Source organism: Chelonia mydas, chromosome 1 (genome assembly GCF_015237465.2).
Source record: "Chelonia mydas isolate rCheMyd1 chromosome 1, rCheMyd1.pri.v2, whole genome shotgun sequence".
NCBI lineage: Eukaryota > Metazoa > Chordata > Testudines > Cheloniidae > Chelonia > Chelonia mydas.
The window spans coordinates 209,202,590-209,272,398 of NC_057849.1; the positions used below are offsets into that span (position 1 = coordinate 209,202,590).

The 69,809-nt window shown below is 46.8% G+C and overlaps 1 protein-coding gene and 1 long non-coding RNA gene across 7 annotated transcripts; one reads left to right on the plus strand and one right to left on the minus strand.

Moving 5' to 3' along the window:
• Positions 1-26,486: 26,486 nt before the first annotated feature.
• Positions 26,487-47,255, minus strand: LOC119567295. 4 transcript variants are annotated; one of them, XR_005227237.2, is made up of 4 exons: positions 46,942-47,226; positions 32,897-33,019; positions 27,448-27,550; positions 26,487-26,714 (listed from the first exon to the last, which is right to left on the minus strand). It is a non-coding gene; the product is annotated as an uncharacterized LOC119567295 (long non-coding RNA). The 4 variants fall into 4 exon arrangements; XR_005227234.2 differs by having other exon boundaries at positions 26,487-26,719; XR_005227236.2 differs by lacking the exon at positions 27,448-27,550 and having other exon boundaries at positions 46,942-47,255.
• Positions 47,256-47,331: 76 nt separating this feature from the next.
• Positions 47,332-60,629, plus strand: LOC119567291 (C-type lectin domain family 2 member L-like). 3 transcript variants are annotated; one of them, XM_037911830.2, is made up of 6 exons: positions 47,332-47,523; positions 51,382-51,465; positions 52,258-52,445; positions 54,238-54,309; positions 54,836-54,927; positions 57,951-58,581. In XM_037911830.2, the coding sequence occupies exons 1-6, from the start codon at positions 47,454-47,456 to the stop codon at positions 58,054-58,056; spliced, it is 612 nt and encodes a 203-aa protein (XP_037767758.1). In that variant the 5' UTR covers positions 47,332-47,453; the 3' UTR covers positions 58,057-58,581. The 3 variants fall into 3 exon arrangements, with proteins under 3 accessions (XP_037767758.1, XP_043403312.1, XP_037767769.1); XM_043547377.1 differs by lacking the exon at positions 54,836-54,927 and having other exon boundaries at positions 47,339-47,523; XM_037911841.2 differs by lacking the exon at positions 54,836-54,927 and having other exon boundaries at positions 47,369-47,523; positions 54,238-54,338; positions 57,951-60,629.
• The last annotated feature ends 9,180 nt before the right edge of the window (positions 60,630-69,809 follow it).

Sequence of the window (69,809 nt, forward strand, 5' to 3'; positions counted from 1 at the left end):
AAGGAACTTGAAATTGCTATTCCGGGTCAGGCAGTCACAACTGCTGAGCACAGCAAAACAAAATGGCAAGAAGACCTAACAAAATGTCCTCCAAGCTGGCCTTGTTTTTTGTTTCTAGTACACTGGGTCAGTCACCGACACGTGATGTTCTCAACAGCATGCAAGAATCTATAAAATCTGATTTCTACTATCCTGTTCTGGCCACAGTTCTTGCTGAGCTTGATAAACGATTCACCTCTAACTCCAGTTTGTTTTCCTCACTAATTGCTTGTGACCCAAAGAGTGAACATTTTCTTGATTATGAGAAACTGAAAATAATTGCAGATCACTATAGATCAACAGGCACCAATTTTGTTGACCAGGATGCAGAAGTCAAATTTGCCAAGAAGCAATTGCACCAAAAACTTGACTTCAATTTCTGAATTCTGGAATGTTCTCAATGATTTACCAAGGGTTATTAGTTTTTGATATCCATTGTAGATATTGTGTTGAGCCTTCCAGTTTCTACAACATCAAATAAGAGGTTCTTCTCCGTGCTCAAGAGAATGAAGGACTACTTAAGATCCACAATGAGAGATAGGCACTTAAGTGACTTGGTCATTTTATCTTCAAAACACCTGGATATCAACAAGGCTATTGACAATTTTGCCAAGATGAGACCCTGGCATTATCTATTGTTTTACTCATACCTGGAGTGGTTTTTTGTTTGTTTGTTTGTTTTCAATAATTTATTTCCTGTTAAACATTTCTGGAACAAATTTACTGTCGGATTCTCCTCTTCACAGTTTGGAACATAGAACATTTTAGCCAGGATGGGCAGGGATGTAAAAACATGCTCTGAAGTGTCCCTAGCCTCTGCTTGCCAGAACCTGAGAATGGGCAACAGAAGGTGGATTCCTTGATGGTTACCTGTTCTGTTCATTCCCTCTGGGGCACCTGGCACTGGCCACTGTCGGCCTACAGGACACTGGGCTAGTTGGACCATTCTGACCCAGTATGGCCGTTCTTATGTTCTTAAAAAAAACAATTGCAAGGGTAAGCAGATTTTATTCGTTTTTATTTATCTCTACTAAAGACAGTATACTAAGTATCAAACTTGTGTTTCTGTTATCTATGCTATGGCTCCAAAACCTCAAGGCTTGGGATTGGGGATATTTTGCTGTATGAGCTCCTCATTGTTCTACATTTGCATATAAATTTAAACTATGGCTTCAACTGGTGTCTGTATATATTTTTTCTTTCTTGATATAGGAATTAGATACAGTGCTCCTGTCAGCTTATTTCTACGTTATTATCTACTAAAAAACTAGAGATTTAGGTGCTTAAGTAGCTCCTAGAATCACAAAGCTGCCTCCCTCAATCTGAAATGACTGGATTCCCTCCAACCACATATTGAACTCAACACATGACAGCAGCAGCCCATACTCCAAAACAGCCTTCCAGCATGCAAGCCACATCCTGAGTGTCTGTGTGTAACACCCGCCTGCCAGCCACATCTGAGTTACACTTTGACTCTCACCAACCTTGGTTATACTGTAGGGTGACCTTCAGTCTTAGATTTCCCCCCAAAAAGGTATGTCCTGTACTGCCCAGCCCTCTCCTGGACTATACAAATTACATTAGGTCCAATGTTTCTTTAATAGAAATAGTATGTACACAACTTGTCACTCCAAATGGAGTTGCCCAGACAATTCAATTTAAACACACTGGACTAGACAAAACAATACAACAGGTTTATTAACTACAAAGAGAGAGATTTTAAGTGGGTACCAGTAATGCAGTATAAACAAATGGTTACAAGGAAAATAAAGATAAAATGCAACTGGTGCCTAACGTAACAAACTATGTTAAATTCAAAGCAAAGTTTTCTTACCACATGCTTTCAGCAGTCTTACCGATCAAACTTCTTAGCTCAGGACCCCTTCTCCGAAAGTACAGTGAATGCTTCCTTTGTTTCTACAGGTGCCATGAATGTGAAAGGTGGGCGGGGAGGAGGATATCTTTGGGGGGTCTGCCACTTCTTTTTATAGTCCTGTCCACCCTTTGAGAAGCATTTCCAGCTGGGAGCATGCAACAGGCCATCTGTGTGGAAGAGAACTCCATACTGTTACTTTGCTAAAATGTAGATTTTTTTGCCCTGCCCCCTTTCCTGCCACAGAATGGCCACTCAGCTAGGGTGACCACATGTCCCATTTTGGCTGGGACAATCTCGTCTTTAAGCCCTGTCCCAGCCATTCTGACTTTTTTTGGCAAAACTAGGCATTTGTTCCATTTTCTCTTGCCAACTGATCCTCAATTGGCAAGAGCAAACTGGACAACTGCACAGTTTTGCCAAAAAAGTGGGGTGGGACCCCTAGTGGGACACAGAAGAACTTGCAGGGAGGGGCAAGTGGCAATGCCAGCCCTGCAAGGGAGCGAGGGTTCGGGAGAGCGGATCAGGCCAGGCCAGCCCCACATGGGCAGGCAGCCTGAGTTCTTGGGCTGGCCCACGTGCAGGGAATAGAGGGGGGCCTCAGGCCAGCCCTGCTCAGGCAGGTGGCGGGGGGGCTCAGGCTAGTCCCATACGTGGCGGGGTCTCGGGTGGGCAGCAGGGGGCTCAGGCCGGCCTGGCACGGGACAGAAAGGGGGGCCTTGGTCCAGCCATACGTGGGCAGGTGGCAGTGGAGTCAGGGAGGGCTGGGAGTGGGTTCACACGGGGGAGGGACAACAGCACCATTTCAGATTTGTGGTGGGAAACAACTTTAACTGTGATTCCAGGTGCTACTTAGGCACTTGAAAACTCTAATTTTTTGTCAGATAACTTAGCAATTAGCTGACAGGAGCACTGTATCTAATTCCTATATGAAAGAAAGAAAATTAAATAAATATTAGACCCACTCAGCTCTAATACTAACATAAGAACACAAGAACATAAGAATGGCCATACTGGGTCAGCCCAAAGATCCATTCAGCCCAGTATCCTGTCTGCTGACAGTGGCCAATGCCAGGTGCCCCAGAGGCAGTGAACGTAACAGGTAATGATCAAGTGATCTCTCTCCTGCCATCCATCTCCACCCTCTGACAAACAGAGCCTCAGGATACCATTCTTTACCCATCCTGGCTAATAGCCATTAATGGACATAACCTCCATCAATTTATCTAGTTCTCTTGTAAACCCTGTTATAGTCCTAGCCTTCACAACCTCCTCAGGCAAGGAGTTCCACAGGTTGACTGTGCACTGTGTGAAGAACTTCCTTTTATTTGCTTTAAACCTGCTGCCCATTAATTTCATTTGGTCGCCCCTAGTTCTTATATGATGGGAACAAGTAAATAACTTTTCCTTATTCACTTTCTCCACACCACTCATGATTTTATATACCTCTATCATATCCCCCCTTAGTCTCCTCTTTTCCAAGCTGAAAAGTCCTAGTCTCTTTAATCTCTCCTCATATGGGACCCGTTCCAAACCTCTAATCATTTTAGTTGCCCTTCTCTGAACTTTTTCTAATGCCAGTATATCTTTTTTGAGATGAGGAGACCACATCTCTAGGCATTATTCAAGATGTGGGCATACTATGGATTTATATAAGGGCAACGTGATATTTTCTGTCTTATTATCTATCCCTTTCTTCATGATTCCCAACATTCTGTTCGCTTTTTTGACTGCTGCTGCATATTGAGTGGATCTTTTTAGAGAACTATCCATGATGACTCCAAGATCTCTTTCCTGATTAGTTGTAGCTAAATTAGCCCCCATCATATTGTATGTATAGTTGGGGTTATTTTTTCCAATGTGCATTACTTTACGTTTATCAACATTAAATTTCATTTGCCATTTTGTTGCCCAATCACTTAGTTTTGTGAGATCTTTTTGAAGTTCTTTACAGTCTGCTTTGGTCTTAACTATCTTGAGCAGTTTAGTATCGTCTGCAAACTTTGCCACCTCACTGTTTACCCCTTTCTCCAGATCGTTTATGAATAAGTTGAATAGGATTGGTTGACTGACCCTTGGGGAACACTACTAGTTACCCCTCTCCATTCTGAAAATTTATCATTTATTCCTACCCTTTGTTCCCTGTCTTTTAACCAGTTCTCAATCCATGACAGGATCTTCCCTCTTATCTCATGACAACTTAATTTACACAAGAGCCTTTGGTGAGGGACCTTGTCAAAGGCTTTCTGGACTACACTAGATCCCTCTTGTCCATATGTTTGTTGACTCCTTCAAAGAACTCTAATAGATTAGTAAGACATGATTTCCCTTTACAGAAACCCTGTTGACTTTTGCCCAACAATTTATGTTCTTCTATGTGTCTGACGATTTTATTCTTTACTATTGTTTTAACTAATTTGCCTGGTACTGACGTTAGACTTACCAGTCTGTAACTGCCGGGATCACCTCTAGAGCCTCTTTTAAATATTGGCGTTACTTTAGCTACCTTCCAGTTATTGGGTATAGAAGCTGATTTAAAGAACAGGTTAAAAACCGTAGTTAATAGTTCCGCAATTTCACATTTGAGTTCTTTCAGAACTCTTGGGTGAATGCCATCTGGTCCCGGTGACTTGTTACTGTTAAGTTTATCAATTAATTCTAAAACCTCCTCTAATGACACTTCAATCTGTGACAATTCCTCAGATTTGTCACCTACAAAGGACGGCTTAGGTTTGGGAATCTCCCTAACATCCTCAGCCGTGAAGACAAATGCAAAGAATTCATTTAGTTTCTCCGCAATGACTTTATCATCTTTAAGTGCTCCTTTTGTATCTCAATCATCCGGGGCCCCCAAAAGACATTCTGACATCTTGTGGCAAGTCACTTAAGAGACACTAGTTAGTTCAAATTTTAATGTATATTCTCACTTTGTTACTAACTCTGTAGAAAGAGAGACTCCATCAGGACTCCTGGGATCTATTTCAGCTCTGGGAGGGGGGTGGGGGTCTAGTGGGTTACAGCGTGGGCAGGGGGGAAGCAGATACATCTGAGTTCTAAATAAGAACAGAATGACCATACTGGGTAAGACCAATGGTATATCGAGCTCAGTATCCTGTCTTCCAGCAGTGACCAACGCCAGGTGCTTCAGAGGGAATGAACAGAACAGGCAATCACCCAGTGAGTCATCCCCTGTTGCCCACTCCCAGCTTCTGGCAAACAAAGGCTAGGAACTCATAGAACATGGTGTTGGAACCCTGCCCACCCTGGCTATGATGGATCTATCCTCCACGAACGTATCTAATTCTTATTAGAATCCTGTTACAGTTTTGGCTTTCCCCAACATCCCCTGGCAAAGAGCTCCACTGGCGAACTGTGAAGAAATACTTTCTTTTGTTTGTTTTAAATCTGCTGCCTATTAATTTCATTGAATGACCCCTAGTTCTTATGTTATGTGAAGGAGTAAATAACATTTTCTTCTTCAGTTTTTCTGCACCATTCATGATTTTGTAGACCTCTATCATATCTCCCCTTAGTCATCTCTTTTCCAAGCTGAAAAGTCCCAGTCTTTTTAATCTCTCCTCATGCAGAAGCTGTTCCATACCCCTGACCATTTCTGTTGCCCTTCTCTGTGCCTTTTCCAAATCCAATATATCTTCCTTGAGATGGGGCGACCACATCTGCACACAGTATTCAATATGTGGGCATACCATGGTTTCTGTGACAGGGACCTCTGCTCCCAGTAGGGCCTAGAGCTAGGCAAATATTTATTTAAATGGTTTAGAACATAAGAGTGGCCATACTGGTTCCAACCAAAGGTCCATCTAGTCCAGTATCCTGTCTTCTGACAGTGGACAATGCCCGGTGTTCCAGAGGGAATGATGAGAACAGCTAATCATCAAGTGATCCATCCCTTGTCGCTCATTCCCAGCTTCTGGCAAAGAGAGGCTAGGGACACCATCCCTGCCCATCCTGGCTAATAGCCACTGATGGACCTCTCCTCCATTAACTTACCTAGTTCTTTTTTGAACCCTATTAGTCTTGGCCTTCACAATGTCTTCTGGCAAAGAGTTCCACAGACTGATTGTGTGTTGTGTAAAAAAATACTTCCTTTTGTTAGTTTTAAACCTGCTGCCTATTAATTTCATTTGGTGACCTCGAGTTCTTGTGTTATGAGAAGGAGTAAATAACACTTCCTTATTTACTTTCTCCACACCAGTCATGATTTTATAGACCTCCATCATATCCCCCCAGGAGAAGAAGAGCACTCTCTCTCTAGCTCTGAGAGGGAGGGACCTGGCTGCAGAGACCTGAATAGAGGACCTAGTTTGGAGCAGGGCTGGGGAAAGGCCAAGGGAGCCGGGGAGCTCTGGCCTAGGAAAGCCCCAGGCTGCAGGCCTGGGAAGGCCTATTAGCTAAGGGGGTTGCAGGGGCAGCCACGGGTAGGCAGAGGCAGCAGGTCCAAACCCAACCTTGCCGGTGATGAGTGGCTCATACTGCAGTCTGCCCCAGGGAATGGGGGCTAGCTGGTGACTGGCAGGAGCCTACGCCTGAGGTGAGGTAGGGATAGTGGGTGGGGGATTCCCCTGGGAGGGGAAGACCCAGGACTGTGGGGTACTACAGTGGGCAGCACCCAGTGAAAGGGGCACCGGGATCCTGGGAGGGACACGGGAGTCAGTAGCAAGGCGAGACACAGGCCTGAAGAGGGCGCTCTGGAGTCTGGAACGCTAATTCCCTGAGACGACCAGCAGGAGGTGCCGCTGGTGAGTCTGCGTGTGGCTACACTGCCCTTTTCTGAACTTTTTCCAATTCCAATATATCTTTTTTGAGATGGGGCGACCACATCTGCATGCAGTATTCAAGATGTGAGTACACCATGGATTTATAGTTTGAAAATGTACCCCAAAATAGGCAGTGTATAAAGTTATCAAACCACATGTGGTTATGACAATAACTAACAACATGGTCACAGCCAAGGTATGTGGGACGGGGGGGGCGGGGTCTGTTAATATCTGGCCAATGAATGATATAGTCAGGGCACCACATTCATACCAGCCATTATTTGTTTCTGTAGCCAGGGCTATAATTATTTTAGATGATTAGGGGGCTGGAGCACATGACTTATGAGGAGAGGCTGAGGGAACTGGGATTATTTAGTCTGCAGAAGAGAAGAATGAGGGGGGATTTGATAGCTGCTTTCAACTACCTGAAAGGGGGTTCCAAAGAGGATGGCTCTAAACAGTTCTCCTTGTCCTGTCATCTGCTACCACTGAGAAATGGTCTCAAGTTGCAGTGAGGGAGGTTTCGGATGGATATTAGGAAAACCTTTTTTCACTAGGAGGGTGGTGAAGCACTGGAATGGGTTAGCTAGGGAGGTGGTGGAATCTGCTTCCTAAGAGGTTTTTAAGGTCAGGCTTGAGAAAGCCCTGGCTGGGATGATTTAGTGGGGGATTGGTCCTGCTTTGAGCAGGGGTTGGACTAGATGACCTCCTGAGGTCCCTTCCAACCCTGATATTCTATGATTCTATGATCCTGATGCTGCCTGCTGTTAGAAGATCACTCTTGGACTCCATGTCTGGCTGAAGCACATCTGCATGCTTCCAACCGTGTTATTGGTGAGCAGTTCCATGTGCAAACCATGTACTGGGATTCACTGGCCAAAGGCTCCCTTCTCACCATTGCAGCTTAGCAGTTCTGCTTTGTGCAAGATTTTTCTCTTCTACTAATAATGCTCTTGGGTATGGAGACCTCTGAATTACTTCTTCTGGTGCCTGGGCTCCCAGATTCCTTGTGCACATCCCATCTGTCCAGTGAAATAGACTGCAATGAGCCAACACGTGGCAAAGCATCCAGAAATTTTTTTTAAAAAGTTTACTCATCCCAAGCTTTGTATCTGTCTTTATATTTAATACCAAATTCTGAGGCAATCTCTGTGAGGAGCTTAGGAGTGACTTTGGGCACTTAGGAGAATAAGGCTCATTGAAAGTCACTTGGATTCCATGTCCTGGCTCAGCCCCATCTGCAAGCTTCCAACCTGTGTGTACCAGGTGTTATTAGATTAGTACCTACTGGGCTGAACCTCACGTCTATCATACAAACCAGGCACTGAGGTTCATGTGGCTGAAGGATCCTTCCCACCTTTTCACTATTGGGGCTCAGCATTTTGCCCCTTTTCAGTTCTCCCAATCCCCACTGACAGCCAATAGCAGTTAGGCACCTAACTTCATTAGACCCTTTGAAAATCCAAGCCTCAAAGTAGAAACCCCTTTACCTGCACTTCCATGCCAAAACCCCAATAAAACTGCTGCCACTGTTGAAGCTGTCAAGGTTCCTTCCCCACTCTGAACTCTAGGGTACAGATGTGGGGACCTGCATGAAAGACCCGCTAAGCTTATTCATACCAGCTTAGGTTAAAACTTTCCCAAGGTACAAACTTTGCCTTGTCCTTGAACCATATGCTGCCACCACCAAGCGTTTTAAACAAAGAACAGGGAAAGAGACCACTTGGAGACATCTTCCCCCAAAATATTCCCCCAAGCCCTACAACCCCTTTCCTGGGGAAGGCTTGATAAGAATCCTCACCAATTTGTACAGGTGAACACAGACCCAAACCCTTGGATCTTAAGAACAATGAAAAATCTATCAGGTTCTTAAAAGAATAATTTTAATTCAAGAAAAGGTAAAAGGATCACCTCTGTAAAATCAGCATGGTAAATGCCTTACAGGGTAATCAGATTCAAAACAGAGAGAATCCCTCTAGGCAAAACCTTAAGTTACAAAAAGACACAAAGAGAGGAATATACATTCCATCCAGCACAGCTTATTTTACCAGCCATTAAACAAAAGGAAATCTAACACATTTCTAGCTAGATTACTTCCTAACTTAACAGAAGTTCTGAAGCTGCATTCCTGATCTGTTCCCGGCAAAAGCATCACACAGACAGACAAACCCTTTGTCCCCCCCCTCCAGATTTGAAAGTATCTTGTCCTCCCATTGGTCATTTGGGTCAGGTGCCAGCTAGGTTACCTTAGCTTCTTAACCCTTTACAGGTGAAAGGGTTTTGCCTCTGGCCAGGAGGGATTTTATAGCCCTGTATACAGAAAGGTGGTTACCCTTCCCTTTATATTTATGACAGAAGCCAAATCCCAATTAAGGGTTATGGTTTCTGCCAGGTCTGTTTTTCACAGAACTATTGTGTTTCTTTCTTTTGTTGAAAAAGATTAATAGATTCCAAGGACAGAAGGGACCATTGTGATCATCTAGTCTGACCTCCTGTATAACTCAGGACATAGAACTTCCCCAAAAGAATTCCTAGAGCAAAGATTTTAGAAACACATCTATTCTAGATTTAAAAATTGTCAGCAATAGAGAATCCACCACAACCCTTGGTAAATTGTTCCAATGGTTAATTACTCTCACCGTTAAAAATTTACACCTTATTTCCAGGCCGAATTTGTCTAGCTTCAACTTCCAGCCATTGGATTGTGTAATACCTGGCTCTGATAGATTGAAGAGCCCATTATTAAATATTTGTTCCCCATGTAGGTACTTTTAGACTGTAATCAAGTCACCCTTAACCTTCTCTTTGTTAAGCTAACTTCATTGAGCTCCTTGAGTCTATCAATATCAGGCATGTTTTCTAATCCTTTATTAATTCTCATGGATCTTCTCTGAACCCTCTCCAATTTACCAACATCTGTCTTGAACTGTCAGCACCAGAACTAGACATAGTATTCTAGCAGTGGTTGCACCAGTACCAAATACAGAGGTAGAATAACCTCTGTGCTCCTGAGATGAATGGTGTTAAACTGTGAAAATCAGTGTCTCCAATACATGCTTTTCCAGATGTATTTTCCAGGCTAACTAAAAAGGAGAAAGACATTGTTGCTTTTAATAACAGAATTAATTCCTACTGTTTTCAAGGCTGCTATTACACCTCATTATAGTTTGTCAGAATGCCCTTTTATCAGGACTTTGTTTGAAGGATTTTGCAGCCTCCCTGATGTTTAACCAGGGCTATACCCATACTAATAAACTTCATAGCTGTGCCACCAGTACAAATCTGCCAGTGGTAGTGCAAGTGGAGGCTGTAGTAGACAGTATTTTTACAAAGGCGAGGTGACGTGGTGGTGAAAACACCTGAGCCCCAGTTACACAACAGCTTCCACTGTTGCTACCTAGTGGGAACTGCACGAATGTTTAATTATAGTTTCAAAGTCTGGTAGTGTTGAAGTAGATGCATCCAGAGTGTTCTGAGTTAGGCACTAAGGATGACTCACCCAACTCTCATCTTGGTATTCTTGCACCTCAGGGCAGGGGAAAGCAAGTCACAAAGTTCCATGAAAGTGCCCTTACGCATGCAAAAGTTTCGCAGCCGCTGGGAATCGTCCCAGACCTGCAACACTATGCGGTCCCACCAGTCTTTGCTTGTTTCCCGGGCCCAGAATCAGCATTCCACCGCATGAACCTGCCCCATTAGAACCATGATGCCCACATTACCAGGGCCCATGCTTTGAGAGAAGTCTGTGTCCATGTCCTCATCACTCTCGTCACCGTGCTGACGTCGCCTACTCAGATCACTTTGGCAATTAGGAGCACATTAAATACCACTCACATTATCTAGCAATATATACAGCACCAGAACCTGGCAAAGTGAAACCAGTGCTGCATATACTGCTGGATAATGTGCATGGTATTTAATGTGCTCCTAACTGCCAAAGTGATCTGAGCGGGCTCCATGCTTGCCGTGGTATGGCGTCTGTACAGAAAAAAGGCGCGGAACGATCGTCTGCCATTGCTCTGACGGAGAGAGGGGCGACTGATGACATGGCTTACAGGGTTGGCTTCCAGGGAATTAAAATCAACAAAGGGGGTGACTTTACATCAAGGAGAAACAAAAACAACTGTCATGCAGAATGGCCCCCTCAAGGATTGAACTCAAAACCCTGGGTTTAGCAGGCCAATGCTCAACCCACTAAGCTATCCCACCCTCTGGTATTTCAAACAGGACTGAATCTCCATTAAACTTTTCAAGGTGCCCCTGACAGACCTCACCAAAACAATTGTCGGCCGTTGATTTCACGGAAGGAAGGAGGGAGGGGGGAGAAAATTAATACAAAACAAATCTGGTCTATTTCTTGTTTTGATCCACTCCATCTATCTTTTACATCTTTGGCTGGCAGCAGACGGTGCAGTAGGACTGCAAGCCATCCACATCTCCTGGCTGCTCGGAAGAAGATGATGCAATAGGACTGCTAGCCATCCTCATCTCCTGCCTGCTCACGATAAGATGGTACAATAGGACTGCCTGCAGGACTAAAGAGAATGACCTGGTTGAGTCACTCCTAATTTAGTCCCTGCGCCCATGTCTGCCCAGGCGCTCCTGACCGACCTTACCGAGGTGGCCAGGAGCACCTCGGACAGGATGAGGATGGTTTTCAGGCCTATTGCACCATCTGCTGCCACAAGGCAATGAGTTGCTGCTGCTGTGTAGCAATGCAGTGCCACATCTACCAGCACCCAGGAGACATACGGTGACAGTGAGCTGAGTGGGCTCCATGCTCGTCGTGGTATGGCGTCTGCACAGGTAACTCAGGAAAAAAGCCCAAAACGATTGTCTGCCGTTGCTTTCACGGAGGGAGGGAGGGCCTGACGATATGTACCCAGAACCACCAGCGACAATGTTTTTTGCCCCATCATGCATTGGGATCTCAACCCAGAATTCCAATGGGTTGCGGAGACTGCGGGAACTGTGGGATAGCTACCCACAGTGCAACACTCTGGAAGTCAACGCTAAGTTCGGTACTGTGGAAGCACTCCGCCGAGTTAATGCACTTAATGCACTGAGAGCATTTTGTGTGGGGACACACACAATCGACTATATAAAAACGATTTCTAAAAAAACGACTTCTATAAATTCGACCTAATTTTGTAGTGTAGACATACCCATAGAGACCATTACCCCATAAGGGAAGTCACAAATATAACCATTATTGGGGGAAACAATTCTCTGGCCCCTGTAACTCTCCAGTGTATCAAAGCATGAGCCTCCAAGGTCGCAGTGCATGGGGCAAGTGAATCCCAGCAACTGCTGGGTCGGTGTCTTGCTTTGTTTCTTTGCTAGCCCTGTAGAGACTTAAGTGAGGATCGGAGGAGCCACTCACAGCCAGAGTGACCTCATGCCTTATTATTTATTCCTTTAGTTAAGAGTTAGTTACTGTTTATTACTCTAGTTATTAACACTAGAAGTAGAGCTCTGATTTATTATAATAGTTAACCCTATTATATATAACTGATTGTATTCTATAATGTTTTATCAACAATTTATTATTAATAGCTTTAATAATATTATTACTATAATATGAATTATTGTTCATCTTTTTATTACACTTTTATGAAACTTAGTTTTAGTAACTATTTATTATAATGACCATTATTATTATCATCATTAGGGTTAGAACTGGGTCTAGTGCTCTATTTTTTCTAATGCTGCTCTTTCTCTCTTCCTTGAGCATTCAAAGCGCTTACAAAGTGGATTCTGTTCAACCACACAGTTGCTGTCTGTACTGGCACCAAAGAAGACCCCACTGGAAAGGAGCCCATAGTAACAACTCTCTGTGTGGCTTGTTTGAGGGAGAGTGTGTCTACCTGTGTGTCTGTGCTGAGAGGAGACTGTGTGTGTCTGTGTGTGGGTTGGGAAGAGAGTGAGTGGATATTGGCTTGGATATTAGGAAAAACTTTTTCACTAGGAGGGTGGTGAAACACTGGAATGCGTTACCTAGGGAGGTGGTGGAATCTCCTTCCTCAGAGGTTTTTAAGGTCAGGCTTGACAAAGCCCTGGCTGGGATGATTTAGTTGGGGATTGGTCCTGCTTTGAGCAGGGGGTTGGACTAGATGAGCTCCTGAGGTCCCTTCCAGTCCTGATATTCTATGATTCTATGATTCTATGAGTGTGATGGGCTGAATGGAGAGTGAATGTCCAGCAATGACAGTGAGCCATTAGCATGGCATTGTTGCTCACATATGTATGTGCTAATTCATTGAGATTTTGGGTGTATTAATTGCAACTTTCTTTAGGATGAGAATTTGTTTAATAATCACTGGAGAGGACATGGCATACAATCTAAACCCTTTAAAAAAAAAGCCCTGAAATTTATGATTACATGAAGTTATTTACAACTCTTCAAAATTTGCTCATTTAATAATTTGCATACATTTTCACAGGTACAATTAAGTATCCTTCGTTTTCTACCCAAAAGGCAGGAATCCTATGAACTTGGAACTAAGCAACTTGATGCTGTTTGGCAAGAGTAGTTCACTGTGAATTTTACCTTGGATTTAGGTCATGCACATAGTCTTTCTCTCATTTCTCTTCCTACCTTTCCTATTTTCCTGGAAGGCCACTGACCAACAGTCCTCAGCAGAAGAAGGGGTCATTTAATGAGGAGGCGTCAAGTACACCTGGTCCCTGTCAGTGAGTTTCTCTCCTCCTTACATTACTTCTGAGGATCCTGTGGTTCTAAAGGTAAAGTGTTTCTTCAGCCCCTCTACCCCCAGAAAGCTGGCTGGCCCAGACTTCCTTCCTGATTGGGGTCAGGTTCTTATTGAGTCAAGGCTGGAATGACAGTACATGACAAATAGGGATTTAATATCATTCATAATGCTACCTCATAGAGTTTGCTTCCCCTCCATCCACATTTTGTGTCCCTTCTTCCTGGGGCATGATGAATTTAGTAGTGGACTGGCTTTGGGAGTCCTGTGTTCAATTAGTAGCTATGCCATAGATTTCCTATGTGAGAATGGGCAAGTGACTTCATTAATCTGTACCTCAGTTCCTTGCCGGTAAAAAGGGGAATCTTAGCACCCATGGATGTTGTAAAGCAAATATGTGTGATACTATGGTGATGGAAGCCATAGAAATTAATGGCTAGATCAGTGGTCCCCAACCTCTGGGGCGTGCCCGCCTTAGGGGGGCACGGAGGAATGTCCGGGGCGCATGGCCCAGGCCCATCTCCACTCCATCCCCAGCTGCAATCTCTGCCCCTTCTCTCAGCCCCGGCCTCTGCTCCCGGGTGTGACTCAGCCCTGCTCCTGGCCCCAGCTCTCAGCTGTGGATTAGTTTCCGCTTAATGCAGAATTTTGTATCCTTTCTACAGTCTACAGACAAGTCATATCAACCCGAAAATTGGTAGGTCAGGTCAAGGTTTTGAGTAAAGTTTGTGAGGAAAAATGTTAAATAATTTGAACAAGGTTTTCCAGAAACTGAATACCCTAAAAAGTGTGCCGTTTTCATAATTGAAAAATTCAAATGCTTTTTTACAAAGACCTCCAGGAAAAAATGAGACAGGAGACACATGAAACATATCACTAGACTCCTCCTGCTCAGATCCATTGCATGGTACCAAAAGCAAGGTCTGCAATTCAAAATAGAAAAATTAGCCCTTGAATTGGAATTCTGTGGACAGCAGAGTGTTTGATGGCTGGCACAGAGTGCAGGTGCTTTAGCTGAGCTGTTAGCTGCACTCCTCGCTCCCTGCCCTGCTTCCAGTAGACCTAATGGGGAGCATGGAGGGGGCAGATAGGTGGGAAGGGAACCGAAGCTCTGACAAAAGCAATGCAATGTAAACAGCTCTTCTCCTCTTGAAACACCTCCAGCCAGTGAAGCAGCTTTGTATCTAGTGCAGTCCTGTTTATCCTGTGGAATTCTCCTCTCTTGTGAAGTCCAATCCATAGACCTTGCTCTGTTATTTTCCTAAATAAATTTTTGTAGGAAATAACACACACAAAACACACACTCTTCATCAGCCATTTCTAGTGTTTTGTCCAATTTTCAAAATGTCAAATCTTTGTTCCGGACTAGAAGATCATAGAATCATAGAAGATTAGGCTTGGAAGAGACCTCAGGAGGTCATCTAGTCCCACCCCCTGTCCAAAGCAGGGCCAACCCCAACTAAATCATCCCAGCCAGGGCTTTGTCAAACCGGGCCTTAAAAACCTCTGAGGATGGAGATTCCACCATCTCCCTAGGTAACCCATTCCACTGCTTCACCACCCTCCTAGTGAAATAGTGTTTCCTAATATCCAACCTAGACGTCCCCCACTGCAACTTGAGACCATTGCTTCTTGTTCTGTCATCTACCACCACTGAGAACAGCCGAGCTCCATCCTCTTTGGAACCCCCCTTCAGGTAGTTGAAGGTTGCTATCAAATCCCACCTCACTCTTCTCTTCTGCAGACTAAATAACCCCAGTTCATTCATCCTCTCCTCATAAGTCATGTGACCCAGCCCCTTAATCATTTTCATTGCCCTCTTCTGGACTCTTTCCAATTTGTCCACATCCTTTCTGTAGTGGGAGGCCCAAAACTGGACACAGTACTCCATATGTGGCCTCACCAGTGCCAAACAGAGGGGAATAATCACTTCCCTCGATCTGCTGGCAATACTCCTTCTAACACAGCCCAATATGCTGTTAGCCTTCTTGGCAACAAGGGCACAGTGTTGACTCATATCCAGCTTCTCATCCACTGTAATTCCCAGGTCCTTTTCTGCAGAACTGCCGCTTAGCCAGTCGGTCCCCAGCCTGTAGCAGTGCATGGGATTCTTCCATCCTAAGTGCAGGACTCTGCACTTGTCCTTGTTGAATCTCATCAGATTTCTTTTAGCCCAATCCTCCAATTTGTCTAGGTCACTCTGGACCCTATCCCTACCCTCCAGCGTATCTCTCTCTCTCTCCAGTTTAATGTCATCTGAGACTTTGCTGAGGGTGCAATCCGTCCCATCATCCAGATCATTAATGAAGATGTTGAACAAAACTGGCCCCAGGACTGACCCCTGGGGCACTCCCGTTGATACCGGCTGCCAACTAGACATGGAGCCATTGATCACTACCCATTGAGCCTGACAATCTAACCAGCTTTCTATCCAGCTTATAGTCAATTCATCCAATCCATACTTTTTTAACTTGCTGGCAAGAATACTGTGGGAGACCATGTCAAAAGCTTTGCTAAAGTCAAGGCATATCACATCCACCACTTTCCCCATATCCACAGAGCCAGTTATCTCATCATAAAAGGCAATCAGGTTGGTCAGGCATGACTTGCCCTTGGTGGATCCATGTTGACTGTTCCTGATCATCTTCCTCTCCTCCAAGTGCTTCAAAATGCATTCCTTAAGGACCTGCTCCATGATTTTTCCAGGGACTGAGGTGAGGCTGACCAGTCTGTAGTTTCCTGGATTCTCTTTCTTCCCTTTTTAAAAGATGGGCACTATATTTGCCTTTTTCCAGTCATCCAGGACCTCCCCCATCGCCACAAGTCTTCAAAGATTATGGCCAGTGCCTCTGCTATCATCCAACTCCCTCAGCACCCTTGGATGCATTGCATCGGGCCCCATGGACTTATGCATGTCCAGCTTTTCTAAATAGTCCTTAATCTGTTCTTCCACCACTGAGGGCTGCTCATCTCCTCCCCTCACTGTGTTGCCCAGTGCTGCAGTCTGGGAGCTGACCTTGTCTGTGAAGACTGAGGCAAAAAAAGCATTGAGTACCTCAGCGTTTTCCACATCATCTCTCACTAGGTTGTCTCCCCCATTCAGTAAGGGTCCCACACTTTCCCTGATCTTCTTCTTGCTAACATACCTGTAGAAACCCTTCTTGTTACCCTTCACAAACCTTGCTAGCTGCAACTCCAATTGTGCTTTGGCCTTCCTGATTACACCCCTGCATGCTCGAGCAATATTTTTATACTCCTCCCTAGGCATCTGTCCAAGTTTCCACTTCTTGTAAGCTTTCCTTTTCTCTTTAAGCTCACCGAAGATTTCTCTGTTAAGCCAAGCTGGTTGCCAGCCATATTTGCTATTCTTTCTGCACATCGGGATGGTTTGCTCCTGCACCCTCAATAAGGCTTCTTTACAATACAGCCAGCTCTCCTGGACTCCTTTCCCCCTCATATTAGCCTCCCAGGGGATCCTGCCCATCAGTTCCCTGAGGGAGTCAAAATCTGCTTTTCTGAAGTCCAAGGTCCGTATTCTGTTGCTCTCCTTTCTTCCTTTTGTGATCTTGTGAATTAGGGTGAAAACACAGAGGTCTCCCAAGAGGTTCGGTTACCACCAGAGGGTTCCCTCGTTCAGTGAAATTCTTGGATGGTAAATCTCAAGGTAACAATTTCTTTCATTCTCTCTTGCAGGTTGGCAGCAAAGGGTTTTAGAGAAGGTGCTTATATTGAATCAGATGTGGTCTCCAGTTCTGGATGCTCATTTACCAGGGGCTGGGGCTATAAAAAGAGCCCTTAGCTGTTTGTGCTCATACACACAGGACACAGCTTGACTTGGCCGTTTTCTCCACTGTTAGATGCTCACTCACCATTAGCTACAAATGGCTTGATTTTGTTTATTATAATGATCACTGATAGCAGCGCTATAGTTAGTAGAATTATATAAGAGATGGAAAAGACATGGAAGGTTGCCTAATCCAGTTCTATCACTGTCCAATTTAAGGTCATTCCCTAAAATACACAGAGCAACCCATACTACCCACCACCCCCAAAGTATACCTATAAGCTCGGCTTGCAGTTCTGTTGCACCCCATCACAAAACCAGCCCCTTTTAAAAAAAACAGTTTTTGCTGCTAGCTCTGCTCACCAGATATCAGGCATTCTGTGTGTTCCCCATTTGAGTTTTAGATGTCACTTCACTCACCCAATTAATATAAGACCCAGGTTTTAACATAATTTTGAAAGCTATAATGCAATGTAGTCTCAGCCCTGGTCTACACTAGGACTTTAGGTCGAATTTAGCAGCATTAAATCGATGTAAACCTGCACCCGTCCACACGATGAAGCCCTTTATTTCGACTTAAAGGGCTCTTAAAATCGATTTCCTTACTCCACCCCTGACAAGTGGATTAGCGCTTAAATTGGCCTTGCCGGGTCGAATTTGGGGTACTGTGGACACAATTCGACGGTATTGGCCTCCGGGAGCTATCCCAGAGTGCTCCATTTTGACCGCTCTGGACAGCACTCTCAACTCAGATGCACTGGCCAGGTAGACAGGAAAAGAACCGCGAACTTTTGAATCTCATTTCCTGTTTGGCCAGCGTGGCAAGCTGCAGGTGACCATGCAGAGCTCATCAGCAGAGGTGACCATGATGGAGTCTCAGAATCGCAAAAGAGCTCCAGCATGGACAGAACGGGAGGTACGGGATCTGATCGCTGTATGGGGAGAGGAATCCGTGCTATCAGAACTCCGTTCCAGTTTTCGAAATGCCAAAACCTTTGTCAAAATCTCCCAGGGCATGAAGGACAGAGGCCATAACAGGGACCCGAAGCAGTGCCGCGTGAAACTGAAGGAGCTGAGGCAAGCCTACCAGAAAACCAGAGAGGCGAACGGCCGCTCCGGGTCAGAGCCCCAAACATGCCGCTTCTATGATGAGCTGCATGCCATTTTAGGGGGTTCAGCCACCACTACCCCAGCCGTGTTGTTTGACTCCTTCAATGGAGATGGAGGCAACACGGAAGCAGGTTTTGGGGACGAAGAAGATGATGATGATGAGGAGGTTGTAGATAGCTCACAGCAAGCAAGCGGAGAAACCGGTTTTCCCGACAGCCAGGAACTGTTTCTCACCCTGGACCTGGAGCCAGTACCCCCTGAACCCACCCAAGGCTGCCTCCTGGACCCAGCAGGCGGAGAAGGGACCTCCGGTGAGTGTACCTTTTAAAATACTATACATGGTTTAAAAGCAAGCATGTGAAAGGATTACTTTGCCCTGGCATTCGCGGCTCTCCTGGATATACTCCCAAAGCCTTTGCAAAAGGTTTCTGGGGAGGGCAGCCTTATTGCGTCCTTCATGGTAGGACACTTTACCACGCCAGGCCAGTAACACGTACTCGGGAATCATTGTACAACAAAGCATTGCAGTGTATGTTTGCTGGCGTTCAAACAACATCCGTTCTTTATCTCTCTGTGTTATCCTCAGGAGAGTGAGATATAATCCATGGTCACCTGGTTGCAATAGGGTGCTTTTCTTCAGGGGACACTCAGAGGAGCCCATTCCTGCTGGGCTGTTTGCCTGCGGCTGAACAGAAATGTTCCCCGCTGTTAGCCACAGGGAGGGGGGAGGGTTGAGGGGGTAGCCACGCGGTGAGGGGGGGGGGGCAAAATGCGACCTTGTAACGAAAGCACATGTGCTATGTATGTAATGTTAACAGCAAGGTTTACCCTGAAAGAGTGTAGCCAGTGTTTTATAAAATGTGTCTTTTTAAATACCGCTGTCCCTTTTTTTTTCTCCACCAGCTGCATGTGTTTCAATGATCACAGGATCTTCTCCTTCCCAGAGGCTAGTGAAGATTAGAAAGAAAAAAAAACGCACTCGAGATGAAATGTTCTCCGAGCTCATGCTGTCCTCCCACACTGACAGAGCACAGACGAATGCGTGGAGGCAAATAATGTCAGACTGCAGGAAAGCACAAAATGACCGGGAGGAGAGGTGGCGGGCTGAAGAGAGTAAGTGGCGGGCTGAAGAGAGTAAGTGGCGGGCTGAAGAGAGGGCTGAAGCTCGAATGTGGCGGCAGCGTGATGAGAGGAGGCAGGATTCAATGCTGAGGCTGCTGGAGGACCAAACCAGTATGCTCCAGTGTATGGCTGAGCTGCAGCAAAGGCAGCTGGAGCACAGACTGCCACTACAGCCCCTGTGTAACCAACCGCCCTCCTCCCCAAGTTCCATAGCCTCCACACCCAGACGCCCAAGAACGCGGTGGGGGGGCCACTGGCCAACCAGCCACTCCGCCACAGAGGATTGCCCCCAAAAAAGAAGGCTGTCATTCAATAAATTTTAAAGTTGTAAACTTTTAAAGTGCTGTGTGGCATTTTCCTTCCCTCCTCCACCACCCCTCCTGGGCTACCTTGGTAGTCATCCCCCTATTTGTGTGATGAATGAATAAAGAATGCATGAATGTTAAGCAACAATGACTTTATTGCCTCTGCAAGCGGTGATCGAAGGGAGGAGGGGAGGGTGGTTAGCTTACAGGGAAGTAGAGTGAACCAAGGGGTGGGGGGTTTCATCAAGGAGAAACAAACAGAACTTTCACACCGTAGCCTGGCCAGTCATGAAACTGGTTTTCAAAGCTTCTCTGATGCGTACCGCGCCCTCCTGTGCTCTTCTAACCGCCCTGGTGTCTGGCTGCGCCTAACCAGCAGCCAGGCGATTTGCCTCAACCTCCCACCCCGCCATAAACGTCTCCCCCTTACTCTCACAGATATTGTGGAGCACACAGCAAGCAGTAATAAGAGTGGGAATATTGGTTTCGCTGAGGTCTAAGCGAGTCAGTAAACTGCGCCAGCGCGCCTTTAAACGTCCAAATGCACATTCTACCACCATTCTGCACTTGCTCAGCCTGTAGTTGAACAGCTCCTGACTACTGTCCAGGCAGCCTGTGTACGGCTTCATGAGCCATGGCATTAAAGGGTAGGCTGGGTCCCCAAGGATACATATAGGCATTTCAACATCCCCAACAGTTATTTTCTGGTCTGGGAATAAAGACCCTTCTTGCAGCTTTTGAAACAGACCAGAGTTCCTGAAGATGCAAGCGTCATGTACCTTTCCCGGCCATCCCACTTTGATGTTGGTGAAACGTCCCTTGTGATCCACCAGAGCTTGCAGCACTATTGAAAAGTACCCCTTGCGGTTTATGTACTCGCCAGCTTGGTGCTCCAGTGCCAAGATAGGGATATGGGTTCCGTCTATGGCCCCACCACAGTTAGGGAATCCCATTGCAGCAAAGCCATCCACTATGACCTGCACATTTCCCAGGGTCACTACCCTTGATATCAGCAGATCTTTGATTGCGTGGGCTACTTGCATCACAGCAGCCCCAACAGTAGATTTGCCCACTCCAAATTGATTCCCAACTGACCGGTAGCTGTCTGGTGTTGCAAGCTTCCACAGGGCTATCGCCACTCGCTTCTCAACTGTGAGGGCTGCTCTCATCTTGGTATTCATGCGCTTCAGGGCAGGGGAAAGCAAGTCACAAAGTTCCATGAAAGTGCCCTTACGCATGCGAAAGTTTCGCAACCACTGGGAATCGTCCCAGACCTGCAACACTATGCGGTCCCACCAGTCTGTGCTTGTTTCCCGAGCCCAGAATCGGCGTTCCACCGCATGAACCTGCCCCATTAGCACCATGATGCATGCATTGGCAGGGACCATGCTTTCAGAGAAATCTGTGTCCATGTCCTGATCACTCACGTGACCGCGCTGACGTCGCCTCCTCGCCCGGTATCGCTTTGCCAGGTTCTGGTGCTGTATATACTGCTGGATAATGCGTGTGGTGTTTAATGTGCTCCTAATTGCCAAAGTGAGCTGAGCGGCCTCCATGCTTGCCTTGGTATGGCGTCCGCACAGAAAAAATGCGCGGAATGATTGTCTGCCGTTGCTCTGACGGAGGGAGGGGCGACTGACGACACGGCTTACAGGGTTGGCTTCAGGGAGCTAAAATCAACAAAGGGGGTGGCTTTACATCAAGGAGTATTTCAGGCAGGACTTCACGGAGGGTTCCAATAAGAAATGGTGCACCTAAGTTATTGTTTTTATTGGAACAAGGAGGTTAGCCTGGCCTCTGATTGATACATGGCTAGATTTACCTCGCTGCACCTTCTCTGTGAGTGACTGCAGTGTGACCTAGAGGAATGAGTCCCCTAGACAGGGGAGGAGGCAAATGAGTACAAAACAAATCTGGTCTATTTCTTGTTTTGATCCACTCCATCTATCTTTTACATCTTTGGCTGGCAGCAGACGGTGCAGAAGGACTGCATGCCATCCACATCTCATGGCTGCTCGGCAGAAGACGGTACAATAGGACTGCTAGCAATCCATATTGCCTGCCTGCCTGCTCACCATAAGACGGTTCAATAGGACTGACTGCCGGACTTAAGAGAATGACCTGGTCAAGTCACTAAAAATTTAGTCCCTGCGCCCATGTCTGCCCAGGCGCTCCTGATTGACCTCACACAGGCGACCAGGAGCACCTCAGACATGACGAGGACGGCTACCAGTCGTACTGTACCGTCTGCTGCCACAGATGCTGGCCTGACAATATGTACCCAGAACCACCCGCGACAATGTTTTAGCCCCATCAGGCATTGGGATCTCAACCCAGAATTCCAATGGGCAGCGGAGACTGCAGGAACTGTGGGATAGCTACCCACAGTGCAACGCTCCGGAAGTCGACTCTAGCCTCGGTACTGTGGAAGCACTCCGCCGAGTTAATGCACTTAATGCACTTCTGTGGGGACACACACACTCAAATATATAAAACCGATTTCTAAAAAACCGACTTCTATAAATTCGACCTTATTCCGTAGTGTAGACATACCCTCAATAAATGTATATAAATTTCAAAGCATTAACAACTGTAGATTAGCAAAATCTCTTCCCCAAAACACTAACTCACAACCCCTCCACGTGGGTTCAGTAAGGAAGGAGAAAGATCGAGCAGCAATGAAATGAAAACTCAAGCAAGCTGGTGTGCTGTGAGTGCTAATTGTCCTGCTGATCGGTCCCATCTAATAGATTCCTTGTGCTTCGTCCCCATACCACCACCCCGCGGTTTCTTTGTTGTATCCGCCGATTGTTTCTCATCTCATAGTGAGGATATGTCGATGCATCCCCAAGCTAGCTTTGATCTTACCAGCTCAAATTACAATAGCGATGAAACTGCAGCAGCACGAGTTGTACAATCCTGCTGGGGACCTCAAAATGTACTTAAGCAGCAAGTCCGTGCAGCGTCAGCTTCTGGTCTATTGTTACTCAACTTAGCTAGTTCAGAGGTAGCTCAAGCATGTCCAAGCTGGCTGCAGTCACATCTCTGACTGCAGTGTACTCTTAGGCTGCAAGCCCCTTGGCGAGCTCGATCAAACTATGTCTGTGCCATATGTTTGTGCAGTGCCTACCACAATGGGGACCTGACCACTAGGTGCTATCACAATGCAAATAATTAATAGTGGTAGTCACTAAGCCGATCAGAGGATTAGATTCAAATAATTCTTGGGGGTGTTGGGGCCAAATAAGTTTGTAGCACAAGATTCAGTTCAGGGGCATCTACTAGGGTCACTTTCCTTTCACACCCAAAGAACATGTTCTGGGGGAACAGTCCGAAGGGCTATTCCAGCGCAGCAGTAAAGTTTAAGGTAGTCGGGGCAAGTTCCCAACGAACCCTGAGCTACCTACGAATGGAATCTTAGGTTTCTGAGTGAGGGCTTGTCTATGCTACGGGTGCTACAGTGGCAGCGCTCCAGCTATGCTGCTGGATCACCACAGAGTAGAGGCTTCCTACATTGACGGAAACCGTTTTTCCATTGACGTAGGTAATCTGCCTCCCCGAGCGGCAGTGGCTAGGTTGATGGAAGAATTCTTTCCAAGCACCAGGGATTAGGTTGGCTTAACTATGGTTCTCAGAAGCATGAATTTGTCACACCCCTCAGCGCTATAGCCAGGGTGGATTTGATTTAAATCAAATTGATTTAAATCATGGTTTAAATCAGGGGTCGGCAACCTATGGCACGTGTGCCAAAGACGGCACGGGAGCCATTTTTTAATGGCAAGCTGCTGCCTGCCAGGTCCCAGCCGCCGGCCCTGCTCAGCCCGCTGCCGAACCCAGGCCGGGACCCCCGCAGGCAGCAGCGTGCCATTAAAAATCCTGCCCGCCCCAGCCCGCTCTTCTCCACCTCCCACCCCCCGTGGGGGCAGGGTGAAGAAGCTTGGTCCTGCCGGCTGCTGCTGCGGGGCAGGCAAGGTCCCCCTTCCCATGCTGTGCTGGGTTCCTGCCCCTCCTCCTCTCCCTCTCTGCCGCCGATCAGCTGATGGCTCTTGTGAGGGAGAGGGAGAAGCGAAGCCGCAGCACACTCGCTGCTCCGGGGAGGAGGCGGAGAAGAAGTGGGGACGGGGCCTTGGGGAAGGCGGGGAGGGAATCAGGGCATATCCCCTCCAGCCCCCTGCCGTGAGCCGCTCTGGGCAGGGGACTAGGAGCATCCACGTGAGCCTAGCCCACACCCACCACACCCCCAGGCCTCTGCCCTGACCCCTGCACCTCCCACACATACCCAGCCCTCTGCCCTGACCCCTGCACCCCCCCCACAACCCCAGCCTTGAGTCCAGCACCCCCCACACCGCATGCCCTGACTCCTGCACCCCCCTCACATGCCCCCAGCCCTCTGCCCTGACTCCTGCCCCTCCTCACACCCCCCCCAGCCCTCTGCCCTGACCCCTGCACCCTCCCACGACCCCTGCCTTTACTCCAGCACCCCCACACATACCCAGCACCCCCACACCCTATGCCCTGACTCTTGCACCCTCCTCACACCCCCCTACACCATCCTCACACCCCCCACACCCCATGCCCTGACTCTTGCACCCCCCACATTCTCACCCCCACCCTGAGCACCAAACGGGAGCTCCTGCACCCCCCCCCCCACATTCCTGCCTGCATCCCTCGCACCAAATGGGAGCTGCCCAGGTAAGCGCTCCACACCCAAACCTCCTGCCCCAACCCTGAGTCCCCTCCCTCATTCTAGCTCCTGGCCAGACCCTCCACCCCAACTCCCAGCCTGCTCCTTCACCCCCAGCCCTCAGCTCAGTGCAAAGAGAGAGGAAGAGAATGGGCTAGAACCAGGGAGAAGGTAGGTACCCACTCTATGTGGGCAGGGCCGGGATCCCAGACTGGCAGCAGGCTGAGCAGGGCCAGCAGCCGGGACCCTGGCTGGCAGGGTCCTGGCCGCAGGCCCCGCTCAGTCTGCTGCCGGCCTAGCTGAATGGAACTTCAGGCTGGCAGCGGGCTGAGCGGGCCGGCAGCGTAAGATCAGCATTTTAATTTAATTTTAAATGAAGCTTCTTAAACATTTTGAAAACCTTGTTTACTTTACATACGACAATAGTTTAGTTATATAATATATAGATCTATAGAGAGAGACTTTCTAGAAAACGTTAATATGTATTACTGGCACGCGAAACCTTAAATTAAAGTGAATAAATGAACACTCGGCACACCACTTCTGAAAGGTTGCCGACCCCTGGTTTAAATCATGATTTAACTCACTAGTCAGGAAGACTCAATTTAATCATGGTTTTCTACATAAAAGTGCATTGTTGTTGGTTGTTATAACCTTAATAAATATTCTTCACATCTCAGAGATAGATGGAGGTTTCATTTTTAGAAGGTACACACTATACATTTTTAAACAGTGATTTATTTTGAAAACTTTTCAGATTAGTTTTACAGCTATATCAGAAAATGAATGATTGTTTGGTTATTTCATTTACCAAAGGTATTGAAGCAGATATTTATGAAGTCATGGGGAGGTGAACTGTCTCCAATTCAACAGGTTAATCATTAATATTTGGAGGATTTTCTTGCCCTGTTGTATTAGGAGGAGAACATCACCAGACAGACATTTAAATTGTTTGATTTAACTAAAACAACAACGTTAAGTATTCTGGATTTTTTTCTTCAACAGCAAACATAATATTTTAACAAAATAAGTATATGTCCTTCGCGTCTCACATTTATCTCCAGACTTCTTCTCCTTGTCCAGATCTATTGGGCCCCCAACAATCTTCTATTCATTGAACTTTTTGAAACTTTGCACTTTTAGAGAGAGGTAAGGGATTGACGCTGTGTACACAAATTTGCAGAGGGACAATAGAGTTGAGGTCTGTTATTTCTCACCTCTATATATTATTTATTTATTTATTTATTTATTTAAAAACATTTTTGCTGTTAACAAGCATGTTACCTCTGGAGACACAAATCCACAGTTTTAGAACTGCAGAACTAAGCATCTCTGATGGTATTTTCTAGATTGAGCACTGAGTCCCATTGCGTAGATAGAAAGATTAACCTAAATAATCTACACAGAAGCGTGTGGAACCCCATAAAATTGGGTCCCTAATCCATGAACTATTAGAACTCATTTACAAAACTTTTCTTAAACATTACATGAATATATTGTCTCATACTATAGAATTAGAATTTATAATCCCAATTCCACGCTGAGCTATTTTTGAGCTATAATGTATCTTAATTAAAACTATCTTTAGATAGGTTTTTTCCTCAAAAATCTGATTTAAATTTAAAAAAAATCCAATTTTTTAAATTTCTTTTTAAAAATCACGGATTTTTATCCACCCTGGCTATAGCTAGGCTGATCTAAATGTTAAGTGTAGATCATGGCTCAGTATATGAAGCTACTAATTTCTCTGTTGAGATCGTTCTAAGAATAGCGAGGGATAAACGAGAGCAAGGTGGCTGTCAAACTCACTCACAGTGGTCAATGTCTACGTGGCCCAGCCAATTATTTCTAGCTGTTGGTGACGTTTGACTCTTAGGGTAAGAAACCATTCCAAATCAGCTGTCTGTACTTGGGAAGGATGAAGAGTTACCATAAGTCCGGGAGGACTGGAAGCCCTCTAATGTGAGAGAGCTCTGAAGAAAAATATCAGCTTTCATTTAAATATAATTTTCCTTCAACAAGCAGTGGCAATAGAACCAACACAGATCCCCACTGGCACAAAGTTTATCACAGTGATTTTCTTCCCTGAAGATCACAGAGCCAGCTCTTCAGCTAATGTAAATCAGTGTAACTCCATTGACTCACGTGAGGATGTGCCAAATCACACCAGCAGAGGCTCTGGCTTCATGTGTCCTTCAGGGTTCTCTCCACTCGCCTCCCTAGGCATGGAGTTGGTCTTTGTGATCCATGACACCAGGGACTTGAGAGTTTTTGGAGGGAGAAGTTCGTATGCAGCAGCTACAGAGCGCCTGCTCTTTAGGAAAAAGAGGAGCTCGTGATATTCTCATTTGTCCAAAGTGTATCTGTTTTTCAATGGCTCTAAAATTGTGCTTGGTTTCATAAATTGTTTACTTACATTATTAGACTGCAATTTTTTCCCCATAATGGTCTGTTTTTACTGTTCACTTTGCCTTATATATTTTACTTCAATGTATTTTTCTTAAAGTTTATTTGCTGTTCGGTTTTGTCCATCTTATGTATGTCGGCAGTATGGTAGGGCCTTTACACTAACAGGACAGTATAAATTTCCTGGAGTTTATGATTCCAATACCTTTAGTGACTCAGACTTTCTAGATGATCATTTGTTTTTGGTTTTTTATCATTTTAATATTTTGTAGATTTAGTAATAAAAACAAAAAGAATATTTTAACATTTTGGACACACAGACCCCTATGAAGGGTAAAGTAGTAGAGCTGTCCTGAAAGAATACCCCTACAGCGAGTAGATATTGATACATTCCATGTATGTATGAACATGTCAAGTTGCCTTAATTAGAATTCACATAACTTTCAGATTATTGGATGGAACAGTTCTATCATTCTTTATATCTGAACAGTTTTCCCCCCATCTGTTGCCATGAGAATTCAGAAACACATTGTGACAGATTTTGCCAAGGTGGAACCTGAACTGTAGGACCACTCAGCCTTCTGTCCCACAAATCTCTGTGCTAAGCCACAAACCTCTGTCAGGTGCTGCACTTACATAGACATCCACAGACAGGGACACACCCAACTGAGTTACATGAATGCTTCTCCCAGCCACTCATGAACCAACAATAGAGAGGCTCCCTCAGCTGCCCCAGATCCTGCATAGAGCATAATAATAATTAAAATCATGCAAACAGCATCCCACTGCAGCAGCTGTGCCGGGGAAGGCTTAGCCTTCTCTGGCCTATTATACCTGTCACCTCTGGTGCCCTCTAAACCCTGCTGTGACACAAACACTAAACAATGTCCTCATCCCACCCCCCAACACACACCATCTGCTCTTGCCCCCCCACACAAGCCAACTTCCCACATCCCACCTGCTCTAGATGCCTTCCTGCCCCATGCACATACCCTGTGTTCTGCCCCTCCAGGCTCAGCCTCACACACACATGCTCTGCCCTGCATTTCCCTCCCCCACCTACACACAGGCTGTGGTCCTGCCAGTTACATGCCTTCTACTTTCACATTTTCCAGCAGCTGCTCTCCTCCATTGCTCCTTCATTATAAGCCCCAACCTCTGCTCAGCAGTCAGGGACCAGGCAAATGGAACTACATTCCTCTAATCTAATGCAGTACAGGCTGGGGAGTGGGACAGTTCTGGTTTTCTGCCACTCACTGCCTTCCTGTTTAATACAAGTTCTCTCACAACCCCAATCTCCGCCCCCTCTTGGCCAGCAGCTTTCACTCTTCGTTTGTGTTTGCAGCTGCACTTGGGGATGAAGCTCAGCTCCTGAAAGGGCATTTTATTTTGGAGGAAAGGGGTCACCCTAGGGCAAGAAGAATTTGGGGTGAGGAACTTACCTTCTAGTTTTTGTACTTTTCAGGAGATGTGGATTGTGGGAGATCCAACATGTACTGATCAAATGTTTAGGGAACACAGGAATTTAGATTGCAGTGGGGTGCAAGAGTTTTGAGCAGCTGTAGATCAGTGTGTCTGCATTCAGGCATGTGCACACCCACACGCTTGTTGGCTCACTCTCATTTTGAATGTTGTTGTGTTAATGGGAACCTTCTCCACTCTAATATAAGTGATTTGGACATCAGCTCTATCCTGCGGTTTGTTCATCCTGCTCACTCCATTCCAAAATTTCCAGTTCTAAAGATTGTAGCAAGGGAGTAATGCCATCAGCTTGCACTCTTGTGGCTTCTAGAGTAGGAGCAGGAAAAATGAGTTCTGTCCCCTTACATTCTCTGTTGGTCTGATTAGTGCAGAGGCCTAATTCACCACTGCATTACACTGGTGTAACTCCATTGAAATCAAGGGGATTATATTGGCATGCAACTGGAGCAACACAGTGGTGAATCAGGCCCTATGTCTCCAACACTGGGAGGAGAAGTAGTTAGAGCTGCTTTCTCATCCTGTGTTTGTGGGGAGACAGCCTGGGGAGACTAGAACTAAAGAGAGAAGTGAAAATGAGAAAGGGTGTAAAAGCATTTGCGGGGGCTACTTGTTCCCCATAGACTGTGAGAAAGTGGGAATGTTCTTAATATTTTCTCTGAATACTGTGTGGGTGCCTCAGTTTCCCCTATGCATTTCTTAAGTATCTAGGTGGTGGGATAAGGGCGTGTGATTGTTGCAGAGCCCTAGAGGGGTAGGGGTGTGCAGGGGTCTGCACAGAGAATGGCTGACACCCTGTCTCCTGGCAACTAATGGCCTGAGCCCCTCCTCCACAAGGTGCCAACAAAAGGTGTTGGAGAAAAAAGAGATCAGGTGGTCTCCTTGCCCGGGAAAGAGACAAAGGCCAGAGCAGGGGCTGGAGGGGTTTTCAGTTTGGAGCTGGCTGGGGAAACGGAGGGAGGCCCAGCACCGGAGTCGGAGCTCCCTACCCCACAAGATGGACCTGACTGAGGGGTCCTGTTTTCTGTACCTAGAAGCTCAGTTTTGAACTGTGTTCCTGTCATCTAATAAACCTTCTGTTTTACTGGCTGGCTGAGAGTCACAGTGAATCGCAGGAAGTGGGGGGTCCACAGCCCTGACTCCCCTACACTCCGTGATATAGACATTCAGTCTTCTCTATCTTACTAAAGCAAGGAGAGCTTGTACTCAATGATTGCATTGTTTTAGTTTATATACTTCTAACAGGGCAGTATACAGAGCCCATCCCTAGCTGCAACCTGAAGTTCTCTGTTCAGCTGAACAGCTACGAGCCTTGGAATGACCTTTTGACATAGAATCATAGAATCATAGAATATCAGGGTTGGAAGGGACCGCAGGAGGTCATCTAGTCCAACCCCCTGCTCAAAGCAGGACCAATCCCCAATTAAATCATCCCAGCCAGGGCTTTGTCAAGCCTGACCTTAAAAACTTCTAAGGAAGGAGATTCCACCACCTCCCTAGGTAACGCATTCCAGTGTTTCACCACCCTCCTAGTGAAAAAGGTTTTCCTAATATCCAACCTAAATCTCCCCCACTGCAACTTGAGACCATTACTCCTTGTTCTGTCATCTTCTACCATGGAGAACAGTCTAGATCCATCCTCTTTGGAACCCCCTTTCAGGTAGTTGAAAGTAGCTATCAAATCCCCCCTCATTCTTCTCTTCCGTAGACTAAACATCCCCAGTTCCCTCAGCCTCTCCTCATAAGTCATATGTTCCAGTCCCCTAATAATTTTTGTTGCCCTCCGCTGGACTCTTTCCAATTTTTCCACATCCTTCTTGTAGTGTGGGGCCCAAAACTGGACACAGTACTCCAGATGAGGCCTCACCAGTGTCAAATAGAGGGGAACGATCACATCCCTCGATCTGCTGGCAATGCCCCTACTTATACATCCCAAAATGCCAATGGCCTTCTTGGCAACAAGGGCACATTGTTGACTCATATCCAGCTTCTCGTCCACCGTAACCCCTAGTTCCTTTTCTGCAGAACTGCTGCCTAGCCATTCGGTCCCTAGTCTGTAGCGATGCATTGGATTCTTCCGTCCTAAGTGGTGGACTCTGCACTTGTCCTTGTTGAACCTCATCAGATTTCTTTCAGCCCAATCCTCCAATTTGTCTAGGGCCCTCTGTATCCTATCCCTACCCTCCAGGGTATCTACCTCTCCTCCCAGCTTAGTGTCATCTGCAAACTTGCTGAGGGTGCAATCCACACCATCCTCGGGGTCATTTATGAAGATATTGAACAAAACCGGCCCCAGGACCGACCCTTGGGGCACTCCACTTGATACCGGCTGCCAACTAGAAATGAAACCATTGATCACTACCCGTTGAGCCCGACAATCTAGCCAGCTTTCTAACCACCTTATAGTCCATTCATCCAGCCCATACTTCTTTAACTTGCTGGCAAGAATACTGTGGGAGACAGTGTCAAAAGGTTTGCTAAAGTCAAGGAACAACACGTCCACTGCTTTCCCTTCATCCACAGAACCAGTTATCTTGTCATAGAAGGCAATTAGATTAGTCAGGCATGACTTGCCCTTGGTGAATCCATGCTGACTGTTCCTGATCACTTTCCTCTCCTCTAAGTGCTTCAGAATTGACATCTGCTGCCACCTCATATATTCCTTACAAACAATAGATCTGCTTCACACCATGCTTCACACCATGATGATGGTGAAATAAAAAAAGGTAAATTGGGTTAGACAGTGACTGATATTCTTCCCAGCCATTTTATGTAACTTTATTTTAGGGAAGGGAACTTTGCTAAAAGAAAATACTTTCCCCTTCAGATCAAAATTTCTAGTCACAGAAGGCCTTAACCACCAGTACCTTAAATAGACACAGTCATTTCCTGTAGTGCATAGAGATTTTAAAAAATTGACTGAAAGGTATCGGGTGACTGCACTTTTAAGATCTGCAACACTCTGATGCAGAGTTCAAAACACCTGGTCAGTCAGTCCTCTGAGGTGACTGGACTGGAGGGAAGCCTGGAAGACCGGCCCTCAGACTCTGCTTACCTGAGCCATTGTTGATGCCATTTTTCTTGTTTATTTTCTCTTATCCAATTCAAGTAATCTTTGTTTACTGAGAGTATAACTGCCTGATCGGGAATCCCTTTGTATTCACCCTCCCCTCCACGTAAACACAAGCTGCTCCACTACCACAAAACACTCTGAGCCCGTTATTCTCCTCTACCCCACCCCACTCTGTAAATGCACTTCACAAATGGCCTTCTGCCTCCCTCCCCCATTTGGTCCTAAACGCTGCACAAAGAGCTAGGCTGTAGCTTTCAGTGCCGTATCTCTCAGTTCCATCGTTGGCAAGGTAGTCAGGAGAGCAGGTTAAATTGGCTGTATCTGAAAAAGAAACCTCTCTCACTCGGCAGACAAGAGAGGACAATTATTTTGTAAAGCCCCGTTGGTGGCAGCTGTTCAGCTCAGCATTCTTTTGCAGTTGGTGTAAGACTAAACCCAGTGCTAAACAGGAAACTGTGGTTTGAAGAGCTCAAAGTGATGTCAGAGTAATTTCATAGCTTCCTAACCCCAGAGTGATACAAATCCACCGTGCAACCTAGGAAACTGGTTCTGATCTTCTCTATGACTGAGGTCTGGCTTCTGGGAAAAGTAGCAGATGATGGCATTGACTGATGAGGCAACTGTGCAGCCTCATTCCACCCCAACCATTAAGCTGTTTTCTGGTACAGATGCACTGGCTACAGATATTCCCTTTGAAAATTTACCGACCACAGTCACCAGGATGGAGACCAGGTTCACCTGGCTATGACTCTGACTCACAGAATGAGAAACCTCACTGCTCTTGGCTGCAAAACCTTCAAACTGTGAGTAGCTCTTCAGGGGGTTAAAACTAGACTCAATGAAAGGCTCATCAGCCTTAAGGAAAATACTGTACTCCCCTGGGAAGGTGGAAATGTTGGAGACCCGTATAGCAGGGGTGGCCAAACTGTGACTCTTTTACTATTAAAGTGTGGCTTGTGGAGTCCCCCCCATTCTCCATCTACCAGACTGGGTGGGAATGGAGCTCAGGACCTCTGCCTTGCAGCGGGGCGGTGCAATAGGGCTTCCCCATTGGGGAAGGGAGTCTTGGGGCTTCAGCTCTGCATAGTGCTCCTTCCAGGGCTCGAGGCTTCAGCAGGAGCGGGGCTTCAGCCCATAGCCCCATCAGGTGCCTTCTGCAGGAGAGAAGCCCTGAACCCCGGCAGGTGTACCCTGGATCTCAAACTTCTGAAGATTGTTGTATGTTGCTTGGAGGGCCAGTAAATTTGGTCACCCCTGCCAAATACATCTAATCTGTGTCTAGAGCCAGATCCTCAGCTGGTGTAAAGGAAGTCAGATGACCTGTGTCCACTTATACGAGCTGAGGATCCTGCCCCTGATCTCTTATCTCTCTCTCTCTTACTGATTTTTATTATGTTATTTTAATCCTATTTATCTTCATCTTCTCCATGTCATTGTACTGCTATATCCCTTGTTCTTCCTCACCCCATCCACTCCCTATTTCTTTTTACCCTCACTCTCACCAACGGTCATAGTAGATTCTCCATCACTCACCATTTTTAGATCAAGGTGGATGTTTTTCGAAAGGATCTCTTCTAGGGATGATTCTAGGAAGTTCTTTGGCCTGTGTTATGCAGGAGATCAGACTGCTACAGAATCACAATGGTCCCTTCTGGCCTGGAAATGTATGAATCACATATTTAACATCTATCAGTGAGATTCTCTTTGATCTGAGAGGGGGGCATGACTTCTGTTAAGCACCTTCCTTACTTCTGAGTGCTAAAGAGAAATCAATAATAATAATGAATGTTGGAATCATTAACAGCATTTAAACCACAGGTCACAGTCGAGCTAGAACACTTGCCCTGCAGTCTTCCACACAATACTATAAGGGAACTGCTTTCCAGATGCTAGGGCTTTATACACTTTTTCTGCAGCTCTAAGGCTTATCTGTTTTGACACTCAGAATCTGATTCGTTCCTTCTCCACTCTGAACTCTAGGGTACAGATGTGGGGACCTGCATGAAAACCCCCTAAGCTTATTTTTACCAGCTTAGGTTAAAACTTCCCCAAGGTACAAACTATTTTACCTTTTGCCCTTGGACTTTTTTGCTGCCACCACCAAGCGTCTAACAAATGTATATCACAGGGAAAGACCCCGCTTGGAAACGTCTTTCCCCCCAAAATCCTCCCTAACCCTACACCCCCTTTCCTGGGGAAGGCTTGATAAAAATCCTCACCAATTTGCATAGGTGAACACAGACCCAAACCCTTGGATCTCAAGAACAATGAAAAAAGCAATCAGGTTCTCAAAAGAAGAATTTTAATAGAAGAAAAAGTAAAAGAATCACCTCTGTAAAATCAGGATGCTTAATACCTTACAGGGTAATCAGATTCAAAACATAGAGAATCCCTGTCAAGGTTCCTTCCCCACTCTGACCTCTAGGGTACAGATGTGGGGACCTGCATGAAAACCTCTTAAGCTTACTTTTACCAGCTAAGGTTAAAACTTCCCCAAGGTACAAACTATTTTACCCTTTGCCCTTGGACTTCCACTGCCACCACCAAAGGTTTATCTGGGTTTATTTTTATTAGGAAAGGGTTGTTTGGAAACGTCTTTCCCCCAAAATCCTCCCAACCCTTGCACCCCACTTCCTGGGGAAGGTTTGGTAAAAATCCTCACCAATTTGCATAGGTAACCACACACACAAACCCTTGGATCTTAAGAACAATGAAAAAGCATTCAGTTTCTGAAAAGAAGGATTTTAATAGAAGTAAAAAGTAAAAAAGAATCACCTCTGTAAAATCAGCATGGTAAATACCTTACGGGTTAATTAGATTCAAAACATAGAGAATCCCTCTCGGCAAAACCTTAAGTTACAAAAAGACACAAAAACAGGAATATACATTCCATTCAGCACAGCTTATTTTCTCAGCCATTTAAACAAAACAGAATCTAATGCATATCTAGCTAGATTACCTACTAAGTTCTAAGACTCCATTCCTTTCTGTTCCCGGCAAAAGCATCACACAGACAGAGAGAGCCTTTGTTTCTCACCCCCCCTCCAGCTTTGAAAGTATCTTCTCTCCTCATTGGTCATTTTGGTCACGTGCCAGCGAGGTTATCCTAGCTTCTTAACCCTTTACAGGTGAAAGGGTTTTTCCTCTGGCCAGGAGGGATTTTAAAGGTGTTTACCCTTCCCTTTACGTTTATGACACGCCCCACAAATCACAGATAGGGTGAAATGCTGGCTGTGATTTCTTCCTGGAGCTCTAGGAGAAAACAGAGTTAATAAGACACATGCACCTCTAAATATACTTTATACCAAGTGTATAAAGACGAACAATATTTTCCACCTCTCAAGGACTATTTTAACCAGTTGATTCTGGGAAACTTTCACGGGAGAGTGCATCAGCCACTTTGTTAGAAGCTCCTGAGATGTGTTGGATGTCAAACTCAAAATCTTGGAGAGCTAAACTCCACCGAATAAGTTTTTTGTTATTTCCCGTGGCGGTATGAAGCCACTGTAGCACAGCATGGTTGGTTTGCAGGTGGAAACACCATCCCCAAACATATGGGTGTAGCTTTTCCAGAGCGTAGACAATGGCATAACATTCTTTTTCACTGACTGACCAGTTGCTTTCCCTCTCAGACAGCTTCTTGCTGAGAAACACTATAGGGTGGAATTCTTGATCCGGTCCTTCCTGCATAAAACTGCTCCCACACCACGCTCGGACGCATGTGTGGTTACTAGGAAAGGTTTGTCAAAGTCTGGGGCCCTTAGTAGAGGGTCAGACATGAGTGTCACTTTAAGCTGCTAAAGGCCTTCTGACACTCTTCGGTCCACTGAACGGCATTTGGCTGTTTCTTTTTGGTTAGGTCTGTCAGTGGGGCGGCAATTTGTCTGTATTGCGGTACAAATCGTCTGTAATAACGGGCCAAGCCTAAGAAGGATTGAACCTGTTTCTTTAACTTTGGGACAGGCCACTTTTGGACAGCATCCACTTTAGCCTGTAGGGGGTTGACAGTTCCTTGACCCACCTGGTGTCCAAGGTAAGTCACTCTGTTTAGGCCTATTTGACACTTCTTAGCCTTAACAGATAGTCCTGCCTCCCTTATGCGCTCGAAGACTTTTTGTAAATGTTCCAGGTGTTCTGCCCAGGAATCTGAAAATATGGCCACATCGTCAAGGTAGGCGACTGCATATTCTCCTAATCCCGCTAGGAGACCATCTACAAGTCTTTGGAAGGTGGCGGGTGCATTCCGCAGCCAGAAAGGGAGTACATTAAATTCATACAGCCCGACATGTGTGGTGAAGGCTGACCTCTCCTTGGCGGATTCATCTAGCGGTACCTGCCAGTACCCCTTGGTTAAGTCCAAGGTAGAGATGAACTGGGCCCGTCCCAGTTTCTCTAATAGTTCATCTGTGTGTGGCATTGGATAGTTGTCTGGGTGAGTTACAGCATTTAGCTTACGGTAGTCCATGCAAAAACGTATCTCCCCATCTGGTTTGGGAACTCGAACTACTGGAGATGCCCATGTACTGCCAGAGGGGCAGAATATAGCCATCTGTAACATATCCTGGATCTCCGGTTCTATAGCAGTTTTAGCTTGAGGAGACACCTGGTAAGGTTGGACTTTAATTGGGTGAGCATTACCTGTGTCAATGGAGTGGTATGCCCGTTCAGTCAGTCCTGGGGTGGCTGAGAACGTCGGCGCGTAGCTAGTGCACAGCTCCTGGATCTGCTGTCGCTGCATACGCCCAAGGGTCATGGAGAGGTTCACCTCTTCCACACCACCAGCACTTTTCCCTTCGTAGTAGACACCTTCAGGCCACTCAGCGTCATCTCCTCCCTGGGCTATAAACTGACAAACCTTTAATTCTCTGGAATAAAGGGGCTTTAGAGAATTGATATGGTACACCTTAGGCTTTCAGTTTGAGGTGGGGAATGCTATGAGATAATTAACAGCTCCCAGGCGCTCCTGGACCATGAATGGCCCTTCCCATGACGCTTCCATTTTATGGGCTTGGAGCGCCTTTAAGACCATGACCTCGTTCCCTACTTTGAAGGAACGCTCTCTGGCATGTTTATCACACCAGGCTTTTTGCTCTTTTTGAGCATCCTGTAGGTTTTCTTTGTCAAGGGCTAAAGAGGTTCGGAGGGTGTTTTGTAGGTTGGTTACAAAGTCCAGAATGTTAGTTCCTGATGAAGGTGTAAATCCCTCCCATTGCTGCTTCACCAACTGTAATGGCCCCTTAACCTCACGGCCATATACAAGTTCAAATGGTGAAAACCCTAAACTGGGATGTGGTACAGCTCTGTCGGCAAAGAGCAACTGCTGCAACACTAGGTCCCAATCATTGGAGTGCTCATTTACGAATTTACGTATCATGACCCCCAAAGTTCCATTAAACTTCTCCACCATGCCATTTGTTTGATGGTAGTAAGGAGTGGCAACCAAGTGATTTACCCCATGAGCTTCCCAAAGGCTTTCCACAGTTCCTGCCAGGAATTTAGTTCCTGCATGTGTGAGGATGTCGGAGGGCCACCCTACCCTGGCAAAAATGTCTGCTAGTGCCTGGCACACACTTTTAGCCCTGGTGTTGCTTAGAGCTACTGCTTCCGGTCTTCGGGTGGCAAAATCCATGAAAGTCAGTGTGTACTGCTTTCCTCTGGGTGTCTTTTTCGGAAAAGGACCCAGAATATCCACAGCTACTCGCTGAAATGGAACTTCAGTGATGGGGAGTGGTTGGAGAGGGGCTTTGACCTGGTCTTGGGGTTTTCCCACTCTTTGGCATACCTCACAAGACCGGACATAGGTAGAAACATCCTTGTCCATTCCCTCCCAGTGGAATGACCTCCCCAAATGGTCTTTGGTCGTGTTCACCCCAGCGTGGCCACTAGGATGATCGTGGGCTAAGCTCAGGAGCTTGACCCGGTACTTAGTTGGAACTACCAACTGTCTCTGAGGATGCCAGTCTTCCTGGTGTCCACCAGAAAGAGTTTCCTTGTATAAAAGTCCTCTTTCTACAACAAACCTGGATCGATTAGAAGAGCTGAGAGGCGGTGGGTTACTCCGTGCCGCCGTCCAACCTTTCTGGAGGCTTTCATCTGCTTCCTGTTTGGTCTGGAACTGTTCCCTTGATGCTGGAGACATCAGTTCCTCATTGGATTGTGGACCTAGGCTTGGTCCCTCTGGAAGCGACATAGGGGATGGGGCTGTTTCCGTTGACTGTGAACCGCTCTCTGCTGGTGCACTATGTTGGGATTCAGGCTCCGGCTGAGCCTCTTGTGTCGGGTTATGGGCTGCTGCCGGTTCAGGTTCGGTGGGGCCCTCTGGTGTTGGGGTTGCCAGTACTGGATTCAGTGCTGGCAATGGATCTGGTGCTAGTTGTTCCGCCGGTTCCGGTTCTGGGACAGGCTCTGTCTGGGTCTCTGGGACTGGATCCACTACTGCAGTTGCAGACATTGGCCTGGGGTCCAGGTCCATCACCTCTGACTGGGTCCTGGTAGAAGTTTCCGGAACAGAGCTAAGCATGACGACTAGTTTAGCCTGGCTGGCTGCAGGTGACCCTTCCCACCCTCTTGGCTAGCTTCACACGATTGGCCAAGTCTTCCCCCAACAGCATGGGGATGGGATAATCATCATAGACTGTAAAAGTCCATATTCCTGACCAGCCCTTGTACTGGACAGGCAACTTGGCTGTCGGCAAATTGAAAGAGTTTGACTTGAAGGGTTGAATCATCACTTGGATCTCTGGGTCGATTAAATTGGGGTCCACTAAGGAAGCATGGATAGCCGACACTTGTGCTCCAGCATCCCTCCACGCGGTGACCTTCTTCCCGCCCACACTCACACTTTTCCTCCACTCCCAGGGTATCTGGGAGCTATCTGGGCCTGAGGACCTCTGGTGTGATTCCAGTGCAATGAACTGTAATCTGTTGGGATTCTTGGGGCAGTTGGCCTTTACATGCCCCAGCTCGTTACATTTAAAACATCATCCAGCTGACGGGTCACTGGGGCGAGGTGGGTTGCTGGAGAACGGTGTGGTGGGACGATAAGGTGGCTGGAGGGTTCCGTGGGGGGTACTTGGGGCCTTGGGCTGCCCCTGGTAGTAGGGTGTGGTCTGAGGTTGTCCCTTCGGGTCTCTGCTCCAACTGCGACCAGTTTTTTTTCTTTTCTGCCACCTCCACCCATTTGGCTCCAGTCTCCCCCACCTCGAGTACAATTTCCCATCTAGGATGTATCTTTCTATTTCCTCAGGAACATCTTCTAAGAACTGCTCCATTTGCATTAGGAAGGGCAAATCTTCTGGAGATTTAACACTTGCTCCCGATATCCAGGCATCCCAATGTTTCACAATGTGGTAGGCATGTCGGGTAAATGACACGTCTGGTTTCCACCTTAGGGCTCTGAACCGCCGACGGGAATGCTCGGGTGTTAGCCCCATTCTGACTCTCGGCTTGGTTTTAAACAGTTCATACTGTTTCATTTGTTCCTTAGGCATTTCAGCTGCCACCTCAGCTAAGGGTCCACTGAGCTGTGGCCTCAGCTCTACCATGTATTGGTCTGTAGAGATGCTGTACCCAAGGCAGGCCCTTTCAAAGTTTTCAAAGAAGGCCTCAGTATCATCGCCTGCCTTGTAGGTAGGGGAACTTTCTGGGATGGGAAGTGGTACCTGGAGAAGGATTGCTAGGGTTTGTTGGTATATTCTGCTGAGCCTTTGCGTTCTCCATCTCCAGTGCATGCTTCCTCTCTTTTTCCTTCTCCTCCAGTTCTTTGTCCCTTGTCTCCATAGCTCTCCTGTGGGCAGCCTCTTGGTTTTTTTCTGCCTCTTTCGCTGCCTCCATTTCTTTGTCCTTTGCCTCCATAGCTCTCCTGTGAGAAGCTTCTAGGGCTTTTTCTGCCTCTTTCGCTGCCTCCAGTCTGATTAACTCCAATTCGTGTTGTGTCTTGGTTTCTGTCATCTTTGCCTCTCTATTTTTAACTAACTTTACACCCGAGAGTTAGAAATCAATCAAACAAACAAACAAAAAACTTGGCTTGTAAAATTTTGCTGTGCTGTAATATGATACCTATATTCTCTTATAGCGATTGCCAGCCTACACAAAAATCCTTAAAAAAAACCCAAAAAACAAAACCCTAACACCTTTGTCTCCAGGCAAATAGACAAAAAAACCCTCTAGTTGCTCTTAGGTAAAAAACAACTTCAGGTCTGTGAAGACTTGTGCATTTCCCTGCAGGAGGTTAACTACCCTGCCTTTAGGTAGAGAAAACTCCAGCTCAAAAAAGACAATTCCCTTTTGTCTCTGCTCTTGCCCCAAAGCAGAGGAAAAAAAACCTCTAACTGCTTTCAGCTTAAAACCTGCTTTCCAGCAGCCCAAAGGAAAAAAAAATTTCCTTTTCAAATCTGTGCTTCTGGTTCAAAAAATTTCAAATTGATCTCAAAATGATTTCAAGTTAATCCCACCGCTCTGCCACCATGTCAAGGTTCCTTCTCCACTCTGAACTCTAGGGTACAGATGTGGGGACCTGCATGAAAACCCCCTAAGCTTATTTTTACCAGCTTAGGTTAAAACTTCCCCAAGGTACAAACTATTTTACCTTTTGCCCTTGGACTTTTTTGCTGCCACCACCAAGCGTCTAACAAATGTATATCACAGGGAAAGAGCCCGCTTGGAAACGTCTTTCCCCCCCAAATACTCCCTAACTCTACACCCCGTTTCCTGGGGAAGGCTTGATAAAAAATCCTCACCAATTTGCATAGGTGAACACAGACCCAAACCCTTGGATCTCAAGAACAATGAAAAAAGCAATCAGGTTCTTAAAAGAAGAATTTTAATAGAAGAAAAAGTAAAAGAATCATCTCTGTAAAATCAGGATGGTAAATACCTTACAGAGTAATCAGATTCAAAACATAGAGAATCCCTCTCGGCAAAACCTTAAGTTACAAAAAGACACAAAAACAGGAATATTCCATTCCATTCAGCACAGCTTATTTTCTCAGCCATTTAAACAAAACAGAATCTAACGCTTATCTAGCTAGATTACTTACTAAGTTCTAAGACTCCATTCCTTTCTGTTCCCGGCAAAAGCATCACACAGACAGAGAGAGCCTTTGTTTCTCACCCCCCCTCCAGCTTTGAAAGTATCTTCTCTCCTCATTGGTCATTTTGGTCAGGTGCCAGCGAGGTTATCCTAGCTTCTTAACCCTTTACAGGTGAAAGGGTTTTTCTTCTAGCCAGGAGGGATTTTAAAGGTGTTTACCCTTCCCTTTATATTTATGACACTCTGAGGTGCATCCTCAATTCTTAATGGCTTCTTTGGGATATGGGGACGCTGAGCACCTCACAGGATCTGGCCCTTAACTTGCTGCATCAGATATTTTCAATGTTACTTTCAAATGCTTTCATAGGACAGTGACTTTTTAATGGTTCTAAACTCTACTAACCAGGACAGAGCGTCTGCTAGCTAATTCAAACTGCATGATTTTATGTCGCAGCCTCCCCCTTCCCATCCCTCTGTTTCATCTATCATTGTTTAAGGCATTGATCCTGCTAATGCTTACTTTTAGATATGTAAGCCAGCCCCATGGAATGCAGCGGGAGTACTCACATGCTTAAAGTTAAATGTGTGCATAAACCTTTGCAGCCTTCAGGCCTAAGATTTGAAGTTTTTTGGTGCAGGGATCTTGTTTTCCTTATGTCACTAAAGTATCGTGCAGATTTATAGTGTTACAAAATAATAATAATAGGCCCAAGACCAGGAACACACTTTATTTTACAAATACTAAGAAAAGAGACTGTTCATATACATTTGTCCTTCTGAACATAAAATATAAAACCAGCACTGAGTACCAGTGATAACTTAGGGGCAGACAGTAGCATTAGGGTGAAAATAACCTTGAATATCTTCTTTGGATTTAGAAAAAGAGGTCTCATGGCATAGGGAAGGTATTGATTGGGAGGTTGTTTCATAAGTATCATTGATCTGTTACAAATGCAAAGCAAGGAGCAGGCTGTGACAGTGGGGATACTGATGGTTAGTAACCTTCAAAAATTCAAGAAGTAACATTACAAGATATAGTACCATTATAACCTTTTCGGGGGTGAAAGTAAATAGTAAATAGAAGGGGCGGGGCCTCAGGTGGAAGGAGCGGGACTGGGGGTCAGCCTCCCCCAGCCAGCCCATCTATGCTGCCTGGCCCACACCACCTAGGGCTCTGGAGGTTATTTAAAAGGGCCCGGGGCTCTGGCTGCTGCTGCCAAAGCTGCCATAGTAGATGCTCCATCACTGACCATTTTTAGATCAAAATGCCCCCAGGGCAGCTGTCGGCAGCCCGGTGGGGGGGCGGGGGGGAAGAGGCAACGGCAGTAAAGTGCTGCCGCAGCGCTTAAACTTCGCTGCCCCTTTGGCCCCCTCCCCTGCTGACAGGGAGGGCAAAAGGGGCAGCGACGTTAAAGTGCTGTCGGCTGCGTATGGGCCGGTACCAGCTTCTCACCGGTACGCCGTACCGGCCTGTACCAACCTACTTTCAGCCCTGAACCTGATCCAACTCTCATTGCAGTCAATGCAAAGACTCCCCGTGATTTCAATAGGAGTTGGATTGTACTCCAAAATAGTAATACTCATATAGATAGTGGACTCGCATCTAACAACCAACCAGTATTTCCAAGAATACCCATCAGTATCAGAAAGTTAACATCTTCACTGGGCTCAGAGCCCAATCCAAAGCGCACTGGAGTCTTCCCATGGAATGTTGTTGGAGCTGGATCAGGACGTAAGTGCCCACTTATGCTTCAAGCATGTTTATAGATCCATATTATAAGGCTGGAAGGGACTGCTGTGATCTAGTCTGTTACACTTTTGTCCTGCACTACTGATATGCAGCTATCTGTTCTCAGATAAAACATTGCTGGATACTCAGAAAAGAAAATATCAGTTTGTAAAAATAAATAAATGAATAAAAAGGTTGTGGCTGGAACCTAATTGATTGGACATCAGGGTTCAAAATATTAGTCTACGTTGACCAAATCTGTAAGGTGCTCAGCACTAGAGTTCATCAAAATGTTTACAATGAAAAGGTTTTCATTGGAAAATGCCCTTCTTTTTCATAGAAAGTGTTCACAAAGATTTTTTTCAAAACTTTTCATTCTTTCCTTTTGGGGCTTTTTGAGTGTTTTCTGTTTCTTGTTGCTGTTGGTGAACTATTTCCCTCTTTCTTTGGCCATTTTCCTTTTAAAAACGGCAGAAACACTGTTTTCTTTTCCCATCATTTTTAATTTTCATTGATAAAATGGGAAAAGTTTCAATAGAAAATTTCATGAAAAAATCAAACCCTTGGGGGGGAAATTTTTGTGAGATTAATTCTTTCCCTTTTTCTGACCAACCCTCCTCAGCACCTTCAACCGCAATGACTTCAGGGGGAGTTGAGGACGCACAGCAACTTGCAGAGAGTACTCAGCACCACGTTGGACTGGGCCATACATGAAGGCAACTCCGGAAGAGTGACTCGTTGTGCGAAACTTCAGCGACAGGAAAACAGGCTATTTCCTAGGTGACCAAAGAGTCTTTCATGCCTCCTCTTACAGTTGACAACTTAATCAACTGAACAAGGAGCACACACAAGAGAATACAAGATGGGGTTCGTGGACTGCAAGATGGGATTCGACTGGAAAAAGGCTAATGTAGTGCCCATCTTTAAAAAGGGAAGAAGGACGATCCGGGGAACTACAGGCCAGTCAGCCTCACTTAAGTCCCTGGAAAAATCATAGAGCAGGTCCTCAAGGAATCAATTCTGAAGCACTTAGAGGAGAGGAAAGTGATCAGGAACAGTCAGCATGGATTAACCAAGGGCAAGTCATGCCTGACTAATCTAATTGCCTTCTATGACGAGATAACTGGCTCTGTGGATGAGGGGAAAGCCGTGGACGTGTTGTTCCTCGACTTTAGCAAAGCTTTTGACACGGTCTCCCACAGTATTCTTGCCAGCAAGTTAAAGAAGTATGGGTTGGATGAATGGACTATAAGATGGATAGAAAATTGGCTACATTGTCCGGCTCAACGGGTAGTGATCAATGGCTCCATGTCTAGTTGGTAGCCGGTGTCAAGTGGAGTGCCCCAAGGGGGGTCCTGGGGCCGGTTTTGTTCAATATCTTCATTAATGATCTGGAGGATGGTGTGGATTGCACCCTCAGCAAGTTTGCAGATGACACTAAGCTGGGAGGAGAGGTAGATACGCTGGAGGGTAGGGATAGGATACAAAGGGCCCTAGACAAATTAGAGGATTGGGCCAAAAGAAATCTGATGAGGTTCAACAAGGACAAGTGCAGATTCCTGCACTTAGGACGGAAGAATCCAATGCATCGCTACAGACTAGGGACCGAATGGCTAGGCAGCAGTTCTGCAGAAAAGGACCTAGGGGTTACAGTGGACGAGAAGCTGGATATGAGTCAACAGTGTGCCTTTGTTGCCAAGAAGGCCAATGGCATTTTGGGATGTATAAGTAGGGGCATTGCCAGCAGATCAAGGGACGTGATCGTTCCCCTCTATTTGACACTGGTGAGGCCTCATCTGGAGTACTGTGTCCAGTTTTGGGCCCCACACTACAAGAAGGATGTGGAAAAATTGGAAAGAGTCCAGCGGAGGGCAACAAAAATTATTAGGGGACTGGAACATATGACTTATGAGGAGAGGCTGAGGGAACTGGGGATGTTTAGTCTACGGAAGAGAAGAATGAGGGGGGATTTGATAGCTACTTTCAACTACCTGAAAGGGGGTTCCAAAGAGGATGGATCTAGACTGTTCTCCATGGTAGGAGATGACAGAACAAGGAGTAATGGTCTCAAGTTGCAGTGGGGGAGATTTAGGTTGGATATTAGGAAAACCTTTTTCACTAGGAGGGTGGTGAAACACTGGAATGCGTTACCTAGGGAGGTGGTGGAATCTCCTTCCTTAGAAGTTTTTAAGGTCAGGCTTGACAAAGCCCTGGCTGGGATGATTTAGTTGGGGATTGGTCCTGCTTTGAGCAGGGGGTTGGACTAGATGACCTCCTGCGGTCCCTTCCAACCCTGATATTCTATGATTCTATGACTGCAAGGCACAAGATACTTTCAGTCCCTAACAAACCCCTTTTCCTTCATACACACAGATCTCTTCTGCCTCCGAAGCTGAGCCCCCAATTCCCATGTGTTCAAGAATCTTTTAACAGGTAAATTCCAGGCTCTGAATCCTCCCCCTTCATTTAGTTGAGAGATGCCAGCTTGTTCCTTGTTCCTCTCAGGCTGCTCCAGAGTCTTTAAAAAATCTCCACCCATGTTCTCTTGTAGGTGCCAAGGACACTGGTGCTTCATGCCCCCAGGAGCCTGGAGATGTCTGTTAGCGCGAGTGACAGCGCGGAATGTCTGATATTTCCTGCACTGCATGGCTCAGAGGGGCCTGATTTGGCTACCCTGCGACCTTCTGTGCCAGCAGGTGCAAAGAGGTTGTGAAGCCAAATAGCCACACTCCCCAACCCCTTCCCTACTGTGGACAAAACACAGTAAAGGGTCTCTCTGGCAGGCACAGAGCTGACACTCTCCCTCCAAGTGCCCTCAGTGCAGGGGGCATTACTGGGGTAGAAGAGGGTATGGCCGGGGTCATCCTTAGCCCTGGCTATTCCACAAGTAACATAGGGCCCTTAAGGACCTTGGGCAGCTAGGCACAAGGTAGGGCCGGCCTCAGGGCTAAGCAGTGTTGGGGGCTCATCCTGGTGTAAGCAGTTAGGGGTGGTGTGGGGGTGAAAAAGCTCCCCGCTCTCAGTCCATGTACTGGGCTCTGCACAGGTGGAGGGATGAATTCTCCCCAGGGTCAGCCCAGGCAGGGTGGCCACTGACAGACCCAGTAGTGTAGCTTCCACTTAATATACAGGACACTCAGGCAGTTTCCATTTATGGCTGTCTTGACTTGTTTCTTGGAAAGGAACTCCCAAACCATACAGTGCTCACTCAGGGCCAGGCATTCAGAGGTTAATCTGCCCCAGCTCTAGTCTCTCCTCCCTAAAGCCCATTAAGCATTACTATCCCATGAATATTCAATCTTTGACTGGTCCAACCTTATCTCAATCCAATAATTACAGTTTCACCCTTTGCTCTCCCTCCCTTATCAAGAGGGGGCATTTGAACACCTGGCCTGCAGGGCTTCACTGCTTACTCTGATAACAAGGAGAGGTTGCCTTGAGAGGTGCCTGGGATTAAATAAACTGTGAAGCTGAAAGTCCAAGCTTCTGGTTAGCTCAGAGCACCATTATAGGAAGCCGCTTGGGGTTATCATTACTGGTATCAGGCTGAAGAGTCTAATAATTCAGTAGTGGAGACATTATGGGGTTTCAGTGTTTTTCTTTTTAAACAGAAGAGAAAGTGATCAAGCTGAGGCTGCCCTGTGTACTAGTGGCTGGTGACAGTTGGGAGGATTTCTGTGCGTGCTGTATGGTTAGGAGTCAGTAACTCCACTGTCCACTGGTTTTGCACAGTCCCATTTAGTGGGAAAATAACCAATTCTTTCTCTGTTCTAAGTAACAGGGGAACTTTCTGGACTGTAGCAGATCCAGTCACTGCTGTAGCTCACGAAAGCTTATGCTCAAATAAATTGGTTAGTCTCTAAGGTGCCACAAGTCCTCCTTTTCTTTTTTCTAATATAAATGCTTCTCTTCCACAAAAGCCTATTGGATAAATCCTCATAAACTCCTCTCCTGTTGTGTACAGTATCTGATACTGTTCACAGTGGAAACTGCTGGGTACTGTACTCTTATGAAAATTTCCCCCATGTCTATTTACAGTGCTGCATAAATGTTACATTATTACAGTAATTTGGCATTATGGGCACTAATGAAAACAGAAGGGTCCCTCTTTGGAGTTGTACAGCGTAAAACAACCCAAAAATTCACTGCAAAGCAATGGGAAGGGCAGCAAGAATTCTCCCCGCAGCCTAATTCTTTTCCCTGCTTCTGTTCCATTCTCTCCCTTGGCTAGAACCCCGAGTACGCCGCACAGTACTTGGTTCCAACTTAAGTTGCTCTTTAGATTCTGAGCAGGGTGAGGCCCTTGCCTTTAAGAGCTATCATGCAGCAGATTTTGAATTCTTATTACTACAGTGTGCTTATTGCTTCAGAAAAATGAAAGTGGTGTTGGTCCCTGCCCCACAGAGCTTACAATCCAAATCAGACAAACAGAAAAAAACGGCAGGGGAGGGGGCATGTTTCAAATCACTAGAAGTGATTTAAGTAGTTTGGGGTGGCAGTGTCATTTGCTTTGGGGGGGAGAGGGTCCTTGGTCTTGTTCTGTTTCAGACTGAGGTCAATTTACACAGCAGGAGCAGATGGCCCACCCAGGAAAGCTTATGCTCCAATACGTCGGTTAGTCTATAAGGTGCCACAGGACTCTTTGCCGCTTTTACAGATCCAGACTAACAGAGCTACCCCTCTGATACTTGACAGCATATTCTAACTTCTCTGGAGCTCTTTGTTTCTCTACCCCCCATTACATTTGCGACACAATACAGGATCATCACGACTTTAATTACCATGCTTTCCCTCTCTCTTTCACACCTAAGAACTGACCGTCTGATTGGGGCACCTCCTCGCCATGCCTCCATTGCCAAAGGGAGATGGACCATCAACCCGTGACGGTGTTTATATCCAACTGCCATTCCGTTTTCAGGTGAGACCACAACACTGAACATTTACATAACTTCAGAGTGCTTCATATGCACTCACTGACCACCCTTCCCAATCCGTTCGGGAGGCAGATCGCCGTTCCCCCGTGCACCGGATGAGAAACTACCGGTGCCGGACGTGAAGGGCCCGTGTCAAAATTTACTGGACCCAGGATTTGGCCACTACGATCCCTCCTTTGGGTGCAGAGTTGTGAGAGTCGCTGGGAAGCCCCTTCCCCGCAAAGCGCTTGCAGCCGGGACGCGGGACCCAGCCCTGCTCCGTGTTCCAGGCTTCACTATTTACACGGCATTTGAATGGTCTGTGCTCCCGCTTCCCTTTTCCACTCGTATCCGCCCCCTGGCCTCCGCCCTGAGGGCGCCATGCAGCGGGAGACAGGGAAGCGGAAACCAGACTAAATGAGCCGGAGCAGGGGAGACGCAGTAATAGGAGGGGGGTCGCCTCCCGCTTCCCCTGGGTGCCTCCCAGGTAAATATGCCTGCGGGATCCAACCGCCGGGGTCCACAGCAGCCGCTCGGGGCTCCGTCTGCTTCTCCGGCCGCAGCGGGGCGGTGCTGGGGGAGGGGACCCCTCTGGAGACAGAGCCCTGTCAAATGGTGCGGGGAGGGACCGGTCTGGGGACAGCTCCAGCGAGTCCAGCACCAGCTGGATCAAGCCGGGGCGAGCGGACTTGTGTGAGTGGAGAGGCGGCTGCTTTGGGGAAGGGCTCAGGCGGATCCCGCACAACCCGCCGTAGCGGCAGGTGGCGAGCCCAGCCCATGCCCTGGAGCGCCTGCAGGGGCCAGTGAACGGGCTGCCCCGGCCCCAGCCCAGCCCGGCCAGGGAAAACAGTCCTGAGCCGGGTGGGAGCAGCAGCCAGGGCTGCCCCGAGAGGATCGTAGCGGGCCAGGGAGCGCGCAACTGCTGAGGCAAAGGGATCCCAGTGCAAAGGCTGGGGCCCTGGGTCTGGACTCACGTACATCAGGACACCGGACCCTGAGGGAGCCAGGCCCGCCCTTGAGCCTGTCCGGACCCGCCCTGTTTCTGGGAAATCCCGTGACTGCCGTGCAAGGGAAGTATTGGGCCCCAGGGGGCAGCTGATAAAACCGGCCTTGCCTGCACTACAGAATTAAGGTGACGTTAAGTTAAGTGGACATACAGTCACCGCAGTAACTGAAGTGGTGCGTCACATCCACACTGTGCTCCTTCTGTCTGTGGTGCCTGTCCTCACCAGGAGCGCCTCCACTCACTGAAGTGGGGCATTGTGAGGCACTCACAGCTGGAGCCCCCCCACCCCAGACTGACAGCCTGAGCTGGCATGGGGCTCACACAGCTGGAGTGTGCGGCTAGCAACACAGCAGCCAGGCTGCGAGTGCCCAGCTGGAGCCAGGGTTCTGGGGGCTGACAGGTTCTCCACACTGCAGCAGCAGCCCTGGGAGCCCCATCTGCAGGCTGGATTCTTGATGTTGCTCCCAGATCCAGGGCAGGGAGCCAACCAGCCCTGAAATTGACATTGTTGTCAGTTTCACATCTGCTATTATTTCACATTTCCTCTCTTGCTCAGGCTGTCAGCCCCTGGGGACAGGGGGCTCCAGCTGTGAGCCCAGCAAAGACTATGTAAGTAACACAGTGTCTGCACAGACACTGCATTGCCCTAACTACGTAGAATCATAGAATATCAGGGTTGGAAGGGACCTCAGGAGGTCATCTAGTCCAACCCCCTGCTCAAAGCAGGACCAATCCCCAACTAAATCATCCCAGCTAGGGCTTTGTCAAGCCTGACCTTAAAAACCTCTGAGGAAGGAGATTCCACCACCTCCCTAGGTAACCCATTCCAGTGCTTCACCACCCTCCTAGTGAAAAAGTTTTTCCTAATATCCATCAATCAATCTAAGCACTATGCCTCTCATGGAGGTGGAGTTATTAAAGTGACGTAGTGGACAAATTACATTGGTGGGAGCTACATTTTAGTGTAGATGCTTACAGGGTTAGGTCGTTGACTTAACTCTGTAGTGTAGACCAGACCACCACGTCCCGCTGCACACGTTGGGCCATGTTGCCAATTGCATCGTTGTGCCAGGGTCTGTGTAACTATTGTCCAAAGATGCTGCATGTGCTGGGTTGGGTCTGGTGGGATGCTCCACGTCTCCCCACCGTATGAGGCTTCCCATCAGAAAGTCCAATGGGCTATTTCAGGGGCAGAGTGAGGGATGGATGGCAAGTGCTGTGGGGCTCAGAATGCAGGAATGGAACTTCCACACTGTTGTGACAGCAGGAGCCAGTTACACATGAAATGGCCCCTTTCCCACTGTGCTCTGATCTAATGCACTGAATGGTGCCTTACCTAAGGTAATCAGGAGAGACCAGTGGAGAGAGCCCCATGCAGTTCCTCACCTGACCCCTGCTGGAGTTGCTCTGCATCCCTCCTGCAATGGGCAATAACATACACCTCACAGTCTGTATCTGGTTCCCACAGAATCTCAGCTCAGCTCTGTTTAGCTCAGCTTTGGAAAGATGCTGTGGGACAGATGCCCAGCTGCTTTAAGTTTGGGTAGCTCCAGTGACTAGAATGGAGATACACTGATTTACACTAGTGGATCTGGCCCTGTATCTTTTCCAGTTCTAAGCTTAAGGCGTTAAGTACACTTGCATTGTTTACTCCTGGGGGAATTCTGTGCCAAAAAATTAAAAATTCCACGCACAATATTTTAAAATTCTGTAAATGTTATTTGTCAAAATAACACTATTTACTCATGCCACTTTCAACTATTTTGGTAATTTATTTAAAAAATACCTATCAGCAAGGATGTTTGTAACAATATAGACACACACAAAATTTCGCCCAGGAGTAGAGAGTTAAAGAAACCCCTATGACAACCAAGTTCCTGTTTCTCTGCCTCCTCCCCCCGAGAGCCCAGCTAGGTGGCCAGACACTCACACCCCCACCCAGATCCCAGCCATGCCCCCCAGTCCAGAAACTCACACCCCCTAACCCCCCCAGAGGCAAGCTGTGGCCCCTCCCAGCCAAGACACTCACACCCTCTACACCCCAGAGACCAGCTGCAAGGCCCCCTGTCCCCAGCGCAGACACAAACTCTCCCTACCCCCCAGAACCCAGACGTGATCCCCCCAGCCCAGACATTCACATCTCCTAACCCCCAGAGCCCAGCTGTGGCCCCCTCAGCCCAGACACTCGCACACTACCTTCCCCCCGAGCCCAGGGATACAGAGGGAGAAACAGCCTGATGCTGAGTCCAGGGCTTGCATGGAGTTTCCTGCACGCCCATGCTGCCTGCCTTTGGGGAGTGCTGGGAACCCCCCCTCCTCCCTCCAGTTCCCTCCCCCAGCCTTGTCTTCTATTTGTGAGATGAGCTCTGCCAGATCCCGTGGCCCCTAGTGGTGGGCAACATCTCTGCCGCCCATTTCTGTGGGGGAAAAATGGAAATTCTGTGCGCACAACATTAATTTCTGCAAAATTCTGCATTGTGCAGGGGCACAGTATATTTCCCCAGGCATCCTTGTTGTGTAAATGCCAAATAATTTTGCCTCTTTGTGCTCTGGGCACAGAGGAATAGCAGGAAACTTTCCAGCCAGAGCAGCAAAGTGTAAAATAGCACAGAAACTGCATGAAGCAGCAGAGAAAAGAGCAAGAAATACCCGCATCAAACACTCATTCTCAGCCTTGTTTGTTTTGCACTCTCCCTGGGGGAGCAGTTTCCTGGAAGTACTTGGTCCCCTCTCCACTAGCTCCTTGGGATTTGGAACAGCAAACTACAACAGACAGATAGTTGGGTCCCTCCTGGTAGTAAGTAGAGCTCACTCTCTTGAAGTTGGCGGCAGGCAGTGGGGGAAAGAGAGGGAGTCTTTGTAGGAGGAGACTGGAGGTTGCAGCACCAGAAGTTCTGGGCTCAGAGGGCAGTAGACAATGACAATCCTTAGTTCCCTTACACACACCATGAACCCTTCACTGCCTTACCCATTAGCTCTGTTCCTTAATCTTTCTATTCCTCTATCTTCATTCCCAGCTCAGTCCCCTCTCCCCATGTTCCATCTCTCTCTACTTCACTATTATTATGAGTGCTGAGTACTGGCATTGCACACAGTTGTTTGTAGTGGATATTTAGTCTTTTCTTTTCCTAGCTTCAGTAGCCTTTTGTTTTTTTTTTCATTGTGGTTGTTGAATGCAGAAATTTCTACATCTGGGCTTTCCTAGGTTAACTGTCAGCTTTCCCAGATGTCCAGCTCTACTCCTATAAAGATCACAACCAGTCATTGCATCCTAAACCCCATTCTAGTCATGGATTTCTTTTAGAGTTCTTAAACTTATAGTTTTGTGATTGTTTTCAGGGCTCTGCTCAAATATCTGGTTCTGGAGGTGCACTACAGGGATTCTTGCTGTTGTTTCGGTTTTGATCTTGTGTATTCACCTTGGTAAGTATTTAAGTAATTTTAAAATAAAGTATTATTTACCTCCACAGTCAAGAGAACTCCAGATTTTCATATAGAAACCAAAACCAAATTTAGTTTGTTCATAACTCCCATTATCTGAGAGTTAAATAGGTGTCCCTTGAGAGAGACACTTCATTTTAAGACTCAGTTTCAAGACTGGAGAGGTGAAACCCATAGCAGTAGAAATGGTAAGGGCCATATGTAGTCCTGGTTTACACGTGACTTGTGAATGTGTGACCTTGTCTATTTCCAGATTCAAAAAAACACTCCTTCAGTTCACAGGCAGAAGATTTCCCTGGCCCTGACTCTTTAATTTCTGGCCCTGACTCTTTAAAAATATGAAAGCTAAATTAATGCAGAAACTGGTGAGACTGCCAAAAAATGCTGCTCTGGCATAACAGCCAAGGCTGGCTCAGTCGAACACTGACGTTATCAGAAGTTGGGGAGATTTTTTTTTAATTTGGGAATTTGGTCTGTTGTTTTCACAAGCTGCCTTCTGGTTATAATTAGACGGTAATCTCTTTAGGCCAGGGACCAGGTCTCTCTTATGAGGTTGTTCAGCATCTAGCACCCTCTAGGAAACATAAAAATGATACAGGTTCATTAAATTTAAATCTCAGCCCAGTGTTATATTTGATTTCCTGTAATATTTTCAATTGTTTTGAGCTCTTGTCTGCAGAGGGCACAAATTGAGGGCTGGGCTAGGTAGCTCCAGGAAGTCTGCTCTGGAAGATCTGACTGGCAGAAATGTGATGGTTTGTTGTTGTTTTTTAGCGGTAAACAGCTCATCAGGGAAAGGTTCTTCTGGGTCTCCTCCTCCAGAACCATGCCCTGCCGACTGGCTGTACCACCAAAGGAAATGTTACTGCTTCTCTGAGAAAGAAGAGGACTGGAACTCCAGTCAGAGCTTTTGTGCCTCACACAACAGCTCCCTAATTGTAATTGAAAGCCAGCAAGAACTGGTAAGGGAATGAAATATGATACTTTCACCCCCTCCCATCTCCTGGGATCTGTGTGATTCCCCACTCTCTCATTCTGCTTTCTCATCTGAATGGCTGTAAATCCAGTCAAGGAGTGTGACAAGGTACAGTGCACAGAAAAACATGAAGATAAGAACGGCCATACTGGGTCAGACCAAAGATCCATCTAGCCCAGTATCCTGTCTTCCAACAATGGCCAATGCCAGGTGCCCCAGAGGGAACGAACAGAACAGGTAATCACCAAGTGATCCATCCCCTGTCACCCATTCCCAGCTTTTCTTCTGGAGCTGCCGTCTTTAACCCCGGTAGTTAATGTTTTAGAAGTTGCCCATGGAATGCTTCATTTAACCTTTGGATTGATCACATTGACAAACGCTGGTGTCTGAAGCGACTGTCTGTGAAAACAATGTCCCGTCTTTCTTATCTGTAACCAGACATAAATTCTCTCAGAGTTACCAGGACCCACTGAGGACAACGAGCCTGGATACTTGTGTTAGCCCCAGTTTGGGAGTGAGGTAACAGTTCTCTTCCACTGAGATTTGCCATTTCTCTTGAATTTTAAATTTCAGTGCTGGGATGTTAGAAATGGTCCCACTCCAGCCCAGCTCTGAAATATAGGAAGAGATTCTCTCCTTTCCCTGATCTGTCCCTTAAATGGAGCTGCAGCAGTGAACAGGGCCCCCAAAAGCCCCATAGCCAGCCAGAAGAGAACTGCCTCAGCTGAAGGGAGCGCTGCACAGCCCCCATCCCTAACCTCAGCATAGTGGTCATACTGGGGGTAGAAGGGGAGTCTGCAGAGCAAGCTGCACTGTGGGTTCGGGGCAGCTCCATGTTGCAAAGCTGCACGCAGCCAACCCAGGAAGGTCTTTTCTGAATTAGAGGAGGCTTTTGGGCTGCACTTAGTTGTGCTAGGGGCCACGCTGGCCCTAGCCACCACAGAAGTTTGCTTCCCTTTGTCTCCACTCTGCCCAGACTGCAGCTTTTTGTGCGGTGGCTCCTAGACGGGCAGTACACACTCCCACCCTACACCTTCACTACAGGAAACTTTGCACTGTACTGAAGCTCCTTATCTTCACTTTCAAGACCCTCTATAATCTAGCTGCTGACTGTAACTCTGCTCTCATTTTCTTCTACTTCCCACCTTGCTCTGTATGCTCCTTCCAGCCTTGTTGCCTCACTGCTCCCTTCATCTTTTTCCACGCTTGATTTGGCACCATCTGTTTTCTTGCTTCCATCACTTGGAACAATTCCTCTCTCTTCATTCATATCCCTCTATAAAACCTACTTCTTCCAGGAATCCTTCTTCTGGTCTCTACACCAATGATTTCTCCAATCTGCTTTGCCTAAACTGTTGTCCACTGTTCTGCTGATGTCACACTGTAGGCTGTTCAGGGCAGGGACATAACTTATTCTCTATTTTGTACAGTCCTGTGCTCAGGAGTCTACGTAAATACTTAATAATTGTCTATGTTCATCCAGGTTCTTATAGTAGACTCTATACATTGCTACAGTGTCAGAGCGCCTCCATGGCTCAATATAAATGCTTAATATAGGTCCATGGCAGTTTTTTGAGCAGAGACTTCCAATCTGGCTGAATTTTGGGGTGCTTTTCTTTATGTGGATATCACAGGATCCACACTTATGATTTTGATGTCAGCTCTCAAGAGGTGAAAGGCTGGTACATTAACCCATAGTCCTCTGGGAGAAGGGAAAGATCATCCTTTCGTTTTCTAGTCTGGAAGAAAGATTGCTCCTTGTGGTTTTTTTCCTACAGAAATTTATAATGAAAATAACAAAGCAAGATCCGTGGATTGGACTTCGCAAGACAGGAGAAGAATTCCATTGGGTAAATGGGACTCCATTAGATACAAGTCTGTAAGTTGATATTGACTTGTATTGCCCTGGATACATGATAACAGAAGGGTTAATGAAGGGTTCCCGGAATAAGCAGAATGTATGGAGTGATTTGAAGGTAGAGTTAAAATGCTGGCGATACAAGTAGCATTATCTCTGATGCATCTGAGATTATGAGACTGCAGAGAGGATGATAGACGGGGGTAGGCAGCTAGATTTTTGAATCTGTCGTGTAGCATTGGCAGAATCATAGGAGGTGTTAAGGTGGAGAGAAAAGCTGAGAACACAAAGGAAAGAATCCTAACGAGCCGAGAGAGAGAGAGGAGGAAGAGGACTTAGTAAAATAGGTGCTGAAGGAGTTGTCAGGAAAGCAGGAGTGAATCCAAGAAAGCCCAAAGCTACAGAGTCTGAGAGGAGAGAGAAATCAGTGGTATAAAGGCAGCAGGCACACCAGAAAGGCTGACAGAGAAGTGCCCCTTTGAATTAGCAACTCAAAGGTTGTTTGTGACCTTGGTCAGGCATTTTCACTGGAATGGAGAGGGCTGAGGATAGACTGGAGAGCACCAAGAAGGGGAGGCCAAGGCAGCAGGAGCAGACAGCATATCTTAAGGTACATCTACCTGGCACACCACTGGTGGCAGTGTGTAGGGTATGTATAGCTGCATGCTGCAGTGGAAAAGCAGGCTGTGTTCACACTGTGGTGGTGTGCAGTCACACACAGCCGTGGAAAGCTCTGGTCGGGGGGTGGCAGTGGAGAAAGGCCTACTTTCTCCACTGCCTACAAGTCCCTACAAGCCTACAAGTCCCTACTGCCAAAGCCTTTCCCACTGCTCCCCCTCTATTTGAGCCTTTCACTATGCCAGGGTCTTTCACTGTGGTAGGGAATGCCCTTTACTGGAGCCTTTCTCCAGTGCCTTCCCCCACCATTGAATTTCTCTACTGCTGGAGACTCTCCCTGTGGCAGGGAAAGTCGTTGGTAGTGGGACACTGCTAAAGACAGCAGTGTAGACAGGGAAGGCACTGCTTGGGCATGTAGCGATCCCTATAGCGTACGAGTGCAGGTATATTTACTTGCCTAAGCAATGCTTCACCATTTGGGAAAAGGGGTAAAAAGTGAGATGGCAAAATTTGCAGATGATACGAGACTACTCAAGACAGTTAAGTCCAAAGCAGACTGTAGATAGTTACAAAGGGATCTCACAAAACTGGGTGAGTAGACAACAAAATGATAGATGAAATTCAATGTTGCTAAATGCAAAGTAATGCACATGGCAAAATAGAGTCCCAACTATACATGTAAAATGATGGGGTTTAAATGAGCTGTTACCACTCAAGAAAGAGATCTTGGAGTCATTGTGGATAGTTCTCTGAAAACATCCACGCAGTGTGCAGCAGCAGTCAAAAAAGCAAACAGAATGTTGGGAATCATAAAGAAAGGGACAGATAATAAGACAGAAAATATCATGTTGGGCGGCACTTACCTCAGGCGGCTCCTGGTTAGCGGCGGAGCAGGGCTAAGGCAGGCTCCCTGCATGCCCTGGCTCCGCACGGCTCCGGAAGCGGCCAGCATGTCCCTGTGGCCCCTAGGCGCAGCTGTGATCAGGAAGGCTCCGTGTGCTGCCTCCACCCGTGCAGCTCCCATTCACTAGGAATCCCCTAACCCCCTGCCCCAGCCCTGAGCCACTCCCGTGCTCCAAACCCCTTGGCCCCAGCCTGGAGCCCCCTCCTGAACCCCAAACCCCGCATCCCCGGCCACACCCCAGAGCCTGCTCCCCGAGCCGGAGCCCTCATTCTCTCCCACATCCCAACCCCCCTGCCCCATCCCAGTGAAGGTAAGTGAGGGTGGGGGAGAGTGAGTGTTGGAGAGGGTGAGGGTGAGGGAGTGAGTAAGTGGGAGCTGGGGCCTCAGAGAACGGGCGGGACCTTGGGGGAGGGGCTGGGCAAGGGTGTTTGGTTTTGTGCGATTAGAAAGTTTGCAACCCTAACCAACCACCTGATGTTTAATTCTAGAGACTGTTAGTGTGACTGTGTGACCTGATTTCCATTTCTGGGTCACTGCAGGTGAGGAGAAGGGCGAGCTGTTAGGTAGCCAGGACCTAAGTTCCCTCTGAGCTGCGCGGCCGCGCAGGTGCTCAGGGCTGCAGCGAGGAGAGATGCCTCTCCCCCAACCTTGGACCTGCTGTGGTGGGGAGAAGCGCCCCGACCCTAAGCCAACCGCAGACCTGCCGCAGCCCCAAACGAGCCCCGGATCTTCCATGGCCGGGGGGCAGGTGCCTCTCTCCCGGCCCCTGACCTGTCATGGCCGGGGGAGAGGCGCCCGGCCCCAACCCAACCCAGCCCCGGCCTGGACCTGCTGCGGCCGGGGGATGGGTGCCCCTCTCCCGGCCCCAACCCTGCCCCGGATCAGACCTCCCGTGGTGGGGAGAGGCGCCTCTCCCCTCCCAGCCCATGTGCTGCTTTGGGGGAGAGAGCTGGGGGGAGTCCTCTCTCCCCGCCATAGGCCCGGGGGAGGCTGCACCCCAAACCCCGCATCCCCAGCCCCACCACAGAGCCAGCATCCCGAGCCAGAGCCCTCACCCCCAATCTTCTGCCCCAGCCCTGATCCCCCTTCCACACACCGTACCCCCTAGGCCCCACCCCCGCCACAGGAAAGCCATGAAGGGCTTTAATCATAGACTCAACAGCTAAAATATTACCCAGAAGCAGATAGTGAGCTAGTGAAGTTCACAAAGGATTGGTGTACTATGGTGTCCTGATTTCCATTTCTGTAGCTGTCCCAGCTTTCATGAAGCTTTCATGGGTAGCCCCACATACACCTCAATGCATGTATCTGGTCTGGAGGTCACAGGTGCCTGGAGAACTGTGACAAGGGCCACATCTGAGAAAAATGGAGCAGAGCCTAGCCAGCTGCAGATGGAAACAGCACTTCGGGGTTCTTGAAGTGTGTCAAATTCCCAGTAGCAGATGGGGATCTATAATCGCCCACAGGCTGTAATCCTCTTTGACAAATAGTGACAAATTCCCTCAGTAATGGTATGGAACCATCCCCCCAATACCCTGAAGCTCCTTTCCCAATGCATCCTTCTAGTATTGTTTCCATTTTAGCTGACTCTTAGCCATTTTGCTCACTCTAGTCCCAAACTCAGCCAGACATTGGAATAACCAAAGGAACATGCATCATGTGGGCCACATGAGGAAAGACTTTGTGTGTCATCTGCATATTGATGACATCATAGCCCAAACCACCCATACACCTGTGCTGAGCAGGAAAAGGAATTCCTCTTAAATGACCCATCCGGGCAGATGAGCAAGCACCCAGAAACACCTCTTTGGGGCTGTCAGACAGGAATGGAGGAATACCCATATATAAATAGTCCAATGTGCTGACTGCAAACCCAGGCTATTCATGTCATAGATCAAAATGAAAGAAGACTTTGTAAAGGTTAAGGAGAACGTGTGGGAGACCTGAACTGGAGAGTTTTTGTGTTCTGAGGATCTGCTTCTGCTGTCACTTGCAGGACCGGCTCTCGGCACCAGCAAACCAAGCATGTGCTTGGGGTGGCACAATTCCGTTCAGTGGAATTATTTGATGGTAAATTTCAAGGTAACAGTTTCTTTCATTCTCTCTTGCAGGTTGGCAGTAAAGGGTTCTGGAGAATGTGCCTATATTGAATCAGATGTGGTCTCCAGTTCTGGATGCTCATTACCCAGGGGTTGGGTCTGTAAAAAAGGCTCTTAGCTCTGTGTACTCATGCTTCACTCAGCCAATTAGTGTAAAACCCAGGGTTCAGCTGTCACAGTTGAGGGCAACTGCACCTGTATGTCCCCTCAGTGATCCAGCAAGGGCACCTAGTCTCAGGCTTGCTGCATCGTTCTCCCTTCTGACTGGGGTATTTCCAAGGCTGCACAGTTCCCTGCCTTTATTGTGTTGTTCCCCGCACAGTCAGGTTGCCCAAGGACACCTGCTTGCTTTCTCCTCTGAGACAGTTAACAGGTGTAATTGCTACAGTTATAAGATACCACACAGCACTTCCTATGACAGTCCACTTTATTCTTATGGTAAAAATCATTACGGAGAAAACATGAAAAACAATAAAAGACCTTACACACATGCTACTAAGCTTCCCTGAATTCACCCTAACATGGATTCTGGCAGGAGCAGTTCTTCCCTCCCCCCAGCCAACAGATTCCTTGTGGTTACAAGTTCATCACAGCTTTAGCTCAGAACAAGCTCAATAGGGCCAGTCCTTCCAACCCTACCAGAAGGATTGGGGCCTTCTGTGGACCAGAGGTCCTGTCTGTTTGCTGGGTCAGGAAGAAGGCCCTGAGCTGGTTGAAAATCAAGATTTTTATCCAAAAATCTTTTTTTGTCTGTTGGTCCCTGGAGAGTCCAGTCTGGACTAGTAGAGGCGCACTTCTCCGGGTGGTGGTGTCTCTCTGGAGATAGTACAACCTGAGCAAATGTACCTAATTACCCCCTGCTGTTCTCTTATTTATCCGTCCCATGGAAACACATCCATTTCCACAGTAATACGGACAAAGTTACATTTTAATACAGTGGACCACCAAAGGTATTCACCTCTTTCAGTAAGGTCTAACTTAGTTCAATAAAGTTCCTTCAGGATATTGTAGGAACTTGTCAGTCTGTTACATCAACAAAATCTTGAAAGCTATAAATGCAATGTAGCCTCAATACATTTACATACATTTCAAAGCATTAACAACTGTAGATTAGCAAAATCTCTTCCCAAAAAAACTAACCCACAACCACCCCACCTGGATTCAGAAAGGAAGGAGAAAGATCTATTAGCCATGAACTGAGAACTCAGCCAGAGTTAAACAAGCTGGTGTGCTGTGAATGCTGCTTGTCAGTGTCATCTGATCTCATTGATTCCTTGTGCTCTTCCCCTCCCACCAATCTCTTTGGTGTATCCACCTGTTCTTTCTCATCCAATAGTGAGCGTATGTCTATACTGCAATCCGAAGTGTGACTGTAGCACTTGTAGACATACCCGAGATAACTTTGATCTAGCTAGCTCAAATTACAATAGTAATGCAGCCACAGCAACACGGGCTGTGCAATCCTGCTGGGGCCCTTGGGTTTTGTCCATCATATGTACAGTAACTCCACACTTATCGTCGTCCCAGTTAACGTTGTTTCGTTGTTACGTTGCTGATCAATTAGAGAACATGCTCCTTTAAAGTTGGTCAGTGCTCCCTTATAATGTTGTTTGGCAGCTGCCTGCTTTGTCCACTGCTTGCAGAAAGAGCAGCCCGTTGGAGCTAGTTGGTGGGGGCTTGGAACCAGGGTGGACCGGCAGCCCCCCATTAGCTCCCCTAAGTTCCCTGTGCGGCAGCCACCCAGCAGGCTATCAATTGCCGGGCAGTTCAGCTGTCCCGACCCCCTCTGCCGTGTGCTGCTCCTGCCCTCTGCCTTGGAGCTGCTCTCAGGAGCCTCCTGCTTGCTGTGGGGGCTAAGAAGAGGGGTACTAATGTCAGGGTGTCCCCCCCACACTCCTGCCCCCAGTCCTGTACCCCACCCCACAGAGCAGGAGGGGGACACAACAGGGCTCAGGACGGAGGGAGCTTGCTGGCAGCAGCTGCTGTCTCAACTTGCTGATCTACTTAAAAAGGCAATGTACTTAGAGTGTGGTGAGCGTACCTAAAGGGGCAATGCGCGTCTCTCTCACGCACACACGGTGTCTCTCTGTCTCTCTCTCACACACACGCGCGCACACACGCGCGCATGTACGCAAGGTGTGTCTCTCTGTCTCTCTCTGTCATGCTGTGTCTCCTCCCTCCATTCCTGCTGCCTTGTAGAGTGTGAGGCTACATTAACAATGAACATGAAAAGATGGGAGTTGCCTTACCAAGTGTGAGGTCAGTCTAAAGAGACAATTCAACTAACAGTAGGATACCAAGGGAGGAAAAATAACTTTTGTAGTGGTATTGAGAGTGGCCCATTTCAACAGTTGACAAGACGGTGTGAGTAACAGTAGGGGGAAATTAGTATGGGGGAAATTAGGTTTAGATTTTGTAATGACCCAACCACTCCCAGTCTTTATTCAGGCCTAATGTGATGGTGTCCAGTTTGCAAATTAATTCCAGTTCTGCAGTTTCACGTTGGAGTCTGTTTTTGAAGTTTTGTTGTTGAAGAATTGCCACTTTTACGTCTGTTATTGAGTGGCCAGGGAGATTTAAGTGTTCTCCTACTGGTTTTTGAATGTTATCTACAGCAAGTAGATAGTCCATGTATGTGTGAACATGTGTTTTGTCTAATTAATTAATAAAATTCTCATCACTTTCAGATTATTGGATGATACTATTCTATCATTATTTATATGTCTAACTTACTTGTTCCCCATGTGTTGCCATGAAAATTCAGAAACACATCTAAGTCTTAAAGTATTAAAGTGTATTACACAACATATTTCAGAGTAGCAGCCGTGTTAGTCTGTATTCGCAAAAAGAAAAGGAGTACTAGTGGCACCTTGGAGACTAACCAATTTTTTGAGCATAAGCTTTCGTGAGCTACAGCTCACTTCATCGGATGCATTCAGTGGAAAATACAGTGAGGAGATTTATATACACACGCAACATGAAAAAATCGGTGTTATCATACACACTGTAAAGAGAGTGATCACTTAAGATGAGCTATTACCAGCAGGAGAGCTGAGGGGAGAAAACCTTTTGTAGTGATAATCAAGGAGGGCCATTTCCAGCAGTTAACAGGAACGTCCGAGGAGCAGTGGGGGGTGGGGGTGGGGGGGAAATAAACATGGGGAAAACGTTTTACTTTGTGTAATGACACATCCACTCCCAGTCTCTATTCAAGCCTGAGTTTATTGTATCCAGTTTGCAAATTAATTCCAATTCAGCAGTCTCTCGTTGGAGTCTGTTTTTGAAGTCTTTTTGTTGTAATATTGCGACCTTTAGGTCTGAAATCGAGTGACCAGAGAGATTGAAGTGTTCTCCGACTGGTTCATGAATGTTATAATTCTTGACATCTGATTTGTGTCCATTTATTCTTTTACGTAGAGACTGTCCAGTCTGACCAATGTACATGACAGAGGGGCATTGCTGGCACATGATGGCATATATCCCATTGGTAGATATGCAGGTGAACGAGCCTCTGACAGTGTGGCTGATGTGATTAGGCCTATGATGGTGTCCCCTGAATAGATATGTGGACACAGTTGGCAATGGCCTTTGTTGCAAGGATAGGTTCCTGGGTTAGTGGTTCTGTTGTGTGGTGTGTGGCTGCTGGTGAGTATTTGCTTCAGGTTGAGGGGCTGTTGTAGGCAAGGACTGGCCTGTCTCCCAAGATCTGTGAGAGTGATGGGTCGTCCTTCAGGATAGGTTGTAGATCCTTGATGATGTGTTGGAGAGGTTTTAGTTGGGAGTTGAAGGTGATGGCTAGTGGCGTTCTGTTATTATCTTTGTTGCGCCTGTCCTGAAGTAGGTGACTTCTGGGTACTCTTCTGGCTCTGTCAATTTGTTTCTTCACTTCAGCAGGTGGGTATTGTAGTTTTAAGAATTCTTGATAGAGATCTTGTAGGTGTTTGTCTCTGTCTGAGGGGTTGGAGCAAATGTGGTTGTATAGTAGAGCTTGGCTGTAGACAATGGATCGTGTGGTGTGGTCTGGGTGAAAGCTGGAGGCATGTAGGTAGGAATAGCGGTCAGTAGGTTTCCGGTATAGGGTGGTGTTTATGTGACCATCGCTTATTAGCACCGTAGTGTCCAGGAAGTGGATCTCTTGTGTAGACTGGTCCAGGCTGAGGTTGATGGTGGGATGGAAATTGTTGAAATCATGGTGGAATTCCTCAAGGGCTTCTTTTCATGGGTCCACATGATGAAGAGGTCATCAATATAGCGCAAGTAGAGTAGGGGCGTTAGGGGACGAGAGCTGAGGAAGCGTTGTTCTAAGTCAGCCGTAAAAATGTTGGCATACTGTGGGGCCATGCGGGTACCCATAGCAGTGCCGCTGATTTGAAGGTATACGTTGTCCCCAAATGTGAAATAGTTATGGGTGAGGACAAAGTCACAAAGTTCAGCCACTAGGTTTGCCGTGACATTATCGGGGATAGTGTTCCTGATGGCTTGTAGTCCATCTTTGTTTGGAATGTTGGTGTAGAGGGCTTCTACATCCATAGTGGCCACGATGGTGTTTTCAGGAAGATCACCGATGGATTATAGTTTCCTCAGGAAGTCAGTGGTGTCTCGAAGATAGCTGGGAGTGCTGGTAGCATAGGGCCTGAGGAGGGAGTCTACATAGCCAGACAATCCTGCTGTCAGGGTGCCAATGCCTGAAATGATGGGGCGTCCAGGATTTCCAGGTTTATCGATCTTGGGTAGCAGATAGAATGCCCCAGGTCGGGGTTCCAGGGGTGTGTCTGTGCGGATTTGATCTTGTGCTTTTTCAGGGAGTTTCTTGAGCAAATGCTGTAGTTTCTTTTGGTAACCCTCAGTGTGATCAGAGGGTAATGGCTTCTAGAAAGTGGTGTTGGAGAGCTGCCGAGCAGCCTCTTGTTCATATTCCGACCTATTCATGATGACGACAGCACCTCCTTTGTCAGCGTTTTTGATTATGATGTCAGAGTTGTTTCTGAGGCTGTGGATGGCATTATGTTCTGCACGGCTGAGGTTATGAGGCAAGCTTTTCCACTATTTCAGCCCGTGCACATTGGTGGCAGCACTCTATGGAGAAGCCCAGTCTGCTATCTTGACCTTCAGGAGGAGTCCACCAAGAATCCTTCTTTTTGTAGTGTTGGTAGGAAGGTCTCTGTGGATTAGTATGTTGTTCAGAGGTGTGTTGGAAATATTCCTTGAGTCGGAGATGTCAAAAATAGGATTCTAGGTCACCAGAGAACTGTATCACGTTCGTGGGAGTGGAGGGGCAGAAGGAGAGGCCCCGAGATAGGACAGATTCTTCTGCTGGGCTAAGAGTATAGTTGGATAGATAGACAATATTGCTGGGTGGGTTAAGGGAACCATTGCTGTGGCCTCTTATGGCATGTAGTAGTTTAGATAGTTTAGTGTCCTTTTTCTTTTGTAGACAAGCAAAGTGTGTGTTGTAAATGGCTTGTCTAGTTTTTGTAAAGTCCAGCCATGAGGAAGTTTGTGTGGAAGGTTGGTTTTTTATGAGAGTATCCAGTTTTCAGAGCTCATTCTTAATCTTTCCCTGTTTGCTGTAGAGGATGTTGATCAGGTGATTCCGCAGTTTCTTTGAGAGCGTGTGGCACAAGCTGTCAGCATAGTCTGTATGGTATGTAGATTGTAATGGATTTTTTACCTTTAGTCCTTTTGGTACGATGTCCATCTGTTTGCATTTGGAAAGGAAGATGATGTCTGTCTGTATCTGTTTGAGTTTTTTCATGAAGTTGATTTCCACTCCATACGGCTAAATGCCGTGCCTTGCATAATGACAGGTTTCAGAGTAGCAGCCGTGTTAGTCTTACACTGATGAGCAGTTACACAAGTAGTTCCATCGCAGTCTCCCATATCTTAGGATGAATGAAGTAATTTAATATTAACTGGAGCATGGACTGGAATTCAAGTCAACCCCTCCCAGGTGAATGCCCTAACCATCAGCCTATAGAGTTAATCTCACTCTCTCTGGCCCTGTAAATATTTAATTATTTGATACAAAGTGGAACAGCTTCAACAAGAGAGACTGAACAAGTCACACCCCAGAATATGCTATAATAGCCCAGTGTCTAGGGCACTTGCTTGTGACATGGGAGTACTGCGTTCAAATCCCCAATCCACATTAGGCAGGGGTGGCATTTGAACCTGGGTCTCCCACACCCAAGCGACAGTGGCACTTCAGTTTTTTGTGAGGAATGGCTGACAAGATGTAGGCACCTGACTTGCAGAGGGGCAGCGCTTAAGCCACACCCTTCTCCTTCTCATCTTCTATTGGTTAACTTAGGTGGCTCCCTGCTCACCTTGCTAACTTCTGAAGGGACTTTGCTTAGGGAGTTTGGGCACCTAACTTGGGGCTGTGGATTCTGCTAGGTGGCATGGCACCGAAATGTTAGGTGTTGCAATGCTAAACTCGAGTCCTCTTTGTGGATCTAGCCCAAATTTTCTACCCCATATATGCAAGGGCACATTTTCAGATATTCAGTTTACTTCAAAGCTATTATTTTTTCCTTCCTTAAAGACATTACAGGATAATCCTTTGCTAAGTTTCCCAGACTTGTTGTTTGAGTCCCCCGCCCCCACCAACATCATTATGATTTTTTTTTTTAAAACACAATTAAAAATATATATATAGTGTGCTGGAGGGGGCTCTCGGCTCCCTGGTAAAGTTATGCCAAGAAAGGGAAAGTAGGGCTGATTTCTATGCCTCTGATGGCATCACCCCCTCTTTGGCTAATGTTCGAAAGTCACTTCTGAGAAGTGTTATCCTGGGGGCTCAATAATACTTCTGAAGATCCAATGTATTGTCCTTATGGAATGAGCAGATTGCAACAACCATCAGGTAATTTACTAAAAATTTCCTATGGAAGGAGACCTCTATGCCTCAGAGAGAGAGAGAGAGAGACTCTCTCTCTCTCTCTCAGCTAGGTCCAAAGATCATCAGTGTAGGTCATCACTTGACTAGGTATAGGAGGCAGACTCAAAACTAATTGGATGGCTGATGAAGGACTAACCCCCATGTTCCACAGCCTCCCCGCGCAGTTTTGTTCCGTCTCCTCTAGATACTGGCAGGGCTGGGGGATTCAGCACCTACTGCAAGAGAGAGAATAATAAAAATAAATAAAAAAAAAATGAAGAGTTGGGTTTTTCTCTTGCCTGGAATTACCACAGCCCCCAACCCTGCATGCTGAGATAACAGGCCAGGAGGAAGGGAAGGAAGGTTCATATAGGAGCCCAAGGCTGCGTCCTGCCTGCTCGGTGTCCCTGCTATAAGGTGCAGAAGGAGAGGTTTTTGCCTCGTGTGCTCCAGCTGCCTCATCTACTGGGTCAGAAAAGTTTCATTTAGACTGTCTGACCCTGATCCAAGAACCAGTTCTCCAGGAGTTTCCCACCAGTGGGGCCGGGGAGCCTGACAGCCTGGCCCAAACATCTCAAAGGATGATGGAAAACTGAAGAGAGCCTTTCAGCTGCTGGAGGTGGTTATATCAAAGGGCAACGGCCTGGCATAGGGAAACCATCAGGAGGCCTGGCTGAATCCGCCACAGGCACAGCAAGGAGCTGCCAGTGAGACCATTTCAGGTGTATGCCCTCTCACAACGTAGGTCTTATGACTCCCATCCCTTCCCTCACCGGGAATTCTGTTTCCATCCCCTAGCCCGAGGGGAAGTCAGGAATCCTGTATGGAGGGGAGCAGAAGAGACTCTCCCCATCAAGAAGAAATTCCTTCTTGGGCTAGGGAGCACTTGGATTTGGTGTGAAAAGCACCTTTAGCTCAGAGACCACCATCTTTCGAACCCTTGGCAGCAGCTGCAGTGCCCCCTTTCAGCATAGGTATCAAATATACCTCTGGCCCATGAAACAGTTTATTCGCTTCCTGTGAATCTTTGGGCTTGTCTATGCAACCCTGGAGTCTGCTCTACCAGGGTGTGATTGGTAGAGTGCATCAGTGGGTTGTGCTTTGGCTCCCCCATGTAGGCGCTGCTAGTGTGCCTTGGTGTAGACCTGGTTTAAACATGTAGTGCAGGGGTGGGGAACTTTTTTGTGTCAGGGGTGTGACGGCTCACCCCGCAGTGGGTGGAAGACCCAAGCCTCCCCGCCCCGGGCGGGTGAATTGAATGTATGTGGCCCATGAGCCAGATGAAAATGAGCAAGGGGCGGGATCCGGCCTGTGGGCCATAGGTTCCCCACCCTTGATTTAGTGCACGACAGCAGGGTCCACACAGGGGAGTTAGAGCACAACACAGTGCTGTACTCTACAAATCACAACCCCCTAGTCCAGACTCCAGCACAGCAATCCAGCAAAACCTCATGTACAGGTGTATACCATCTTGATGGCATTTAACACAGGCATTAGAAGCATTAGTCTGGCAAAAGCTGTTACGTGTTCAGGTGAGCGGAAATATCACCAAAGAGCCCTTAAGGGTACTAAGAGATGCCAGGTATCAGAAAATAGCAGTAGCAGTCACTAAAAGCTAAAATAATTGTGACTACCAGCATGGTTTATCTTTATCTATTTCTATTTTAATAACTTTTGCTGAGTGTGGCCCATGATATTCTATGATTTTATGCCGCGGGGCAGGCTATCAGGTGAAGTCTGCCATATGAAATGAATAGGACACCCCTGCACAGGCCTTCTATCCACTCTCAAAAGAGCAAAAATAAAGAGATTTCCATTTGCAAAAGAGATTTGCAGGACTCCTCATCTGACTCAGGCTACCAGTCCCCACATCTCCTAAAGAGTAAAATTATAAAAGGGGAAAAGGGTTGAAGAAATTACTTCCAAAACAGGAGAAAACTGACCTGTTCTTCTGGGGACAGCAGTTCCTGTGACTCATCACCAGAGGGTGCCAGAGCTAAAGATTCTGCTCAGTAGGTATCAGTGACACAGGATAGGGAAAGACAGGAGAGAGGTCCTGGAGGCCAAATTTATGCAGCTAGGTAAGAGCTTAAAGTCCAGGACCTCCATAGTACCATTCTCTGAAATGCTTTCAGATCCATGCGTAGGGCCAATTAGGCAGAACTGCAGAGTCTCAATGAGTGACTAAGACAATGGTTTTGGCAGGAGGGATTTAGGTTTATTAGGAACTAGGGACCCTTTTAGGAAAGGAGAAGGCTCTGTAGGAAGGATGGGCTAAACCAAAATGGAACCAGACTGCTGACATATAAAATTAAAAAGGTAACACAGAAGCTTTTAAACTAAGGGCTCGGGGAAAGCCGTTAGGTGTGGAGGAGCACATGGTTCAGACAGGGAAGGATTTATTAAAGAGATACTCTATATCCCTTGCGGGAGGGATAGCTCAGTGGTTTGAGCGTTGGCCTGCTAAACCCAGCATTGTGAGTTCCTTAAGGGGGCCATTTAGGGATTTGGGGCAAAAACTGGGGATTGGTCCTGCTTTGAGCAGGGGTTTGGACTAGATGGCCTCCTGAGGTCCCTTCCAACCCTGATATTCTACGATTCTATGATCCTGATGCTGCCTGCTGTTAGAAGATCACTCTTGGACTCCATGTCTGGCTGAAGCACATCTGCATGCTTCCAACAGTGTTATTGGTGGGCAGTACCATGTGCAAACCAGGTACTGGGATTCACTGGCCAAAGGCTCCCTTCTCACCATTGCAGCTTAGCAGTTCTGCTTTGTGCAAGATTTTTCTCTTCGACTAATAATGCTCTTGGGTATGGGGACCTCTGAATTCCTTCTGCTGGTGCCTGGGTTCCCAGATTCCTTGTGCACATCCCATCTGTCCAGTGAAATAGACTGCAATGAGCCAACACGTGGCAAAGCACCCAGAAATTTTTTTAAAAAAGTTTACTCATCCCAAGCTCTGTATCTGTCTTTATATTTAATACCAAATTCTGAGGCAATCTCTGTGAGGAGCTTTCATTTGCTCCTCAGAGTGGCAGTATATGGAAGTGCAGATGACAATTTGGGAGACTAAATCCCATTTTTAAAAGTGACTTTGGGCACTTAGGAGAATAAGGCTCATTGAAAGTCACTTGGATTCCATGTCCTGGCTCAGCCCCATCTGCAAGCTTCCAACCTGTGTGTACCAGGTGTTATTAGAATAGTGTCTACTGGGCTGAACCTCACATCTGTCATACAACCAGGCACTGAGATTCATGTGGCTGAAGGCTCCTTCCCACCTTTTCACTATTGGGGCTCAGCATTTTGCCCATTTATAGTTCTCCCAATCCCCGCTGACAGCCAATAGCAGTTAGACACCTAACTTCATTAGACTCTTTGAAAATCCATGCCTTCAAAGTAGAAACCACTTTACCTTCACTTCCATGCCAAAACCCCAATAAAGCTGCTGCCACTATTGAAGCTGTCAAGGTTCCTTCCCCACTCTGAACTCTAGGGTACAGATGTGGGGACCTGCATGAAAGACCCGCTAAGCTTATTCTTACCAGCTTAGGTTAAAACTTTCCCAAGGTACAAACTTTGCCTTGTCCTTGAACCGTATGCTGCCATCACCAAGCATTTTAAACAAAGACCAGGGAAAGAGACCACTTGGAGACATCTTCCCCCAAAATATTCCCCCAAGCCCTACAACCCCTTTCCTGGGGAAGACTTGATAACAATCCTCACCAATTTGTACAGGTGAATACAGACCCAAACCCTTGGATCTTAAGAACAATGAAAAATCTATCAGGTTCTTAAAAAAATAATTTTAATTCAAGACAAGATAAAAGGATCACCTCTGTAAAATCAGAATGGTAAATGCCTTACAGGGTAATCAGATTCAGAACAGAGAGAATCCCTCTAGGCAATACCTTAAGTTACAAAAAGACACAAAGAGAGGAATATATATTCCATCCAGCACAGCTTATTTTACCAGCCATTAAACAAAAGGAAATCTAACGCATTTCTAGCTAGATTACTTACTAATTTAACAGAAGTTCTGAGGCTGCATTCCTGATCTGTTCCCGGCAAAAGCATCACACAGACAGACAAACCCTTTGTTCCCCCCCGCCCTCCAGATTTGAAAGTATCTTGTCCTCCCATTGGTCATTTGGGTCAGGTGCCAGCTAGGTTACCTTAGCTTCTTAACCCTTTACAGGTGAAAGGGTTTTGCCTCTGGCCAGGAGGGATTTTATAGCCCTGTATACAGAAAGGTGGTTACCCTTCCCTTTATATTTATGACAGAAGCCAAATCCCAATTAAGGGTTATGGTTTCTGCCAGGTCTGTTTTTCACAGAACTATTGTGTTTCTGACTTTTGTAGAAAAAGATTAATAGATTCCAAGGCCAGAAGGGACCATTGTGATCATCTAGTCTGACCTCCTGTATAACTCAGGACATAGAACTTCCCCAAAAGAATTCCTAGAGCAGAGATTTTAGAAACACATCTATTCTAGATTTAAAAATTGTCAGCAATAGAGAATCCACCACAACCCTTGGTAAATTGTTCCAATGGTTAATTACTCTCACCGTTAAAAATCTACACCTTATTTCCAGGCCAAATTTGTCTAGCTTCAACTTCCAGCCATTGGATTGTGTAATACCTGGCTCTGATAGGTTGAAGAGCCCTTTTTTAAATATTTGTTTCCCATGTAGGTACTTTTAGACTGTAATCAAGTCACCCCTTAACCTTCTCTTTGTTAAGCTAACTTCATTGAGCTCCTTGAGTCTGACACTGTAAGGTATGTTTTCTAATCCTTTATTAATTCTCATGGCTCTTCTCTGAACCCTCTCCAATTTACCAACATCTGTCTTGAACTGTGAGCACCAGAACTAGACATAGTATTCTAGCAGTGGTTGCACCAGTACCAAATACAGAGGTAGAATAACCTCTGTGCTCCTGAGATGAATGGTGTTAAACTGTGAAAATCAGTGTCTCCAATACATGCTTT

Coding starts and splice junctions, on each gene's coding strand:
- LOC119567291 (XM_037911830.2), top strand. CDS start 47,454: ATGAGCCGGAGCAGGGGAGACGCAGTAATAGGAGGGGGGTCGCCTCCC. Junction 54,310..54,835: donor CAGGAGAAGAATTCCATTGG/GTAAATGGGACT, acceptor GACCTTGGTCAG/GCATTTTCACTGGAATGGAG. Junction 54,928..57,950: donor AGCAGACAGCATATCTTAAG/GTACATCTACCT, acceptor TCTCTCTTGCAG/GTTGGCAGTAAAGGGTTCTG.